This window comes from Hylobates moloch, unplaced genomic scaffold (genome assembly GCF_009828535.3).
Source record: "Hylobates moloch isolate HMO894 unplaced genomic scaffold, HMol_V3 SCAFFOLD_2, whole genome shotgun sequence".
Taxonomy (NCBI): domain Eukaryota; kingdom Metazoa; phylum Chordata; class Mammalia; order Primates; family Hylobatidae; genus Hylobates; species Hylobates moloch.
The window spans coordinates 58,657,350-58,729,438 of NW_026652277.1; positions in this window are offsets into that span (position 1 = coordinate 58,657,350).

Below are 72,089 nucleotides of genomic sequence, written 5' to 3' on the forward strand. Positions count from 1 at the left end.
AATAAATAATCTAGCACTGCAAAAGAAAGTAGACAGGCTAAATAAGAATTTTTCATTAGAAGTTGGACTCTATCCAACTTTACCTCCTCTACTAAACTTATCACTGTGCCTTATACACATAGATTAATTTAAAAATGTGTGGGAAGTGTAGCTATTATTTTCTCACTTTCTGTCTAGATGATGAACCTTGAATTAGCTGGCTCCTACCATCCGCCATGAGACAGATGATCCATAAAGGCCAAGCACCGATACTCCAGCTCCATCTGTGACAAACTCCCTTGCTTTATTTCTGACATTTCTCCTATTCTCTTCCAGACTTAAGCAGCTCAGGTCCTCTGGCTCTGAATGCTTTTGCAGGTCCCATGTGTGTTCTTTGGGCTTGGCAGAAATTAGCTTCAAAGATATCTAAGCCAAGGTTCATATTCTGAAATGAGCCGTCCCAGGTAAGATACTTTTCCTTAGCTTTTACTCTAAAATTTAAACTCTGGCTCTGGTCCAGCTGTATCATCTTAGTTCTACTGAGAGGTTTTATTCAGTACTGAGAGGTGAAATAGGCAACAAAAACTAAGGAAATGCTGCTGTCCTTCAAGGGCAATTTCCATATGTACTCACCTCAGGACACTTTGATTCTAAAACAGTGGCCCAAAGCCATTTATTTATCCATTATTTCAACAAATATTTGTAGAGCGCTTAGTATGAACCAGACTCATTGGAGACAAACAGGGATGAGATTTTACAGCTTTCCTGAAGAGTACATAATCCAGAATGGGAGTATGTAAACCTATGATGTGCTGTTAACTCCTATGTTTATTGAAGAAAAATAAGCAAGTTTTCAGCGACCCATTAAAGTAGGTTTCATAGAGAAACGTGAAGAGAGATTAGAGAGAGAAAAAAAAACTCTTCATGCCTTGCTGACTATGGTAAACTTTATAAAATGAACATGTATTACAACTATCATTAGAAAACAAAACAATACATTTACATTTTTCAAATTTTAAAGAATCGCTTTCATGTTTCTAGGCCAGTTTATCATCAAATCCCCCAAAAAGAGTAATAATAAAAGGGGTAATCACACAGCCTTTCAATCATTCATGAGCTAGTCGCATACTTTATAACCTTTAGGTTATATGTCATTTCCTACCCCCTAATACAAATTTGAATTTCCCTTTAATTCTCTTGGTTTTTCTCTTAGGCTCATGCTCAAGTATTTTTTAATGTAGTCATTGATTTTGTACATCTTTTCCAATAAATAAGATGGAGACTTTATATTTAAACTTCTTTTTACAGATAAAGTGTTTGAAACTGGGGCTGAAAAATAAATTAAGGATCTGTCTCAACAGTAAAAAATGACCCCCCCCATCTAAGTGCATCCCCTAGTAAAGTACAGATGTATTTTCCTTTCTGAAAGTCAGATATGGAAAATTTAATTTCATGTTAATTTTTTATAAATTCCTGAGTTTATTTTGTAATTTATCTTTTAAGTGAAAGCAAGTTTATTAGAGAAATAAAGAAAGGAAAGAATGGCTGTTCCACAGGCAGAGCAGCCCCAGGTTTGTGTGTGTGTGTGTGTGTATATGTGTGTGTTTTGCTTTTTTTTTTTTAATTTAGAGGTTTGCAGCATTTATTATAGCTTGAAATGGATGAAGACATTTGGGGCACTTTGTATTTTGTCCTCCATTGGGCCAAGGCTTTTCTTGTATCCTTTCTGCCATGGAATTTAAGTAATCAAGAAAATGTGACAAAGGAAGTAATTGAAAAAGATTGGAGCAGAAATACTAACGATAGGATCTGTTTTAAAGCGACACAACATTCTAGCACACCTTTCCACCGCTTGACCAAGATTACTGTAATGACAGCACAGGTACCTGTGAGCACCAGTAGCTACGAGGACATATTGGACACTGAGATTGCATCTATATGAACAGTCTTCATTATAGGACCCGCTTTGATTTCTTAAGGGCTCACACTGCTCTATATGGTGTTGTGTATAGTTAAGTACAGTTGGGTGGCAGTAGGGATACAGAAAATTTAAAATGTAAAAAAAATTAGGGAGTGAACCTTTTTATTAGATCCTTTTTTTTCTTTATAGAAGGATTCATAGCAGGTTGATTTTCTGTTTAGGCAACATTGGGAAAAGCTATTTCCATTTTATTTATTTAAAAAACATTTATAAGGCACTTAATCCATGATGGCTCTTACAAATGTTGACTCGTTTCTCCTAACTACCTTGGGCTTAGCACAAAGAGGTTAAACAATCTGCAGGTGATGCTGTGCAACTACATGCAGGCAGCCGAGTTGTATCGCCCTGTGTTTGGCTCGGGGTAAGGGCTCTTATGCCTTGAACTGGGCTGTGTAGAGCTCTGCACTCTAGGCAGAGGGCATTCCTTTCTCCTCTCTTCTTTCTGTTTTACTCCATGTCTTAGAGAGGTCTGAAACTGACTTGGAGATTCACACTAAAACCCTCTAAAACCTAATGATGAATCAAAATAAATTCTCCAAAACTGTAGAAAAAGTGATAGCGGCGTCGGGTTAAAAGGCTGAAATTCACGATCAGAAAGCCACAATGCCTATGATTCCAGAGAAAGCAGGTCCAACATCAAATACCAGAAAGTCTGATAGTAAATGGAATGTGACTCTATGTGAGACCTGGTGTTCCTATTTCATCTGAATGGATATCTGCTGTTTCAGGGGGAAGAGTGCTTGCACACCAGGTACCCATTCCCCAGTGTCATGTGCTGTGCTGTCGAAAGACAGAGAACCAGAAATAGGCCATGAGGCTGCTGGACCCAGCAAGTCCCTCATGTCATTGACCAAATCTGTAACATGTGGGAGTGACAGCCAGTGCCCAGCTTCAGAGTGATAGCCAATCTCATTATGTCATATGTCAAATCTGAACCTCTCTTACGGAGAGAAGGAGATCTCTAGGGAATTTGGGAAGTCCCAATATTTCAGAGGGAAGAAGGAAGTTATGCAGGATAGGAAAAAAAGAGGTCATGTTACAGCCTGGGCTGCCACTGAAACTAACACTGGATTCAACTTTTGACACTGATAATCTGTTGCCACCAAATGGAAAACGTAAACAAGATATTCTATGTGTGATTAGAGAATATGCAACACAAGGAACAAGCAGAACATTCTTCTCTGGAATCTGACATGATGGCTGCTGTATTTTTACAGGGAACATTGATTTCAGATATATGGGAAATATGTTAAACCGAAAAGCAGAGACAGAAGAGACAGAGAGAGGTTAATTAGATAGAGAATATGGTATCTAGAAGATAGCCAGCTAAGCAAAATCTAGCCTTCTAAGCCCTTCTTAATTCCTCTTAAATCCCCCATCCCAACTCTATTAACTAAGTAGTTATCACTCTCTTCTAAAGAGTTCGCGCCTCCGTTGTTGTGGTTCTCTGGGATCCGCCCCAACTCTTAACTCTCCTCCCCGTCCCACGCACTGTCATCGCCCCATGCCCAAGGTCCTTTCCCACAGGAGGTATTTCCAGCGAGGTGGACTCAATGCCCTTCCAGGGATTTGGGGCAGAAAGCGAATATCCCACAGTCCACGGGAGTTACTCTGGAAGGCAAGCCGGGGAGGCTGCACCAGTGGGTAACCAGCCACCGCCCACCCCCCACCCACCCCGGGGGCGGGGCCAGCCCTTTTCTTCAGTACTCGGGATAGACCTGGAGCTCGGAGAATTTCCCTGGCCCGGGGATTCCAGACTTTTCAGCCCCAACCATGCATAAAAGGGCTCACCGATCTTGAGGAGCCACAGAGCCTGGGCTGCAGGCACCTCACTGCCAGCTCTCCCGCTCCTCTCACCGCCGCCCGACCCGCCTTCTGAGCCCAATGGCCCACGCCGCGCCCGCCGCTGCCCCCCCGCGCTCCCCGGCTACTGCTGGCGGCGCTGCTGCTCCTGTTCCTGGTGGCCGCCGGCTGGCGAGCGGCAGGTGGGTCCCGGCGCCCTGGGGTCCCCGGAGCCGGACACGGCTGGGGTGGCGCCCCGCGCCAACAGTCCCGCTCACCCAGCGAGTCTCTTCTTCCCTAGGAGTATCGGTGGCCAATGAACTGCGCTGCCAGTGCTTGCAGACCAGTTCATCGAGTCTTTGGATAGCATATTTAATAACATTATTCATGCTTTACAAAACTGACTTGATTTGGATTTTTTAACAAAATAAATGCAAATAACATGTCTTTTCAGAGCTTATTTAGTCTAGTCTCACACCGCTAATTAAAGACATACCTGAGACTGGATAATTTGTAAAGGAAAGAGGTTTAATTGACCCACAGTTCAGCATAGCTGGGGTGGCCTCAGGAAACTTACAATCTTGGCGGAAGGGGAAGCAAACATGGCCTTCACATGGTGGTGTCAAGAAGAAATGCCAAGCAAAAGGGGGAAAGCCCTTATAAAATCATCAGCTCTCCTGAGAACGAACTCACTCTCATGAAAACAGCAGCATGGGAAAATCACCCCCATAATTCAATTACTTCCCACCAGGTCCCTTCCATGACACATGGGGATTATGTGAATTACAGTTCAAGATGAGATTTGAGTGGGGACACAACAAAACTACATCAATCACAAACCCCATTTTGAGATGATGTTTATATTTCCAGAGGACTAGAGTGAGAGCAAGGGTTAGTAGTTTATCCATTGATTTACTTTGGAGTTTACCCTCCTTCTTGTTGTGGTCTAATTCTATATACCTAATGACTCTCAGTTCTAACATTATCTCACCATGATTTCAAAAACTTAAACTCAAGAGAATATTCACCATATAGCATCCTAGACACACTGAGAAATATTATGCCTGTATCATCCTTAGCAATGATCTTCTCCTGTTTGTATGGCATTGTAGGAAGCCTGTACATAATTAATAGTTAAAATGCAGATGTAGACATGTTCAATTCACAGATCAGAACTTTGTTAGCTAGGTGACCTTGATCAAGTTACTTAACTGCTTATAATTTAGGTTTCCTCATTGCTTCTCTGTGGAATTGTATGCCCTACTTATATCAGATCACTACTTGGTTCCCTGAAATGACTATTTTCTGTTTTGGCTCGGGGCCTTCCACATGCCATTCCCTGTAATTGGAAAATGTTTTACCTCCTCTCCAACCCTTAGCCCATTCATCTGGCTAATTTTTACTGAATCTTCAGCTCTTAATTTGTAAATCACTTCCTTCAAGAGACTTTTCCTGAGCCCTTCAAGTATTCTTTGGCTAATGAAGTGTCATAATAACAATTATCTCATTTTTACTATGATGTGCTAGTAAAAGGAAATGAACAAAGAGAAATCAACTAGCCTGCTCAAGGTTATAAAACCTGTTAATGGCAGAACCAAGGCATGATGCCAGGATTGTTATCTCCATTCTCTTCCATTATTTCTGTCTCAGTTATTAGTACTTAGCTCCACCCTGGCTACACTCAGCCTCTATGGAATGCTGAGACATAAAGCCCCCAGAAAGAGATCCTCTGTGTATGCCTGAGTGAAGCATATTTCTTCCCCATGAAACTAACGTGAAGAAATTCATCAGGCCATCTAAGACATCCTGGTGCTGATCCTTGCCAGCAGCTCTGACAGCTTTCCTTTACTGGAACATCAGCTACTATAATGTTAATCTGGGCCAATGCCTGTCTGCTCCACTTTCTTCTTGCTGCCAATGTTAACATGCAACCACTGTAATTTAGTTAGCTCTCCCTAAAGTTCACATGGGGAGCCCACTCTTCCTCTGTATTTCCATTTTGCTTTATAAACAATTCACTCAGCTGCCTAAGCCAGGGAGGGACCTAAGTTTCATCATAGATTGAGCCTCTGTCTCTTCTCTGCTCCAACTACAACTCCACCTGGGCTTTAGATCCTGCCATTTTGTCCTTTTAACAACTCTCATGAACTCTTCCTCTCCCTTTCCCATGCAATTGCCTTAAATCTGGCATTCACCTAACTATTGATATAACTTCTTAACAAATCTCCCTAGTTCCAGTCATCTGTATCCTTCAATCAATACTTTTTTAACTTTTATTTTAAATTCAGTGGTGTATGTACAGGTTTGTTAAGTAGGTCAACTTATTTCATGGGGGGTTGTTGTACAGATTATTTCATCACCCAGGTGTTAAGCCTAGTACCTGTTAGTTATTTTTCCTGATCCTCTTCCCCCTCCCACCCTCCACACTCCTTGAGGACCCAGTGTGTGTTGTTCTTCTTCATGTGTTCATGTGTTCTCATCATTTAGCTCCCACTTGCAAGTGAGAACATGTGGTATTTGGTTTTCTGTTCCTGTGTTAGTTTGAAAACAAAAATGGCCTCCAGTTCCTTCCACAGCCCTTCAAAGGACACGGTCTCATTTTTTGTTATGGCTGCATAGTATTCCATAGTGTGTATGTACATTTTTTTAATCCAGTCTATTATTGATGGCAGTTTAGGTTGATTCCATGTCTTTATTATTGTGAATAGCACTGCAATGAACATAAGCATTCCTGTGTCTTTATAACAGAACGATTTATATTTCTTTGGGTATATATTCAATAATGGGATTGCTGGGTTGAATGGTATTTCTGTCTTTAGGACTTTGATGAATTGCCACAGTGTCTTTCACATGCCAGGACTGGTATCTCCATTTTCTTCCATTATTTCTGTCTCAGTAGTACCTAGTTCCACCCTGGTTACACTCAGCCTCTATGGAATGCTGAGACATAAAGCCTCCAGAAAGAGATCCCCTGTGTATGCCTGGGTGAAGCACATTTCTTTCCCATGGCACACTAATTAATCAGGCCATCTAAGACAACCTGACTGCTGCGCCTTGCTAGCAGTGTATAAGCATTTATACATGAATGTATAATTTACACTCCCACCAACAGTGTATAAGCATTCCCTTTTCTCCACAACATCACCAGCATCTGTTATTTTTTGACTTTTCAAGAAGAATCGTTCTGAATGGTGTGAGAAAGTATCTCATTGTGGTTTTGATTTGCATTTCTCTAATGATCAGTGATGTTCAGCTTTTTTTTCATGTGATTGTTGGCCACATGTATGCCTTGTTTTGAAAAATGTTCATGTCCTTTGCCCATTTTTTAAGGGAGTTGTTTGTTACTTTTTTGTAAATATGTTTAAGTTCCTTATAGAAGCTGGATATTAGACCTTTATCCAATGCATAGTTTGCAGAAACAATCTCTCATTCTGTATGTTGTTTGTTTATTCTGTTCATAGTTTCTTTTGCTGTGCAGAAGCTCTTTATTTTAGTTAGATGCTATTTATTGATTTTTGCTTTGGGTGCAATTGCTTCTGGCATCTTTGTCATGAAATCTTTGCTCATGCCTATGTCCTGAATGGTATTGCCTAGGTTGTCTTCCAAGGTCTTATAGTTTGGGGTTTTACATTTAAGTCTTCAATTTATCTTGAGTTAATTTTTGTTTATGGTATAAGGAAGTAGTCCAGTTTCAATCTTCTGCATACGACTAGCCAGTTATCCCAGCGCCATTTATTAAATAGGGAATCCTTTTCACATTGATTGTTCTTGTCAAGTTTGTCAAAGATCAGATAGTTATAAGTGTATGATCTTATTTCTGGGTTCTCTATTCTGTTCCATTGGTCTACGTGTCTGTTTTTGTACCTGTACTCTGCTGTTTTGGTTTCTGCAGTCTTGTAACATATAGTTTGAGGTCAGATACCATGATGCCTTCTGTTTCGTTCTGTTTGCTTACAATTGCTTTGGCAATTTCAGCTCTCTTTTGGTTTCATATATATTTTAAAATAATTTTTTCTAGCTCTGTGAGAATGTCAATGGTAGTTTCATAGGAATAGCTTTGAATCTATAAATTGTTATTGGCAATATGGCCATTTTAACGGTACTGCTTTTTCCTATCATTAGCATGCAATGTTTTTCCGTTTGTGCCATCTCTGATTTCTTTGAGCAGTGGCTAGTAGCTCTTCTTGTAGAGATTTTTCACTTTTCTAATTAGCTTCTTTCTTAGGTATTTTATTCTTTTTGTGGCAACTGTGAATGGGAGTTTCTTCCTGATTTGGCTATTGGCTTGATTGTTGTTGGTGTATAAGAGTGCTAGTGATTTTTCTTAATCCAGTCTATCGTTGTTGGACATTTGGGTTGGTTCCAACTCTTTGCTATTGTGAATAGTGTCGCAATAAACATACGTGTGCATGTGTCTTTATAGCAGCATGATTTATAGTCCTTTGGGTATATACCCAGTAATGGGATGGCTGGGCACATATACACCATGGAATACTGTGCAGCCATAAAAAATGATGAGTTCATGTCCTTTGTAGGGACATGGATGAAACTGGAAAACATCATTCTCAGTAAACTATCGCAAGGACAAAAAACCAAACACTGCATGTTCTCACTCATAGGTGGGAATTGAACAATGAGAACACATGGACACAGGAAGGGGAACATCACACTCCGGGGACTGTTGTGGGGTTGGGGGAGGGGGGAGGAACAGCATTAGGAGATATACCTAATGCTAAATGACGAGTTAATGGGTGCAGGAAATCAACATGGCACATGGATACATATGTAACAAACGTGCACATTGTGCACATGTACCCTAAAACCTAAAGTATAAAAAAAAAAAAAAAAAGAGTGCTAGTGATTTTTTCACATTGATTTTGTATCTTGAGATGTTGCAGAAGTTGTTTATCAGCTTAAGAAGCTTTTGGAAAGAGACTATAGTTTTTTCTAGCTATAGGATCATGTTATCTGCAAATGGGCATAATTTGACTTCCTCCTTTCCTATTTAGATGCCCTTCATTTTTTTCTCTTGCCCAATTGCCCTGGCCAGGACTTTCAATACTATGTTGAATAGGAGTGGAGAGAGAGATCACCCTTCTTCTGTGCCTGTGCCAGTTTTCAAGGGGAATGCTTCCAGCTTTTGTCCATTCAGTGTGATATTGACTGTGGGTTTGTCATATATGGCTCTGATTATTTTGAGGTATGTTCCTTCAATACTTAGTTTATGGAGAATTTTTAACAAGAATGGATGTTGAATTTTATTGAAAGCCTTCTCTGCTTCTATTGAGATAATCATGTGTCTTTTGTCTTTAGTTCTGTTTATATAATAAATCACATTTATTGATTTGCAGATGTTGAACCAACCTTGCATACCAGGGATAGAGCCTACTTGATCGTGGTGGATAAGCTCTTTGTTGTGCTGCTAGATTTGATTTGCCGGTATTTTGTTGAGAACATTTGCATCAATGTTCATCAAGGATATTGGCATAAAGTTTTCTTTTTTTTTCTTGTATCTATGTCAGGCTCTGGTATCAGGATGATGCTGGCCTCATAGAATGAGTTAGAGAGAAGTCCCTTCTCCTCAATTGTTAGGAATAGTTTCAGTAGGAATGGTACCAGCTCTGCTTTACATGTGGTCAAATTAGTTGTAAATCCATTTGGTCCTGGGCTTTTTTGAGTTGGTAGGCTATTTATTACTGCCTCAATTTCAGAGCCCACTATTGGTCTGTTCAGGGATTCAGTTTCTTCCTGGTTCAGGGTTGGTGTATGTGTCCAGGAATTTATCTATTTCTTCTAGATTTTCTAGTTGATGTGCATAAAGATGTTCATAATATTCTCTGATGGTTGTTTGTATTTCTGGGAGGTCAGCGGTAATATCCCCTTTGTCATTTCTGATTGTGGGTATTTGAATCTTCTCTCATTTCTTCTTTATTAGTCTAGCTAGCAGTCTATATACTTTATTAATTTTGTCAAAAAATACAGCTTCTGGATTTGTTGATCTTCTGAAGGGTTTTTCATGCCTCAATCTCCTTCAGTTCAGCTCTGATTTTGCTTATTTTTTGTCTTCTGCTGGCTTTGGGACTGATTTACATTTGGTTCTCTAAGTTTTTTAGTTGTGTTTTAGGTTGCTAACTTGAGAACTTTCTAACTTTTTGATGTGGGCATTTAGTGCTATTACTTTCCCTCTTAACAATGCCTTAGCTGTGTCCCAGACATTCTGATTTATTGAATCTTTGTTCTCAGTAGTTTCAATGAATTTCTTGATTTCTGTCTGAATTTTACAATTTATCCAAAAGTCATTCAGGCGCAGGTTATTCATTTTCCTTGTAATTGTTATGAGTTAATTTCTTAGTCTTGATTTCTAATTTAATTTTGTTGTGTTCTGAGTGACTCTTTGTTATGACTTCAGTTCTTCCAATTATGTGATCAGTTTTACAGTATGTGCCACATGGCAATGAGAAGAATGTATATTCTGTTGCTTTGGGGTGGACAGTTCTGTAGGTATCAGGTCCATTTGATTCAGTGCTGAGTTTAGGTCCTGAATAGCTTTGCTAATTTCTTCTCAATGATCTGTCTAGTATTGTCAGTGGAGTATTAATGTCTCCCACTATTATTATGTGGAAGTCTAAGTCTCTTTGAAGGTCTCTAACAACTTGCTTTATGAGTCTGGGTGCTCATTGTTCAGTGCATCTATCTTTAGAATAGTTATATCTACTTGCTAAATTGAACCCTTTACTATTTTGTAATGCCCTTGTCTTTTTTGACCTTTGTTGGTTTAAAGTCTGTTTTGTCAGAAACTAGGATTGCAACCCCTGCTTTTATCTGTTTTCCATTTGCTTGCCAGATTTTTTTCTCTATGCCTTTATTTTGAGCCTATGTGTGTTATCAGATGTGAGATTGGTCTCTTGAAGATAGCATACCAAAAGGTCTTGGTTCTTTATCCAGTTTGCACTCTGTGTCTTTTAATTGGGACATTTAGACAATTTATATTTAAGGTTAGTATTGATATGTTTGGATTTGATCCTGTCATCATGATATTAGCTGGTTATTTTGCAGACTTATTTATGTGGTTGCTTTATAGTGTCACTGGTTGTGTACTTCAGTTTGTTTTGTGGTGGCTGGTGATAGTTTTTCCTTTCCATATTTAGTGCTTCCTTTGGGAGGTCTTATAAGGCAGGTTTGGTGGTAGCAAATTGCTTCAGCATTTGCTTGTCTGAAAAAGATATTATTTCTCTTTTGCTTATGAAGTTTAGTTTGGCTGGATATGAATTTCTGGGTTAGAATTTCTTTTCTTTAAAAGTGTTGATTATTGCTCCCCAATCTTATTCACTGCAAAGTGATTGCTTTAAAACACAAATGTAATCAGGTTACCTTTCTGCCTTGGGAGTCTTCAATGGTTCTGTATCATCTACAGCAAATACCATTGGGCATGAGTAACATATTAGTTTGCTTGATAACAAAGTACCACACACTGGGTGGCTTAAAAACATAAATTTATTTTGATACAATTCTGGAGGCTAGAAGTCAAAGATCAAGGTGTCAGCTGAGTTTTTTTTTTTCCCAAACATTTCTAGACATTAAGAGAGCATATACATGGTAATAAAAAGTTCACTTAGTCTGGAGTATATTGAAATCAAATTTATTTGTATATGATAGATTCAAAATATGTAATACATAAAATATCATAAATAAGTCCAAGGAGAAATATATAAATATTTCATTAGAAAATTTTAACATGTATTTTTAAATAATTGATAATTTATACAGAAAAGACAATAATTAAAACACTGACTATATATGTATATATACTGATATATATGTAAAAACATACATACATGATATATATATATATCAATATATACATATCCATTGCATGAAATGTATTAATTGTGCTTTTTATGGATATGTATATGTATCAATATATATCTCCACTTACTCAGTTTTCAATAGCTACAGAGTATATTCTTTTCTTAAAAAAGCCCACTTTATTGAGGTGTAACTGATATACAAAAAGAAAAATAACAAACAGTTAAGGAGGACATTTTTGGAGGTAATGGATAGGTTCATGGCAAAGATTATGGTGATAGTTTCAGAGAACATAGTGTTTTCAAGAAGACATGGACAATTTATGAAAGCTGACCACATATTTAGATATAAGGCAAGACTCAAAAATACTTTTCAATGTTTGTTATGATACACACAATGATCTGTGATTATTGTGTGAATAAGTTAGGTATCGACCACAAAACTGTAGTTTAGATAAAAATCTCAACAATACTGAAAGCAACATATATTTGGAAATTAATAAAATCACTTCTAAGTAACTCAAAAATCAGAAAATACATAAAAAACTTATTAGAAAATACATAGCATCAACTGATAATTTTGCTGTGTGTCGAACATATGAGACCCAGGTAATGTAGGAACACTTACAGCTTTAAAATGCTATGCTAGAAAATGAACTTAAAATATCTAAATTAAATAAAAAGATAAAAAGAAGGAACTAGATATAACAGTAGAAATTTATGAAATTGGACACACACATGCAATAGAAAGGATCACCAAAACCCAGAGTTGGTTGTTGAATAGATTTTGGTGCGATTGGTCAAGACTGCAGACATTACAAAGTTAACAAGAAGATGTTATCAACCATTTGGTGATGATTAATGTGAAAATAGGTAAAATGGACAAATTTGTAGAAACATATAACAGTAAATTAAAGAAGAAACATTATATTTAAATAAACCTGTAACCTTTAATAAAGTTGAATTAATACTTACAATATTTCCTACCCAAGAAATACACAAAACGAGCCATTTTTAATAGGGAAGTCTACCAAATATTCAGGAAAAAAATTTCAAACTTACACAAATTATTTTAGAGTATCAAAATTTAGATCCTTTTCTGACTTACTACATAAGGCTGACATATTCCTGTAATAAAACTTGACAAGAACTATTTCTGAAAGGAATTTTTCAGGTGAATCGCAATATGACTATAAATGTAAAAGTTCTTTAAAAATAAAGGATTAGAAAACTGAAATTTAGAAGTTTAAAAAATACATGAAGGGATACAAGATTGACTCAATATATGAAAGTCAATCAGTATAATTCACTAAGTTGAAATGTCAATGAAAAAATATAAGAACTTGTTAAATATTCAATATAATTATCAGGGTTTATTTTACTACATAGTATGTATAATACTTCTCAATGGTAAAAATCAGCTATTACAATATGATGCCATTTTGCAAAAATATGTTTATTGAAAAGTAATATGATCTAGGAATGGAAGCCAAAATTCTAATTCTAGGATTTGGTCCATAGGACTTTTCTAAGTCTGTCACAAGGTGGCCCCAAATCCATATTCTTCATGGCTCTGCATTTGTGGAAAATGACTCAAACAGCAAAAAGAAGGTAATACAGCAAAAATCCAGGTAATAATAATCCAGTGTGTACATAGCCCACTTAATAATCAATTGTCCACTTGGCTAAAAGAAGAGAGAAGAGCAATCTTATTATATTTGAAATTAGCAAGGAAGCTGATAAATGCATCAAGGCATTTTTCTTCAAGATTAGTCTCAACAAAGGTAATAAACAAATAATCCTTTTGACATTCAGTGTTTCAATGAGCACACAGCCTAGTAATATGCAGGCTTGGCTGAGAAAAATCTGTAATCTTTACCTTTTCCCTCTTTTCTATTAACAATTATTTAGTTTTTGACCTTGTCTGAGTACTTGTAAAACAGTTTCAGAACTGTCTTCTTTTTTCTGTTCTACTTGCCATGCAAAGAAAAACTGTAGATTATAAATCATGTAAGATCCTGTCAGGAAAGCCTCAGATTAAAAGTCTTATACAAAATCATGACTAATTAATTCATTTCTTCTTCCTTCCTCTTATCTCAGAATCCTTGAAGTCTTAAGATGGCACCACAAAAATTTCTTTTCAGACAGTGAGAAATTCTTTCAAGGCTGGGTAATGCAATGCTAGAGAAAATGCCTGGCTATTGACTGCAACTGATAGACAATATTTGAATAAATAGTAAAACAATTAGTACAGAAGATTGGTATTTTAGTTTAACTTAATAGTGGTATAGCTTGGACAAGTCACTTCAAGATAATAATATTTTATTCGTGGGTTTTTTTGAGAATTAAGTGAGATAGCAGGTACGGTTCTGAATACTGTGCCTGGCACATGGAAGAAACTTAATGCTACTTTTGGCCATTGTCAATGCTTTCATTCAGAATACAATGGAATAATGAAAATAATTACTTGTCAATGGAAAGAGCTAAACATATCCCTGCTTATATTTTCAACTGATTCCGAATTGGGCTTCAAATAGCAGCTCTAAATGGAATAAAATGGAATAATAAAAATAATTAATTTAATTGTCAATGGAAAGAGCTAAACATATCCGTGCTTATATTTTCAACTGATTCTGAATTGGGCTTCATATACCAGCTCTAAATGGTATCTTCCAAGTCTGTTTGTTTTTGTGAAGGAAAGGGTAGTCAGAAGTGATAGACGGCCCGACTTATCTTGAAACAGCACAGCCCTGGAATTTAGTAGGACGGTCTGAGTATACCTTAGTAAAAAAATATAGAAAATTATGATTTTTGAGTGAGTTCATAGATTTTTAAAAGTAAAAGAGAGAGGCTTGATTTGATTGTGCACTGTCTGCTATGAATTTTATTTTTGTCTCAGGGAAAGGAAGCAGAAATGGCACAATTGTTGAACTTAGTAATCTTCAAAAAAGTCTCTCCTGCTTCTGTCTGGTAAATAAGAAGGTAAAATTAGACAATCTAATTGTAGTGTAGATAAATCACAATTCATAATCAATTCTGACTCATTATGCTCAGAATTTCCAGCACATTATTTAGCACAAATTATTAAGATTCTATTGCCTATTCATTTATGGCAAGGATTTTTACAACTAGCCATCAAGACCAAGGCCTTAGACAACATTTGTAACACTACATGTAGAGTGCAGGTCCCCACGCATTTTAAAGAAAGCTGTTTAATGCTTATTTTCCAAGATAAATGTGTTATTAAAAAATGTTCAAAGTTATAAAACTAGAAAAAATTCTAATATTTATTTTTATAATCATGTACTTCATTTTATTTTTTAGTTGGGAACATCCCTTACAAATCAATGTTGTAATTAAAAATCAAGCAACTAAATATGCAAAAAAAAAAGACATGGAAACATTCATCAAGAATGTTGTTTATAACTGAAACTTTTCAAGGTGGATCCAAATGCAGTATTTATACCTGACCTTTTGAAACTTGCCAAAAGCTACATTACACTTTTAAAGACTAAAGATTGAAAAAAGAGTGCCAAAAGTGATTAGTTATATAAGTACATACACACATACATACCATGCATACCAATATACATATACACTAGGTACTCTGCTAAATAATTTTTGTATATTATTTCATCTAATTTTAACATTGATTTTATAGTACAAGTACTATTATTATCCCTATTATCTTAGATGAGGAAATCAAGAGCTTGATATGCTAGATTAGTCTTGTCTAAAATGTTTGCCAATATACTATTTGATTATGAAATAATTGATATATGCAAAAGAAACTTACCAAAGATATAAAGAATAAAGCTTAATAAAAGGCATAATAAAAACAAACACCCATGCACATCGTGAACATTGGAGCTAGACTTTTACCAGTATTATTGAATCTTATGTGCTTTTCCGCTATTCTGTCCCTCTGCCTCCAACCAGAATTAATTACAATCGTAAATTTTGATATATTCTTTGAGTAAGAAGTGTAGCTATTTTCTAAAACCATCCTAATGATTAATTTATTTGTGGCACTTATTTAGATTTCATAAAACTACATGGATGTTTTGGCAGTCATAGATTTAATACAAATACTGTTAACATAATTCCTGGATTTTGTACTTTCTCTCAGAATTCAGCAGCTGACATGGTGGTTTTAATTTAGTAGTTAATCATGATTTTATAACATTCATTTACTTAGTACTGAATCACAAAAAATATTGAATTTGGCATTATTGAAATATTTTAGTTTTCCTAAAATTGACGAAAAGTTCAGATAAATATCAAAATATTTTAGTTTTCTTACAATTTTCCAAAAGCTTGGATTGAACAAGAGTAACATCAAATATGTTTTTCCATAAATTTTTGCCACTTTATTATGTTGTCAATGGGAATGTTGAAAACTAGTAAACCCAAAAAAGTTTTTCTGCTATTTATATCTCAGAACCAGCGGATTGTAGAAATCTCTTTCAGCTTTTACTTTGGTTACTCTTGCAATATGCCTGCTATTTGCAGGCACTATCATATTATATGATTCAATATTTTCCATTTGAATTGTTGATAAAATTGAAAAGATGGCCCTTATCAATCCCAGATCAAACATTTATCGAACATCTACTAAGTGCTAGAATATACTCAAAGTTGGATCTTCTAATATGAAAAGACAAACTCCAGGAAGTCAGGACACAAAATTAAAAAGACATACATGAATCTGCCCATTTTAAAATTAATTTAATAAAGCATTTACAAAAACAAATGGAATTCAGGACATAATGAAGTCTTAAAAGAGTTTTTGCAGGCATTGTGATTGTCTGGGATTCTGGATCATGATTCTTTGTATCAGGAAGCTACTGCATTGAGCAGGTGTCAGTAGAGTGGTGAATGCTAGGCACTGCATGTTACTCTTTCCCATGTCATCCCTTATAGCCAAGAATGTCCACATGCTGATTTATACAAGTACACAGTCCTTTGATGAAGGCTTGAGAGCAAATGAGGGGAAAATATGAGGTGAGCCTGGAATAGCTTTTTATTCCAGAAGGTAAGGGAGTGCTCAGAAACTCAGAAACAGGAGTCAGCTTGAAGGAATGCTTCTCTTGGGGAAGGGGAGATGTGAGTGAATAGGTTAGGAGACTGAGGAAGTTAGCCAAGTAGATATCTGGTGGAAGGGGACTCCAGGCGGAATAAATAGTCACAAAATAGAAGCACAGCTGCTGTGGGTTTAAGGAACAGTAAAGAGCCCAGGGTGGCTGGGGTGAGTGAGCAAGGGGAACAACACTGTTGAAAATGCTATCAAGGAGGGAATAGGGATCCTCGGGAAGTAAGGCCTTGTGACCCATCCCTAAGGATTTGGATGTTAACTCAGAGTGACAGGAGAACCAATGGGGGATTTTGAACAGAGCAGAATCATAGTTTGACTTACATTTTGTAAAGATTGCACTGGCAAGTGTCTAATAGATGAGCTTAAAGATACCAGTTAGGAGCCTTTTGCAATGATTCAGGAGACTGAAGATGGTGGCTCAACCCAGAGGGGTAGCAGTGAAAGTGGTTATCAAGGTAGAACCAACAAGATTTTTTGTTGGATTGGATGTAGAGTGTGGGAGAAAGAGAAGAGTTGAGGATGACTTTTAAGTTGGCCTATAATAATATTGTAGGCAACACACACGGATAGAGAAAACAGAGCTGGAGTGGTCAGGTTGAATCCAACAGACATTGAGAAATGAAATTTATTAGAATTGGAGATAAAATTTTTATCTTAAATTTAAGTTCAGGTATTTACCAGTTTAGGAAACACCTTATAAAACATTCTATCTTTATTTTTAAAGCCTCCCAAAATCGATTGCCTCCTGCAAGTAAACTTGAAGTAGCTGTCTCAATTCTCTCGCTCTGAATCATCAATTTCTTCTGCGCATTTATTAATGTCTTACACAGTACTTATAAAAGATAAATATTAGGGGATATAAATCCTAATGTTTTAAATATTTTTGTTGGTAAGTATGAAAGAGAGGGAAAATGAGCTCAAGAACTCCTTGATGTGTGTGTGCGAGTGCATGTGTGTTTAGTAATATATAGTTTTTTCTTTTCTAGTTCCTTTTAATTGATCTCTTTTTCTCTTTTTCCAGTTGGGACCCAGACTTGACTGGGAAAACTGGGATAAATTGATAGGGGTGTTCTCTTATCTTCACACTAACCTGGAGATACTTTTGTAAGAGTTTATCAGGAAAAATTGCAAAGTAACAACTGTCAAACAGCTTTTCTTTTTGTCAGCTTTCACCTTCATTCCCAAGCTGTTTTGCCTCCTCCTCATTCTTGTATCTCTGGAACCTAGAGCTTTGTCACTTCTCTCTGGAAGACCAGAGACTGTCATGCAGATCCACGTCACCTTCAAAATGAAAATTATTCCTCACGTCCCATGCCCAATCCCCTTCCATATCAGTGCTGAAGACAAAATAAGTTATTAATCTGTTTATAGCACTTGACCTTAAGATACTAATTAATGAGCCAAAGATTTATCAAAGAACTTTAAAGAGAATTTGTACAACAAAATGCCATCTCTAATAGAAAAGTAAGTGGAGTTATATTCTTATTACAGACTACCTCTTAACAACATCCAGAAAACACACACACAGACCCAGAAAACACACACACACAGACCCAGAAAACACACACACACACACTCTCTCCCATGCATCCCTATAGAATCGTTTGCTCCCATACCACCCCTTCCTTCTCTCCCAGACTCTTTTCACACACAGCTTTAGTGCAGTAGAGGTTTATGCTTGTGTTCTAACAGGGTACCAATAAATGCCATTCCTCATTTTCTTGGAGTGTCCTGTGGATTCACACATTGTTTTATTGGAAGGAATGTACCCTTGTAAAACTAGGAGGCAACATAGTTTTGACTTGGCCAGAATGAGACTCAGAAAGCCATGTAAAGGGCTAATAGTCTATTCAGAGTTTTAAGAAATGATTTTGTTTCCCCCACTTAGAAACAGTTCTATTTTCCTGTATCAGAATGCAATTATTCTCTCAAAGTATAAAAGATCATTCTCTCTTCTCTTATAGTTAACACATTTTTCCAAACACAGCAAAATATAACAACTAATAGAAGTACTTTAAATCAGTGGTCCCCAACCTTTTTTTGGCACCAGGGACCGGTTTTGTGGAAGACAATTTTTCCAAGGATGGTGAGGGTGGGAGAATCGTTTTGGGAATGAAACTGTCCCACCTCAGATCATCAGGCATTAGCTAAATTCTCACAAGGAGCTCACAACCTATAACCCTTGCATGCAGTTCACAATAGGGTTCATGCTCCTATGAGAACCTAATTTCATCAGAGATGGAGCTCAGGCAGTAATGCTGGCTTGCCTGCTGCTCACCTCCTGCTGTGTGGCCCAGTTCCTAACAGGGGACAGACCGATGGCCCGGGGATTGGGAACCCCTGCTTAGATTATAAACACAAGAAAATTTCAGGAATTAGGCCCATTTCTGATTAAAGTATCAAAGAGTTTCCCAGTGCTATTAACACACTCTCTAATCCAGGATATAGAAAAGTGGTGAGTGGCTCCATTACAGATGGAGAAATTGCCTAGAGAGGGTAGGAGTTTCTCAACATAATGCTCAGAATCACAGAAAGGAATGAAAGGCCTCTGACTCACTGTCTGGTGTTTTCCAAAGGCCAACCACATTTAAATGTTTAAATTCAGAGCCAAATACCTCCAAATACAACTAACCACAGAGACTATAAGGGAATCAGGTCACTTGGGAAAAAAACACAAGAAGTGTAACCTCTTGAGCAAGTGTTAAACATATCTCAGAATTATGGTGGTGTCTTAACTTTACTACAACATTAAACTAAGAAAAGTGACAGGCAGAACATCAGGGACAGTACCATTACCGTACTAAGACTAAACTATATAAGCGCTTTGGGCTAACTGGCTACTTCTGAAATGAGAAGGCAACACAGGACCAAAGAAATGAAAACCAAAGAGCTTTAAAATGGCCAATTGCAAAATAGAAAAATAAATGTTTTTATAATCTATAGGACACCCAGAAAAATGCATTTTTGTAGGCAGGAGACTTTTTATTTTTATTTTTTATTCTTTTAGAATTGCCATAATTTTTATTCTCCTAAAATCAGAACCTCAGACAAGGACTTGGGTCCTTGTAGTTGATTTGTGAGGGTATCCAAGACACAAACATAAGGGGTAGGAGGAGTGAAACTTGGAGGAGTGGGAAGCCAGTATAAATGTATGTCTCACTGAGTTGCTGCTATGAGCAACAGGGCCTCCATTCCTCTGGAATTTGTGGGGAACACATAGAATGCTTTCTGGAATTGTTTGCCTTGAAGGCCTGGAGTCTGACGCAGGCAGCCATCAGTTCTCCTTGCCCAGTGGTTGAGTATTGCTCCCAGGGACATAAACTCTCTTCCTCTACTTGTGACCCTTTTTCCATACTAGTCAAGCAGACTCCTGCTACCTTGGGGAAGGCTTTGAAGCAGAATGCAAAAATATGCTTGCTCTTACAGTGGACTGCTATCAGTGCAGGATGAATCTGAGATTTCCTGGAGCTCTTCACTACAGTTGTGACTGAGATTAAAGGTAAGTTTGGGGTATGCGATCGGGAGGAAAATAAATGAATGTCATGGTCTGCTTCACTCAGAATTGCATCACTCATAGTTTTGCATTACTCCAATTTACAGGAGCTCATATTGAGTTTTCTTGGTCATTTAGTTTTAGAGAAACAAGCTACACTCATCACTACTGCACCTGGTCCTTAGGCCATCATCAATATTCATCATCTCCCTCCTTCAATCCATTCTAGATTTTCACTATGTTTTGTCAGAAATTGAAATGATTCAATATGCTTACCTGGTAGGGTCACCTAAATTTTCATCCCTGAGGGGTTTGAGCTCTTGGTTGTCCTGCCCTTGTCTAACCACAGTTGCTGAAATCGCTTATTTACTATTTTCCCATGGCATGGAAACATCACAAGTCCCCATAAGTGTCAATGATCTGAACTATTCCTGACAATCTGAGTCAATTATACCAAACAGTATAACATTTTTATTTATCTTCTGGCCCACAAGCACGAGGAACCCAAAGTGACCAGGTGGCAGCTGTGGCTTTAGGTTCAACGGAACACTTTCTGTAGTATGCCCTGGTACCAATATTCTTCTCTCCATGGGTCACCATTAAACATCCCTTCAAAAAGGTAATTAGGATTGTTCCTACTTGATCTTTTCATGACCAATACTCTATGGGTTACACTATTGCAAATTCCAGGCATTTTTGTTCCCCAGAAATTGTATTACCTTACAGACACCAAATTAAAGCATATAATTATCTTTGATAGTATTTCTTATTTTATATATACATATATATAATTGGCAACTAGTAGTGATTATTCTGCAATATCACATTTTTCTTCATTAACGAGAGCTTGATTTAAAGACACAATGTGATGTTTTTGTACTTTATTACAAAGAACAAAGTGACAGATACTGTAAGAAAGCAATGGGAAAAGAAAAATGTACAGAGAGAATTTAAGGCCATGTTACCCATAGCTCTCAACTTAAGCTGTTTTGTTACTCCTTTAGGCAGCTGGAATCATGGGGGAAAGAGTTTATAAACAAAATCTCGACAATGGGACAGAGATTTACTTGTACCTCAAAGAAAAATCTAGCTATTTTGATTGGTTATTTTGAGTTTTTGTTCTCTGTTTTATCATAGCATTAGCAGATTTTTCACTTTGAATAAGCCAAAGCTCATTAACCTACATCTCTCTGAATTTTGTTGAATTTGAAATTTTCTACTGCTGATAGCCAGATCCAAACTGTTGAATATTGGGGTAGTTATATAAGTCACTACAGTTGCTCAGCAGTGAGAACTTCAAAGTGATTGTGCATGTCTCATTATCAGGTGTGAAATAGTGGTTACTCTTGGAATGCAATCAGGAGGGGTAATAGGGGCTTCAACAGTAGCAGCAATATTTTAGGTCTTAAGGCAGAAGATAAATATGCAGCTATTTTTCAGATTAGTTTTATACCATTTTAAATTTCTGAAAATTTTATAGTAATTTTAAACTACTTGGTTAAAGAAGAAAGGATTATATACTCTTATAATTGTTTACCTGTCAATGCTAAGGATGTCTTATTAGTTCTACACCCACTTAGAAACGATAATTAGTAAAATAATATGATAGTTCTTGCAGGGTTTTCATGCAAGCTATTATTCATTTACTTAACAGGGAGGAATTATTACATGCCAAGAAGAAGTAGTGCTATTATGGAAGGATAATTTTTTAATATACCTTTTCTCTCTTTTCATATATTGTTTCCTTTGCTCTGAGACCTGAAGTAATAGAATAAACCCATATGGCATTGTGAGGACAAAAGATTTGAAAAAAGTGAGATTTGAATAGGGGGCTTCTAGAACAGTTCTCAGCTGGGGCGATTTTGCCCCCAAAGGGACATTTGGTAAAATCCAGAGACATTTTTCATTACCATAATTTAGGGAAGGGGGATGCTACCAGAATTATTGGGTAGAGGCCAGGGATACTGATAAATATTTTACCATAAATAGAAGAGCCCTTCACAACAAAGAAGTCTCTGCTTCAAAATATCGATAGTTCTGAGGTTGAGACACACTGTTACAGGAAAGTTTTTGCTGGACTGGGGGTGGTGTGGATTGAAAGAGAGGATCGTAACATAATAGATACTGTTGGACCTAGGGAGAGAGACTTCCCGAAGAGAGTTGAAGAAGTAATGAAATTTGAGCTAAACGTGTGGGATCTGATAAAAGCAGCTTCCTGAGAAGTCTGGGCAGAGAAGGCTTCAGATGGCCTCTCCGAACATTTCTATGCCCCAGCAATACCATGGAAGAAATATAATAATATACATCATTTTATCCTGTTGCAACTGTTGTGGAGAGAGTCAGTGTACCTAAGGAATTCAGGCATTTAGGAAATGTGTACATGTTTGTGGCTGCCAAGTAGACAAATAATGACAGTGTTGGCCACGGGGGTAACCCCCACAATCTCATTTTTGTGTGAATTAAAAACAATCCTTGGAAAAAGCAAGAGCCAAATCTCAAGTAAGATTGTATATGTACCACCCTGGTAGAATAGGGTTTAGCATAATTGTTCTGCATTACAGAAAAAATAAAGAGAGGTATATTTTGTACATACCTGAGCCTATGGGCTAAAATTTTAAACCACTTCATCATAAATTATGTTACTGAATTGATATTTTAATTGAAAATTAAACCAAAGCTAATAAATGAAGTGCATTAATTCAAACATTACTTGTATCTTTTAAGATGTTCCACAGACCCCAGTTCTTACCATTCTCTGCCTGTGTAGAGGGATGCTCACATTTCAGATAACAAGTAAAGAGAGGGAGGTTTCCCCAGCTACCAGTAGGTATGTTTTAACATGAAGTCCTTCTATGAGGAAATTCTCTTGTCCTTCACTACAGTATTATGATTTTATTACCTGATTTAATCTGCCATGGTGCCAGTGAATACTGTCTTTATACAATCCATGTTGACCTGCCTGAAATCCAGACATGTTGATCTGCTTATCTCCAGACTATAGTTGAGATCATGTTTTAAAAAATCCTAGGAAGCCATAGATCACCCTGTTTTTAGGAAGCTCAAATTTGTTCCTCAAGTTCTTGAATATTTTGCCGAAAGAAATCTTTGGAGAATATATCACCTATTTTCAAACTTCTGTCTGGCTAAGACCCTACATGATCTCTCCCCACCCCCTACAGAATACATGTAGGCTCCTCCCTCCGAAAGTAGGTCATTTACCTATCTTTGTCTTACCTTTCAGCAGTATTTTATTTTTCCTTCTTATTTATTAGTAGATTGACGTGTATCTTTAGATTGTCAGGAAATTCGTGTTCATATTTAAATGGATATTGTCTTTAATTATGTAATTATATCCTTACCAGTCAACTTTAATCACCTCCAGCCATCATCTATACATCATAATAATTGTACAAACACACACACATACACACACACACAAATGCAGTGTGTAGCCTATCTTGATTACACTTTGACATATTTTATTATTGTCTTGGTCAAGAAAGACTGTCTAAATTCCTCTCTCTATGAGCATTCAATTTAGAATGTGAAATTGATGCTCTACAATGAATAATATTCCTACCAAAATAGCTTCTTTTGATATTCCCAGGAGACTGATGCATTAATTGTGGAACATTCTAACATGAAATGTACAAAATGTTTTATAGATTCTCACTGTCCCTGCCGTCAATCTATTATAGTATAGAAATCAATATCTAACTAACATTTATTTCACAGTTACATGAGACCCTTAGAAGAGTCCTGCAAAGAGAGAGATATAAATGTTGATAGTTCTTGCAAATAGCCATAAAATTATTGCTTCTAAAAGGTTGCATACTTATTGCAAATGAGATGCTTATTGGCAATTATTACCATAGGTAGTTGCATCTTTAAATGAAAGTCATCTTGTGTTACTGTAGAGTAAAAGTCTAAAGTATGGACTTTTCTAATTATTTTAGGCTTCTGTTGCAACATCAAAACATGTTCTTGAACAACTAGAGCATTTCCATAAACCAATAAAAGGATGATTCAAAAGGTTAAATACCCTAGGTCACAAACTACCTACAGATGAATGTTTTAAAGTTCTGTCAAAGTGCTATTTTTTTAAATATTTATATAATTGGCAAATAAATATATCAGGCAAAATTGTTTGGTCCCTGACTCTTCTCTGAAATGTCTCAAAACGACTCACTGAGTTCAAGAAATGTTGTTTAAAAGAAGATTTTACACTGGTTAAAACAGATGTATTATAATGACTTGAAACATTCTTTGGCATTTGCTTTCTTTGATTCCCTAATGCAGAAAATGATTTAATACAGGGACTTTTTGCTAGCTGTATTTTATTCCATTGCTCACAGTTGCTTTATAGAGTGTAAATCCTAATGTGTCTGACTCCAGCCATGTTTGTGGCCACTTAACCATCCTCAGACTGGCCAGTCCCTGATTACTTCCATTGCCTAACAGTTGGTTCAAAGTTTTATACATCTGGTTTGATTAATTACATGGACACAGGCTTTGAGCAAAACCAGATGAAAGCAGTGAACTGTGTTGTTGATTCAAGGGGTACATGGAAAGAGCAGAAAGTGATGAGACACTAAATTAACAGCAGACTTCCTAAAGTTACAACATAATTCATCACACTCAGTATAAAATCTGTATTGTTACTCAATGTACAAAGGTTGAATGATTTTGATAATTACTATAAAATTTTGACCTACAAGTGTGAAAATATGTATTACAAATGAAGGAAATATAAATAAGCCATTTGTTGGTAGCCACTGAAATGTAAGTGAAATGAATTTCTATATTTAATGCAGTACTGATTTCCACATCCACTGAGGCAGATAGGTTCTCTTTAGAATGTATTTATTGTATGCTTTCTTTTTTTAAAAAAATTAATTGACACATAATCATTGTAAATATTTATGGGGTACAGTGTGATGTTTCATTACATGTATGTAATGTGTAATAATAGAATTTGGATAATTAGCATATCCATCACCTTAGATATTTATCATGTCTTTGTGGAAAGAATATTGAAAGCCCTCTGTTCTAGCTATTTTGTAACATACAATATATTATGGTTAACTATAGTTTTTTGTCCATTTTCTATAATCCAAGCAAACTCGGGAATACACAGATATGGTTTTTTGTCATTGAAGAGTTCACAGTCTAGACAAAGTGAAGAAGATTTTATAATATGTATATATAAATAAAGTTGCAAGGAGCTCCAAAGTTACTCCAAACTAAAATTTACTTATATTCTCCTCCTTGTCTATAAAACAGAGGAAATAACTTTACCCAACTGTTAAGACTATTGTGAGGATTAGCTGCATTATTACACATGAAGTGTTGAAAATAGTACTTGACACATGCTCACTGTTGGCAGTTATTAGCTCACTGTTGGCAATTATAACAAAGGGAACCTCCACCATTCCCTTTGTTCCCTACTTGTTAGACAGGAGAAGCTACCATTTAATGGATGCCTACTGTATGCCACACGTTTTATGCCACGTTAATATTTCATTTTCTCCTTCCACTAACTCTTAGAAATAAGTCCCATTGATCTTGACTTCTACATGAGAAACTTAATGTTCAGAAATTTGATAATTTGTCCAATTTTAGCTCTAGTAAATCCAGAGCTATCATTTAGACTAGCTTTTCTATTAAACATAAAGCCCCATGGATAGAGAGCACTATAGACATATTGGGATTAAATTGCTTAGCTCTCCAGATCTATTCCCTGGGAGAACTGGCTATTTCAATCCACTCTTTGCTCCCTTTAGGAGCAAAGGAAGACACTGAGACAGAGACCTGCTGAAACATGTAGGGCACTGGAAACACAGACAGAGTCAATTCAGTGCATGTTTTAAACATTTTCTCCTTTTATTCCCACTGGCTTGTAGAGAAGAGAAGATTGTGGTCCTCAACAAAAGGGGAAAAAGTATTTAAGCATTACATATTGTGAATTCAATGTTTTTCAGAAGAATGTATATTTCTTTTTTTATTATACTTTAAGTTTTAGGGTACATGTGCACAACGTGCAGGTTAGTTACATATGTATACATGTGCCATGTTGGTGTGCTGCACCCATTAACTCGTCATTTAACATTAGGTATATCTCCTAATCTCCTAATGCTATCCTTCCCCCTCCCCCCACCCCACAACAGGCCTCAGTGTGTGATGTTCCCCTTCCTGTGTCCATGTGTTCTCATTGTTCAATTCCCACCTATGAGTGAGAACATGCGGTGTTTGGTTTTTGGTCCTTGTGATAGTTTGCTGAGAATGATGGTTTCCAGCTTCATCCATGTCCCTACAAAGGACATGAACCCATCATTTTTTATGGCTGCATAGTACTCCATGGTGTATATGTGCCACACTTTCTTAATCCAGTCTATCATTGTTGGACATTTGGGTTGGTTCCAAGTCTTTGCTAGTGTGAATAGTGCCACAATAAACATACGTGTGCATGTGTCTTTATAGCAGCATGATTTATAATCCTCTGGGTATATACCCAGTAATGGGATTGCTGGATCAGATGGTATTTCTAGTTCTAGATCCCTGAGGAATCGCCACACGGACTTCCACAATGGTTGAACTAGTTTACAGTCCCACCAAAAGTGTAAAAGTGTTCCCATTTCTCCACATCCTCTCCAGCAACTGTTGTTTCCTGACTTTTTAATGATCGCCATTCTAATTGTTGTGAGATGGTATCTCATTGTCGTTTTGATTTGCATTTCTCTGATGGCCAGTGATGATGAGCATTCTTTCATGTGTCTTTTGGCTGCATAAATGTCTTCTTTTGAGAAGTGTCTGTTCATATCCTTCACCCACTTTTTGATGGGGTTGTTTGTTTTTTTCTTGTAAATTTGTTTGAGTTCATTGTAGATTCTGGATATTAGCCCTTTGTCAGATGAGTAGATTGCAAAAATTTTCTCCCATTGTGTAGGTTGCCTGTTCACTCTGATGGTAGTTTCTTTTGCTGTGCAGAAGCTCTTGAGTTTAATTATATCCCACTTGTCAATTCTGGCTTTTGTTGCCATTGCTTTTGGTGTTTTAGACATGAAGTCCTTGCCCATGCCTATGTCCTGAATGGAAGAATCTATATTTCTAAGCATATTATGTCACACTTATAACACATTATTAATAAGCTCAGTTCTTTTCAGAGTACTAAGCAATCAGGAGAGTACTAGTTTAAGAAACAGATATGAATAAAGCCACAGTGAAGAGGCAAGCCTTGCTTGGGCAAGGACTACACTTACCTCTTTGACCAATGTGCCTTTCATCAGATTTCCCTCATATCTTTCTCAAAGCAAACCAAGTGTGATTAAATTGGACTTTTAACCATACCCAACTGTCTTATTGAATAGATAGGTGTATCTGTTTTCATTGTTTTAGAATTTAAATATTTAGATAATAAATAATTATAATGAATAAAATAATTATAATTCTTTTTTATAAAAATAGTGAATGCCTAAAATTTATCAAATGGTTAATTATATGCCAGCAGTATTCTAAACATTTTACATTATTTCATTTAATCTTTAGAGCAGCTGTATGAGATAGATATTATTACTATCGCATTTTCATAGATGGGGAAACTGAGGTCTAAAGAATATAAGCAAAATGTCCAAGGTCACAAAGATAATAAAATAGTCAACATTTTAAAAAGTTACTAAAAATGAGAAACCAGACAGCCAAATATAGAGCTTAAACTTTTAAGCATTATGTTATACTGCTACTATGCTCTTTAGAGAATTTAGAAAATAATTGAGAAAATAAATGTCACCCATAATTGCATTGCTAAGATAAAATGATTGTCTATATTTTTTAAGCTCTGTGCATATATAGAATATTATGCCACCATAAAGTTTTCATGTTTTTCACTTGCTATATCAGTATAATTTAAAATACTTAAAATTGTTTTTATGTTATGACTTTTTTTTTCTATAGTACATTATCATTTATTTAGCTTTGCCCTGGTTTTTAAGAATTTAAGTTGCTCTCATTTGTTATCATGAAAATACTCACTGACATCTTTGTGTTCAAAGCCTTTTATGCAATTATTTAAGATTATCTGTTAGGATATAGTTATAGAACTATAATTCCTATGCTATGAAAATGATTTTATTTTAAAGCTTCTGCTTTTTTAAAATAAAAATTTATTTAGAATGTTCCATGGGACTTTATGTCTATTCTTTCTTCCTGTTGGCCCCTTATTACTGCTTTTGTAGTTACTTTTACTCCCAAAAGAATCCCACATTTCTAATGCTTTAGAGGACTACTTAATTTCCAAACAGAGGCTAGCGGGAATTGGTTTAACAAGCCAATGTAGTGCTTCCAATTTCTGCACTATGTTTTCTCCCAAGTCAAACATTTTCTGCCTTAAGTGTAGGGTTTGGATTCTTTAGTGCTTTCTGTATGCAGTTGAGACTGAGCTGCCACTTACCTTAGCCAGAAAGTCTGGCCTTTTGTGCATTCTTTCTTGCCTGCCTATCTCTTCGAGGTTCTTGCATCTTCTTTGCCACATAATATTATTCAAATCTGGCTTCTAACTCCTGGTTCATGCTAGACCTTTTGGTTTTGTTTGTTTGTTTGTTTGTTTTGGCTTCTCTGGTCACTGAAAAGCTGGGTTTTTTTTTCCCCCTGGCCCAAACAGACCCTGCATTTGAGTTCAGTTGTGTGTTCTTTCACATCACCTGACTTCCCAGTCCTTGCCTTCTTCTTGGCTCTGGACTCGGACTCTGAGGCCAGGCTTTTACTTGGAATCATTATGTAACACTTTAAACCTAGACACAAGAGAGAGGGAACATCTTGCAACCTACAGTATGTTTCAAAGACATGACCTGAGAAGAATCTAAGATCCTAGGGATAAATGAGATTGTGATTCTTCTCAGCCCTACTGTAACTCAACACTTAATTAGCTCATTGTGAAGAGATAAACTCTACTATTCAATTGCTCACTTTGTGCTAAATTCACATTGCAAAGAAAGATAGCATAACACAAACAAAGATATTAATAGAAGGTTAATAGCTGGCAAATAAATCTTACTTTTTAAGCAAAGACTAGGAAGAACTCAGTGAGTTGCAAAGAAGATGGCTCTGGGAGCATTCAGAAACCCACTAAATACCAATTATATTGTTCATGACAGCTGCCCATCTAGGTGAGACAGTGGTTTAGTTAGATGCAAATGCAAAAAGCTAAATAATTACTAAGACATTGGGGCCTTATGGAAATATGAATTGGGGGAATAAAATCTTGTATATCAAGCTCAGGACTAGAAGGCAAAAAAACAGAAAACCTGGGATCTAATCCTAATCTTGACAATGACTTTATAAATTTGGACAAGTTACTTTTTAATTTCTCAACATCAAGTGCTAACTATGAGAAGAGTATACAAATTACAAAACAATCTATCCAGGTTGACTTCTTCATCTGGAGAAGAGGGAAAATAGAAGTAAGTCATTGTTCAGCTTGCAGCCCATGTCATTTTTTAAGAGAGTATGTGTGCTTTAATATTTATATTTACAAGTTTTTTCTTGAAAAAGTGCAAAAATAATTCTTATATTCTGTCATATAACAGCTGAAAACATTCTAAAATGTTGGCCAACTGGTGAAAATGTTTGCTGAGATCAAAGTCTTGTGAAATATTAATTGGTGACATTGCATCTCCCAGATTATTCACTTCCCCCAAAAAGGAAAACGCAAACTCATTTTGTCAACCACATGTTGACAGATTTTTGGAACCATCGGAAAGGGAATACAGAATCTTTTGCAAAACACTTTAAAAAACTTATCTCTAATCATTCATGAAATTTCTTAGCAAAGAAAGCAACCTGGCTGGGGCACAAGTTGTTAGGGAACGCCATGGAAATGTGATTAGAGTCTATGGCTATACCACCCCTAACGTCGCTGATTTTGTTTGATCTAGGAAGCTGAGCAGGGTCGGGACTGGATAGTACTTGGATGGAAGAGGTGATGGGGTATTCTAAAGACAGCCAAGAGCTTGAAAGACTTAAGAATTCACTGAATCAAATGTGGTTTGATTGTCTATAAGCAAAAACTTGACCTTTTATAAGAAAGACAGGAACGTAAAATGAAGTAAAGTATGAAATGTATATTTACTTTAAAGCCAAATATAATGTGGCAAAATATATTATAAGCACAATTTTGTAATGAGATATTGCAGCAGAAAGTTCTTTGGAAATTAACACATTATACAGCTTACCAAGGAAACATGTTATTATTGATAGAATCTTTTCACTTCTAGCCTAATTATTATTCTAATGTGAAAGAGAAAAATAGATTTTCAAAGGCCTAACTAAATCAGTGCATGAAAAAAATACACTGGAAAATAAACCCACACATTTTTGCTTCACAAAGAAATAAAGTAATAAAACATCCCACTGCAGGTCCAGATTTTGCATTTTATAACACAGGTTTCCAACTTATAAGTGGGCTATATTCTAAAGTTTTATGCTAAGTTGGTATTTGGAATGATTTTCCCATAAAAATAACGTTCTAGATGATGGAATTACTTCATAAAATAAGCCTTGTCCCCACACACACACACATGCAACAAACCAAAAAAAAACCACACTCTTTCTAATTCCAAATGTGAGGCAACATAGCAGTACAGGCTTTGGTGATAGAACATGGTAATAACCAATCAGAAATGGTTAGGGGCTAAATTAGTGGCCTTAAGAAATTTGCCTAATTTCTTTTAACTTCATTTTACTCATTTGAAAATGGAAATAATAATAATTCCCTCATAGGGTGGTTATGAACATTAGCGCAATGTAAGGAAAAGTTATCTTTATACTGCAAAATGCTATATAAAAATGTTAGTTATTAGTGTACTCTAGCACTTGGTGTTTCAGCTATTTTTGGATTAAATTGCCCTATGTAAACTATGTGGGAAACTAAGTGTTACTGGTCAAATCTCAATAGAAGAAGATGCATTGTCTAGCAAGAAGGGACTGCAGTTGATCAAGAAGAAGAATGCCCCCATCTGTGGTGTTGCCAGCCAGCCATCTGGCCAACAAAAATATTTCTTTACTACCTCCCCTCCCTTTCCCAGCTGTAGTAATTGCTGTTTCCCAGAAAGCAATATGTCTAGTCTCATGCCTCTGGTGGATCCATATTATCTTCCTTATTTTCATAATTACCTGGACTCTATTCTCTAGCTGTTTCATGCACGTTGTTAAATAAAAAAATATATTTAGTGATACCTGTTAAAGCACTCTATGGCAAACATTATTCAAGACCATCACAATAGGTCTGGTCACCATAGAGACCATGGCAATGTGATTTTTCAGAGGGGAAAGAGATTGAGCTCAACTTCAAATACAGCAGGAGCAAGTGAGAATTTATAGCCAAGGTGCAAGGTGGGGGTCAGTGGATGGAAAATTACTGAGAGGAAACGTCAGGCATCAGGCGGATTCTGGCCTAGACTGACCAGATAGGATTCTTGCTGAAGACAGATCAGAGTGATCAGACACTACCTGGGGTCTGGAAAAGGATGAGGTAGTTCTTGCTAACCTGATTTGGCAGGCTTCTTTGTTAATACTGGATTTTACAAGGTTATTCACAGATGGGCTTAGGAGATGGTAGAGGAGCTGACTAAAGTTTAGTCAAGCAAAGAATCTTTGTCGATATGAGATTTGTTTCTTTCATTAATTCTAACATGGGTGAAGGTGAGAGTTGTTATTTTACCTCTGCAGGCTCAGAGAACCCAATTTGTCTCTAACCACAAAATCAGAGCTTAACAAATGCTAAGTAGTGAACAAGAGAGCACTTCCTTTAACTTAGGTAAAGAGAATGCTCTTGTGTAGATAGAAGGTGAAACTGAGCTTTTCTTTTCAAGGGTTATTATTTAGATTAGAGTCAGAAGGGAAGGCAGTAAGATTCAAACCACATTGAGGAGTGGTAAGGGCTAGATAAAAGATCTATGAGCAATAGCCAAGCCTGAAGATACTTAAGAAGCAAGTCACTTGATAAAAGTTGTGAATAGGATAAGTTTCTCCAGAAACAGAAAAGTGTCATATATCAGAAGTTCAGGAAAATATAATTTTAAAAACTTGGGAAGACAATGAAATCTAGTAGAAAAATTATTTTAAAGAAAGTAATTTTAGGTTAATTCTACACTGAATAAATCTAAGAAATGAGATCAGTCAAGCAGACTCATCTTACTTGCCTTGTCATCTGTACCATCTGTAATAGACAATTGCCTTGACTCTCCTTATTTTAAAGTGTGCTGACCAGCTAAAAACTTAAATCACAATTGTAATAGCTAATCTCTTTAAATACTTAATATGTCCCAAGATTCTATTTCATCTACTTTGTATAGGTTATGATAATACTTAATCATTGCATTAGTGTAATGATTTGGGAACTATCAAGGAAAAGGTGGCTCAGAATTTTTTTTTTTTTTTTTTTTTAGAGAGAGTCTGGCTCTGTCGCCCAGGGGCTAGAGTGCAGTGGCACAATCTCAGCTCACTGCAACCTCCGACTCCCAGGTTCAAACGATTATCCTGTCTCAGCCTCCCGAGTAGCTGGGAGTACAGGCACCCGCCATCATGCACGGCCAAGTTTTGTATTTTTTAGTAGAGATGGGGTTTCACCATGTTGGCCAGGCTGGTCTTGAAATCCTGACCGCAGTTGATGCACCCCCCTCGGCCTCCCAAAGTGCTGGGATTACAGGCATGAGCCACTGCACCCAACTGGAACTTTTAAATGACTTACCCAAGGCTATAACAGTTCACAAATGGTGGAGCCAGGCTTTGAACTCAGCAATCACTATTCCTAAACCAGCTTTCTTAACAACTATGTCATCAAGACTCCCAGATATGAAGAAAGCTTGTTCACTTAGGTGGTCAAATTCTGTGTGTTTTGATGTGAAAAAAGAAAATCCCTCTCTCCACATTAATGCATATCTGTCCCCTGCCAAGCCTACTATAATCATCCCTTGTATTTTCAACCCCCACTGCCTCTCTGTTGGATGGTGCTTCTCTCCTTAATTTTTCATGTTCTATCCAGTTGGAAAAGTTGCACAATGGCTCACATGCTCATCAGCGGTCTGTGGCTAATTTTGGTTAGCTGTTAGTGGGGGGTCAAACAGCAAGAGGTTTGGCAAGTGAAGGGATTGGGTTAGTTTGGTTTTGTCCTTCTCGGCCTGAACCCACAACTCATGATTCACAACAGCGCTTCTCTGTTTTGAATCTTCTGCTTGCAACTCAAATGGGATTCTCATCAGTCTTGGTTAGACTAGATATGAGGTTGTGTGTGACTTTTTAATCTCTCAGAGCAGATGTGAGAGAGAGTTAGAGAAAAAAAAAGTGTGTGTGTGGAGGGGGGCATTCAACTTCTATTATATGTTTACTGTGTGCCAGTCTAGGTACTTTATGCAAATTATTTCATGTAATCTTCACAACAACCTTTTACGGTGGTAAGCATTATAATCCTCTCAAGAGGAAACAGGTGCTCCTAAATTTTAGAAAAAAGTGCCCAAATTTACACTGCTTTGAAGTGACAGAATAAAAATTTATATCAGTTTTACCTGATTATAATGTCTGTGTTTTTTGTACTACATCAATTTTATGATAAAGGACAAAACTAATTCAGAGGTAAAAAAATTATAGAATTTCAAGCTTTTAGAATAAATCCTTTTTGATAATGAAAATTCTCATCTTGTGAGTGATCTGTAGATGCTAGGCTCTTTGCTGAGCACTTTGAATGTATTGTGTAATTTAATTCCTCACAACTCTATAAAATAGGCACTGTTATTATTTCTAATTTACAGAGAAAAAAAGGGTTAGGACAATTAAGAAACAATTTATCTGCGATTGGACACGAGATAATCTGTTTCCGGGTCCCTTGTTCCTGTATCTACACTGCCCTTTTTAGCCTGGCTCAAACTAGATGTTTCCTTTTTCTTAATTTGTTTCCATTTCTCTCCAAGGTATATATGTGTGTGTGTGTGTGTGTGTGTGTGTGTAAATGTTTATGTATCCCTATTAAATGTCAAGCATTATTTTAAACTCTTGACATGAATCACTCGATTTAATGCTCACAACAGTTCTATAAAATAGCTATCATTATCATTCCTATTTAATGATGAGGAAGTTAAGGCACAGGGTGGGTAAACCAATTGCTCAACATCACACAGGCGTCAGGGGCAGGATTTACTCTGGAAACCATGCATCTCTGCTTATAAGTTCAGCTGCCACTTAACTGTGTATGCTGCCTCCAGGGCTCTCTTTCTGAAACTCAGATCCAGTCACATCTATCCCCTCTTAAGGATCTGCACTAGTTTCCCATTATTTATTAAATAAATTCAAATATACGTTGCTTGACACTTGAGGCTCTTCACAATTTGTCTCTCTTTTAACATTCTATTTTCATTTATCTTTCTATTGATTAGCTACTTCACCCACTCTTGACTATTTGCCACCCCTAAACTAGCCGATCACACTGAGCTATTTATGACTTTTCTCATAGACTGTGTATTAGTTCATTCGCATGCTGCTGATAAAGACATACCTGAGACTGGATAATTTATAAAGGAAAGAGGTTTAATGAACCTACAGTGCCACATGACTGTGGAGGCCTCACAATCATGGCAGAAGGCAAAGGAAGAGTGAGGCACATCTTACACAGCAGCAGGCAAGAGAGTGTGTGCAAGTGTACTCCCATTTATAAAACCATCAGATCTCATGAGACTTATTCACTATCATGAGAATAGCACAGGAAAGATCCACCCCCATGATTCAATTACCTCTCATTGGGTCCCTCCCATGATACACAGGAATATGGGAGCTACAATTCAAGATGAGGTTTGGGTGGGGACACAGCCAAACCATATCAGACCGGACGGTTCTTCTTTGTTTATAAAATCAATATTCAAGTTGTCTCAGATGGCTCTGTTCCCACAACCTTTCCTCATTCTTTCTGCACAGAACAGTCCCCATCTTCTTCTGCACTTATTTATATGCAGATAATATCACATCTTTCTCTCTATTTTGCATTAAACTGTGATGTTTGCTCCCATCTGATCCACAGTAGACTCTGAATCTCTTGAGATCAAGGGCTGTGTTTCATGAACATCCTCAAAGTGCCTGAAATTTAGTGCAGGTTGTTGATATTCGATGAACATTGCTGAATGAATGAGAATACAAGTAAGTGAATGGAAGTATTAACCATGTTTTTATCTCTAAGGGGGAAAAAGTACAAGTTCTAAGTGTTTATTGAACTAAACTAACTTTTAGGGTATATAAAATTTATATATATGAACATAATTTCTGTATTACCTACATGTTTCAGACAAGAGTGCAGAAATACGAAATTCAGATCCTAGTGAATTATGACAACACCAAGGCAGGCTAGTTCAACAATGGCATGTCTAAACACCCAGCTGACCTTCCTGGGTAAGTGTAACTTTCAAGTCTTCTGTTTAAATAAGTTCTTCCTAGTTGTCCATCTTCCTTTCCTTCCTGCTGGTTGGACATAGTGGTGATGGAGCAACTGTAGAAGCCGCAGTGAAGAATGGCAGAACCACCCTTGTAGCCTGGGACTCTGGATGACTTTACGGAGCAAAACCTGACTACCTACTCTGGACTGTTAAGTGAAAGAGAAATAAACTTATGTCTTGTTTAGTCACTAAACTTTAGAGTCTATTTATTAACCATCATCCCAACCAATATACCCTGAAACATTTCTACCAGTAGTAAATCTTGCTAGTACTGTATTTCAGGACTCGGCTTTAACATTCCATCCTCAGAGAGGTCTTTCCTAGCCTCTAGATCAAAACAATCTTCCTTAATACATTCTATCTTAGGACCCAGCTCTTTTTTAAAGTTTAATCCTCACAATACTCTCTAGGGAGTGTCTCTCTCCCTCTCTAGATTGGAAGCTCCATGCACACATGGACAGGGGCCACTTATCCACTGGCACTAACAGATTGCCTGGCACATAGCTGACTCACAAAATAAAGTCCAGTAATCACAGTTAATAATATTACTGATTATTTGTTATAAATTGTATTATTATACTGTTAATTACATTAATCATAACAATCATGATTGCTATAATTATATTATTAATTATGCCTACTGATTAGAAATATAATTGATATAATATTAATTATATTAATTGTAAATAATATAGTATGTGTAGTGTAGACATTATATTAATTATAAATAATGTAATTAATAGCAGTTATTAGGGTAATAACCACCACCCCCTAAATATATACAATGTTTTGGGAGTTTTACTAAATGTTTCATGTGCATTATCTCATTTAATCCTCTCAATATGTAGAGAAGCCCCTAATAATATTATTATCCTATTTTATGAGAAAAAATAGGTTTAGAGAGGTTCTGTAACTCACACAGGATCACACAATTCAAAGTTTATATTTTCAAGTTGAGAGCTTCCTCTGTGCTCTGTGCTTGGTTAGCAAGGGTAAAAGCTGCGCAATAGCCAGATAGTTCCACAAAATGAAATCCAGGAGTTCCAGCTAAGATTCAGATTCTAATGAATGATGTTAACACCAAGTCAAGCCCGTACCATGTTTGGGCACTCAATCAACCTTTTTTTTTTATTGTTACTGGAACACTTACATTTTTGTCTGCAACAGAAACAAAGCCTAAAACATTGTTTATAATTTTAAAACAATTGCCTATAGTCTGTGTAGTTAATTCAAGATGAGGCATGAAGAAACATTCTCTTGAACTCTGTGTAATTCCCAGTGGGGCAACTACAATGGTTTTTTCTTTTCTTTTCTTGAGTCAAGTATTTTATCTGGAATTCATTCATATTTCAAAACTATGCATGATAATTCTCTTATTACGTATTTTGTGGTTAAACACCTCCCTTACACCCCATACAAACCAAGCCAAGAGCTTAATGGTTAGCAGAAGAAAATATGAGCTAACTATTAACTTGTGTGGAATATTGGAAAAAATATTATATCAGGAGCCAGCACACTGAAGGTCTATGACCACACTGCCCAATATGCTAGCTACTACCCACAGTTGCTATTTAAATTTAAATTTAGTAGAAGTAAAAGCCTCAGATCTTCAGTCACACTAGCCACTGCTCAACAGCTACATGTATCGAGTGGCTTTTGTATCAGACAGTGCAGATTTATAGGACGTTTTCAACATTGTGACAAATTCTATTGGAAGGCATTGCTCTGGAAAGTGATTCTCAAACTTTTTGGTCTCAAGATACTTTGAAACTCTTAAAAATTATTCAGGACCCAAAAAGAGCTTTTTATTTTTTTAGAAATATGGATTATAACCATTGATATTTACTGTATTAGAAATTAAAACTGGCCAGGTGTGGTGGTCCATACCTGTAATCCTAACACTTTAGGAGTCCAAGGCAGGAGACTTGAGCCCAGGAGTTCAAGACCAGCCTGGGCAATATGATTAAACCCTGTCTCTACAAAAAATACAAAAATTAGCCAGGCATAGTGTCATGCGCCTTTAGTACTAGCTACTAGGGAGGCTGAGGTGGGAGAATTGCTTGAGGCCAAGGCTGCAGTGAGCTGTGATTGTGTCACTGCACTTATAGCCAGGGTGACAGAACCAGACCCTGTCTCAAAGAAAAAAATAAATAAAGAAAGAATTCTTCCTATAAACTTTGTGTTCACCGTGGTGTCAGCATATTACAAAGGATCTCTTAAAAGGTCATTGTGCAGCACAAAAAATAAGTTTCCAAAATATTAGTAAGTCCTGGATCTGACTTAAACACCATTAAAATTATTTCAGAATGTTGGGTTTTGGACTAAGAACAAGTTCTTCCGATTCACCCTAAAAATATCAACTATTCCAGAATGTTAAACCACATGTAGGACTCTCAGCGCAAATACTATTTGCTCTATTCCTAAAAAATAGCAATAATTGAATAAAATTGAGTTACTGAGAAAGCACATTATAATAGTTTAACCATAATAGACTTTGCTAAGGTATGTTCAGTAAAAATGGCTTTTTTTTTCCTGAGAATTTTACAATGTCCTTTATGGTAATGATCTGGATTTGGATGAATTTAATGATAACTAAAGAGAGATTCCACAGATTTTACTAATATCTGTGATTCGTATTACCTTTTTCTACAGTGCTTTTTTAGGTAAGTGCATGCTGTTTGAGATACATAAGTGAACGAGCTAAGAAAGGCAGCATTTCTGCTGCAGTGGTAAAGGTAGACCTCATTTGCTAAAACACATAACCAAGGGAAGTTGTTGCCTCTTTTTTGAAGTTTCTCTGCTAGTCATTGGCAAGATAAGTCACTCTCAAATAATCTCTTCACATTGTATGTGACCAAGCCCTGTTTTCTTCTCTTCTTTCTGGATGATATCAGTTCACCCTTCAAACCTTTCAAATATTTTTTTCCTAGGTGTGTCAAGGTGTATCATGAAAAAAAGTGAACTTTGAGGCCACCAAACAAGTTTCCCGAGTGAGGCTGGTTGCCTGGTTGGGGGACTGATCTGGATCCATTTTCAACTCTATCTCCCCTCAGTGTTTGAGCCAGGGCAATGACTTAAGGCAATGGTCTTCCTCACATGTGACCTTAGGAGAAATAAGTCACCTCTGGAGATTCATAACAGTCTGACTTCTTTTTAATTGTCCAGCCTCAGAAAGAACAAGTAATGGTCACAATTATTCTATTATTTATCTATATCTATGTGGTTCCTTCTTCAGCTTTGCTCTGGAAATGTGTCACTCATAAAACCTCATAAATGTGTAATCTGTTATTGTGCTGGGAACACACTGTGCTTGACATCGTCTGGTAGTTTTGTTACCGGCAGCAAATCCTTACCTGTATGAGTCTGCAGTCATCTCAATTTTTGCCTCCTCAGAAGAAAGAATTTGATGGAGGGGCATAAGGCAGAAGGAGAGACTGAGGCAAGTATTTGAGCAGGGGTGAAAGCTTATTTAAAGCTTTAGGACAAGAGTGAAAGAAAGTAAAGTACACTTGGAAGAGGGCCAGGTGGGTGACTTGAGAGATTCAGTGTGAGGTTTGACCTTCTGACTAGTGGTTTTATACGTTGGCATACTTCCAGGGTCTTGCCTTACTTCTCCCGATTCTTCCCTTGGGATGGGCTGTCTGCATGCACAGTGGCCTGCTAGCACTTGGGAGTTGAGCATGCACAGTGTGTTTACTGGAGTTGTACACATGCTCACTTGAGGTGTTCTTCTTTTACCAGTCAAATATTCCTGGAAGGTCATTTGCTGATTAAATTCTGCCATTTTAATGTGCATGCTTGAGCCCACTCGCCCAACTCCTGAGATCTTCTTGGGAAGCTGCTGATCACTAGTTTCAGGTGTTTTCTATCTATGGGGAGACTGCGCTTCCCTGGTGCTGGCTGTGACCAATTATTGTTTTAGAGACTCAGTTAACAACTGCCTGACCATCATCTGCTGGTCGCCTGGTGTTCCTGCTGTGTATGTGTGAGGGGAGCCTTCTCTTGCCCTGTTCATGTCTAACTAGCTAGCTACTATAGCAGTTTAACCATCTTGATTTGAAAAAAAAAGAAGAAAAGCTTGGTAAAATAAGTTACCTGTATTGAACAATTGTATCACTGCAAATTATCATGTCTATCTAGCACATTGTAATGGAATAAATGCCAAAAGCACTATTAAGTCTTCTGAAGAACTCTAAAATAATATTTTTAAGTCATTGCACATAGAGTCAGCCTTAAACTAATATTATCCTGGTATAATATAGATTCAGTGAGCACTGAGCATTGCTCTGATTCTTATCTGCATTCTCTCTTTCTAATTGGTGATTATAACATCTCTTAATGTTAGTTACATAAACATCCTTCCATTAGGGCCAGTGATTTTTCTCTTGAAAAGATGTCAGAACAAGGTGTAGAACAAACTAGTTTGACCATTTCCCTCTGCCTTGTTCTAAATTCAACAGCTCTAAATGTGATTTCTTCTTCTTGAGGAAGTCCATGCTTTATTATGCTGTTTCTGATCTTCTGAGATGGCACCTCTACAACTTCTTCCAGGTGAAGGGAATGATAATGCTTATTGTAGATGTGCCTCAGAATAATGTGTCCTAGGGATAGAAGTGGGGAGAATTTATCTGACATCTCCCATCCCATAATATCCATCAGTGGCACAAAGGAGGTCAACTGCCCGTCACTCCTGGGTGCTCCCACGTTAGAAAAGCTCCAGGGCATAAAACGAGGGCATGGAGTATAGCTAACACCACATGCTGTTTGGTTAAACTCACACAGAGCAGTTTGTTCGCTGCAGGAACTGCTGAGTAGCAGGAGGACTGAGAGGATGTGAGGCAGGCTGCAAAAAAATAAAATAATTACAAGTTATATTACATAATCTAAAAGTTAGTGCACTGTATGGGAATGATTTCCCTAGGTGAAGAAAATAAAAGTAAGCATCCCAGCAGAATTTTTATGAAGAAAATGTACTGTATTTTTTTCAATATAAAATGCATACAAGGAAATAGGATAAACATGGAGCTGGGCCGAAGTCGTTCTATCTTCAAACTTCACTTCTGGACACCTTTGCATAGCTGCTTTTGGTCTCAGTTTGTTGGTCTTTGAGAATGTGGACAAGCAAAGTAGACTGTGGTTGCACTGGTAAAATTATTTATTCTAATGTTATGGCTTTCAGGGAGTCAACACATGGTCCTTATGGGATCTTTACATCATGGCACATCTGCTCCGATAGAATATGGCTGCCTGCTCTTTGATTGGTTTGAATTAGTGCCTGGGTTGCTTCTCTGATGGTTGATGGCAGAACAAAGGCAGCCAAATCTATCACAGGTTATAAATAAAGCTTTGCATGGCATTTTTGTTGGGAGGAGGCTAAGAGAAGCCAAAGAAGAATGAGAAGAACAGGTCCCCCTGGGCAGATAAGAAATAACCCACTCAGAAGCAGACTGGGGTTGTGATTATGACTGTGTCAGGCAGGATGAAAGGGATGATTACATGATGGATTGAACTTCACAATGCCACCTTTAATGGACCATCTTATCATAGTTTTTCCATTCTGGTACAGAGGGCTTCCTGCTCATCAGAGCCAAGGGCATGTATGTATGCTAGCTGTTTTTCTAGGAAGCCTACAGGTAGCATCGTTTATCCCTTCTTGAGTTATGACTTTTGATTCTATTGAGATAAAAAAGAAAGTAACTTAGATAAGATATAAAAATATCCTGCTTACTAATAATGAAGCTGATACTAGAGCCAGTGGTTTGTTTCTGTGGACAGTGTACTTCCTAACACTGACCCCCAGAATTAGGCAGACCTATCTATGTAGTCACAAGCTGGGTTGGAAAATCTTAGGTATGCCCTATGCGATAAGCTACTTTTATTCTTGGCAGAGAGCAGAACAGATCATTTGCTTTACAGGAGGGCGAATGGTTCTGTGAGAAAGGTAAGCAGGAGATGTTATGCAAAGTTGATTGTTTCAAACTCACCCATCTAAATAAGTCAATGTTTCCCTCAGAAGCAGAGAGACTAGATGAGTCAACTTTACACCTCTTTTTCTCTGTAGGTAGATATATCATGAGGTGATAGATGCAAGATTACAGGTAAAAGACTTGCTTTTCCTCAGCAGTGCAATCTACAACTCAATGCACAACTGCCTGAAAATAGAGTGTCGAAGATGTTAAGACACATGCTATATTTCAGTGAGTCTAAAAGGCATATTTTATCACATTTTAATGTCTCTATAATTGTGTCATGGCTTACCACTGCTGGAGAACACAGATTATTTGGGCTGATTTTTCCCTTTCTTAATGGTATGTAAGGTAATGATTTGTATTATGATCCATGGTATCTTAGGTTAGATAAATAGCAAATGATGAAATTAGCATTTGTTACCTGGGTTATGACAACTTCTAAAATGATTCCAGGCTATTTTCTGGCCAACAATTTTTACCTCAACTATACAAGCAATTAAGGCAACACATACCTCATGTTCTATGCAAATGATTTCCTTCCTCACATCTTTTCACGTATTTGCCTGCAGTTTGGGCTTTTGTGTCTCACTTGACCACATCTGTATAGAATTATGCTCCTTGGGAGTCACATTCCTTCTTTGCCTGTGAACTGAAGCCACTTAGGGAGTTCTGTGAATTGGATTGATGAAACATGTTTATTATCAAAATTCAAACAAGTGTTGGTTGAATGTTTCAGCAGCTGGACCATTTTAGAAGAAAAACAAACTGGGCCTATTCACATTATTTTATGTAAACTCAAGTGGAATGTGAGAGGAAGAGTCCTGGGAACTTTTTTATTGCTCAAGACTATTGCTTGTTGCAATTGAGAAATGTGGGAAATAGCTAAAGTGATATTTTGGTTAATAATTTCTCAACCAATACTTTTTGAAATTTTTTAATGCAATAAATCTTGAGTGACTGTTTTGTGCAAAGCACGAACTGGTTGCTTCAAGGAATAAAATATGCTTTCTGGCATTAAGTGTCTAACATGATATATAAAGGGAAACAGGCCAGGTGCCATGGCTCATGCCTGTAATCCTAACACTTTGGGAGGCCAAAGTGGGCAGATCACCTGAGGTCTGGAGTTTGAGACAAGCCTGGCCAACATGGTGAAATCCCATTTCTACTGAAAATGCAAACATTAGCCAAACATGGTGGTGCGTGCCTGTGGTCCCAGTTACTTGGGAGGCTGAGGCAGGAGAATCTCTTGTACCCAGGAGGCAGAGGTTGCAGTGAGCCAGGATAGTCCCACTGCACTCCAGCCTGGGCAACAGAACGAGACTCTGTCTCTAAATAAATAAATAGGAAACCACTGAGTTTACTCCTGACTGAAAAATAAGTGATATGGTTTGGCTGTGTTCCTACCCAAATCTTATCATGAATTGTAGCTCCCATAATTCCCACGTGTTATGGGAGAGACCTGGTGGTAGATAATTGAATCATGGGGGCAGGTATTTTCTATGCTGTTGTTGTGATAGTGAGTAAGTCTCAGAGGATCTGATGGTTTTATAAAGAGAAGTTCCCCTGCACACCCTCTCTTGTCTGCCACCATGAAGACATAACTTTGCTCCTCATTTACCTTCTGCCATGTTTGTGAGGCCTTTCCAGCCATGTGGAACTGTTAGTCAACTAAACTTCTTTCCTTTATAAATTATCTAGTCCTGAGTATGTCTTTATTAGCAGTGTCTTTATTACAACAGACTAAGACAATAAGAGAAAGAGAGGTTATACGATGTCTTGAACAAAGAAGAAATCACATATGTGTAAGGCAATCAAGAACAGAATCATGGCAGAGCTTTGAAAGCTTGGGTATAATTTTCTCAAGTTGAGATGGGATTGAGACTTCTGGTTTCCAATAATAGCAAACTAGGTTATTTGGAGTCACACTCCCATAGAATACAACTAAAAATGGTAGATAAAATATTTTCTGGAAATATTTTAAAAGTCAAAGAGCTGAACAAGTAAAAAATTATTATACCAAGATTTGAAGAATATTAGGAACTCAGATAAATAAATGAAGTATGGAAGTTCTCAAACTTTACTGTGCATAAGAAACATCTCAGGTCTTTGCATATAGTGTAGATTATTGCCCCTTACACACACACACACACACACACACACACACACACCCCCTACTAAGATTCTAATTAATTATATTTGGAGAGTAAGAAACCAAATTTGACATTTTAATAAATACCACAGAACACATTTTGAGAAACAGCGCACCATTCTATAAACTCTTTGAGGGCAAGTTTATGTTAAGTCCTGATCATGGACTTACAGCCTCCAGAGATGTGGGAAAATAAATTTCTGTTGTTTAACTTTCTGTTTGGCATTTTGTTATGGTAGCTTGAGCAGACTAAGACAAGGAGTGTGGTAGAGGAAATGGAGAAGGGCAGATAACATAAAGCCTTGTTGGCCATTGTATGAATTTTGGCTTTTCTCTGAATGAGATGGAGAATGATTTGAAAATTTTCAGTAGAAGATTGATGTTATCTGATTTATGCTTTAAAAGAATCACTATGGCTGCTATGTTATAAATAGACTGTAGGGGTGAGAAATGTGCACTTTGAAACAGGAGGCTACTTTGGAGACCATGGAATCTCCAGGTTAAAGATAATGCAAGCTTAAATCAGAGAGACAGTGGTTTAGGTGGTAAGAAGTAGTCAGATCCTTGGCATATTTTGAAGGTAAAGTCCACAAGGTTTTCTGATGAAAACAGTATGTAATATGTAGCTAATAGGGAAATCAAGGAAAACTCCAAGAGTTTTGGCCTGAACAATTGGAAGGATAAAGTTGCCATTAACTATGATGAAGATGATTACTGGTAGGTCAGATTGCTGGAAAATGATGAAGAGTTGAACTTGTTTACTTTGAGACAGCTGTTAGATATTCAAGTGAATATGTTAGTAGGAAGCTGAGATATACACATCTGGAATTCAGGAGAGACCCTAAGGGTGGAAATTTAAGTGTCGGAACCATTGACACATAGATGACATTTAAGGTCATGACACTGGATGAAATTACCAAGGTCTGTTCTGTTTCTCTTTGACTACTTTGAATTTCCTCTTCTCCTCTCCTACTCATTCTGCTGTTTCTGTAATTTGTAGGGTCAAAATGAGGGTAAGGTATATAGAGATAACATTTTTTTTTTTTTGCTTATTTGGTACTGTTTATAATTATTTATTGGCTAACAATGGTTGGTCATGCATTATTTCACAGCAGGCTACACATGTCAGATTTTTATGGGCATGTTGGTTAGTTTTCCAAATACCAGCTTGATATGGTTTGGGTTTGTCCCCACCCAAATCTCAACTTGAAATGTAGCTCCCATTATTGCCCTGTGTTGTGGAAGGGATCTGGTGGGAAATAATTGAATCAGGGGGTTGGTTTCCCAATATTGTTTTCATGGTAGTGAATAAGTCTCATGAAATCAAATGGTTTTATAAGGGGTTTCCCTTTTCACTGGGCTTTTATTCTTTCTTTGCCTGCTGCCATGTGAGATGTGGCTTTGCTCTTCCTTGCCTTCCACCATGATTGTGAGGCCTCTCCAGCCATGTGGAACTGTGAGTCAAGGAAACCTCTTTCCTTTATAAATTACCCAGTCTCAGATATGTCTTTATCAGCAGTGTGAAAATGGACTAATACAGTCAATTACTAACTGTAGCATGGGGTGCTGCTGTAAAGATACCTGAAAATGTGGAAGCAACTTCAGAACTGGGTAACAGGCAGATATTGGAACAGTTTGGAGGGCTTGGAAGACAAGAAAATGTGGGAAAATTTGAAACTTCCTGGAGACTTGTTGAATGGCTTTGACCAAAATGCTGATAATAATATGGACAATGAAATTCAGACAGAAATTTGCATAAGTAGTCATAAAGACGATGGGGATAATGTCTCCAGAGCATGTGAGAGACCTTCATGGCAGCCCCTCCCATTGCAGGCCTGGAAGCCTAGGTGGCAAAAATGGTTTGGTGGGCCAGGCCCAGGCACCCCTGCTGTGTGCAGCTTAGGGACTTAGTGCTCGGCATCCCAGCCACTCTAGCCATGGCTAAAAGTAGCCAAGGTACAGGTGAGGTCATGCCATCAGAAAGTGCAAATCCAAAGCCTTGGCAGCCTCCACATGGTGTTGAGCCTGCAGGTGCACAGAAGTCAAGAATTGAGATGTGAAAACCTCCACTTAGATTTTAAATGATATGTAAAAACACCTGCATGTTCAGGCAGAAGTTTGCTGCAGGGGTGGGGCCCTCATGGAGAACCTCTGCTAGGGCAGTGTGGAAGAGAAATGTGGGGCTGAAGCCCCCACACAGTGTCTCCACTGTGACACTGCCTAGTGGAGCTGTGAGAAGAGGGACACTGTCCTCTAGACCTCAGAATGGCAGATCCACCAATAGCTTGCACCACATACCTAGAAAAGCCACAGACACTTAACCCTAGCCTATGAAAGCAGCTAGGAGGGACCCTGCAAAGCCACAGGGATGGAGCTGCCCAAGACCATGGGAACCCACCTCTTGCATTGGCATGACTTGGATGTGAGACATAGAGTCAAAGAAGATAATTTTGGAGCTTTAAGATTTGACTGTATCACTGGATTTTGGACTTGCATGGGGTCTCTAGCCCATTCAATTTGGCCAATTTCTCCAATTTGGAATGAGTGTATTTATCCAATACCTGTACTTGTAACCCTATTGTATCTAGGAAGTAACTAATTTGGTTTTAATTTTACAGGCCCATAGGTGGAAGAGACTTGTCTTTTCTCAGATGAGGCTTTGGACTGTGGACTTTTGAGTTAATGCTCAAATGAGTTAAGACTTTTGGGGACTATTGGGAAGGCATGATTGACTTTGAAATGTGAGGACATGAGGTTTGGGAGGGGCCAGGGGCAGAATGATATGGTTTGGTTGTGTTTCCACCCAAATCTCATCTTTAATTATAGCTCCCATAATTCCCACATGTTATGGGAGGGATCCAATGGGAGATACTTGAATCATGGGGACAGTTTCCTCCATACTGTTCACATGGTAGTGAATACGTCTCATGAGATTTGATGGTTTTATAAGGGCTTTCCCTTTTCACTGGGCTCTCATTTTCTGTTTGCCGACTGCCATGTGAGACATGGCTTTGCTCCTTCTTGTTTTCTGCCATGATTGTGAGGTCTCATCAGCCATGTGGAACTGTGCCTCAATTAAACCTCTTTCCTTTATAAATTACCCAGTCTCAGGTATGTTTTTATTAGTAGCATGAAAACGGACTAATAAATCCCTACACAAAATACTCTGCCTTGTTCCATTTTTGTTGAGGAAAAGGAGATGCTACCCTGCGGACCCAGCTGCAGCCACTGACTCAGCTCCAGCCCCACTCAACTGTGATGCCAGAGTCAATCCCATCAGCCTGGGGACCCAACAGGTAAAGGTTGTTACCCGCCAAAATCAGTTTGTAAATACCGAATGGGCATTTTTTTCCTTTAAATGCACTGACGCCAATGCAAAACTACACAGATAAAGAATCCAGCAAACATAACACCAAAAAAGGTAACTAATAAATCTCTAGTTACTAATGCAAATAAATGGAGATCTAGAAATTGCTTGACAAATATTTCAAAATAATTATCTTGTAGAAGCTCAATGAGAAGCAAGAGAACACAGACAACTAAATGAAATCAGGAAAACATTTCAACAACAAAACAAGAAGTTTAATGAAGAAATAGAAAAAGAACCAAACAGAGTTTTGGAACTGAAGAATATAAGGACAAACTGAAAATGACAGTAGAGAGCTTCGACAGCAGACTTGATCATACAGAAGAACAAATAAATGAATTGAGGACAGGTCATTTGAAATAATCCAGTCAGAGAAATAAAAATAAAAAGGAATAAAAAAGAGTGAAGAAAGGAATATCTATTCAATAAACGATGTTGTAAAAATGGATATCCACATGCAAAAGAATAAAACTGGACCCTTATGCCATACACAGAACTAATACAAAAAAGATTAAAGACTTACATATAAGACCTGAAATGATGAAATACTTAAGAGAAAACATAGAGAAAAAAATCCTTGACATTGGTCTGGGAAAGAATTTTTTTTTTATATATACAAAACCTCAAAAGCACAGACAACAAAAGCAAAATAAACAATGGGACCACATTAAATTAAAAGGTTTCAGCCCAGTGAGGGAAACAGTCAACAAAATGAAAATTCAACCTACGGAATGGAAGAAAATGTTTGCAAACCACGTATCTGATAAGGAGTTAATACTGAAAATGTATAAGCCACTCATACAACTCCATAGCAAAATACCCTGAGTAACCCAATTTAAAAATGAAAAAAGGGCCTGAATAAACATTTTTCCAAGGCAGACATACAAATTGCCAACAAATACATGAAAAGGTATTCAATATCACCAATCTTCAGAGAAACATAAATCAAAACTACAAAGATATATTGCCTTAATAATAAGTTATTGTTAGAATAGCTATTACCAAAAAGGCAAAAGATAACAAGTGTTGATGAGGATGTGAAACAAAAAGAAACCTTGTACACTGTTAGTGGGAATGTAAATTGGTATAGCTATTATGAAAATCAGCATAGAGGTTTATAAAAAAATAAAAATAGAGCTGCCATATAATCTAACAATTCTATCTCAGGACGCATATCCGAAGGAAATGAAATCAGTATCTTGAAGAGATATCTGCACTCCCGTGTCTATTGTAGCATTAGTCACAATAGCCAACGTGTAGAAACAACTTAAATGTCTGTTGACAGATGAATAATTCTAAAAATATTTTATATGTATATAACATATGTAGATCTCATAAATGCACACGCACACACACACACACACACACACACACAGGTATTTTATTCAGCCATATAAAAAGGAAATCCTGCCGCTTGCAACAGCATAAATGAACCTGGAGGACATTATGCTGAGTGAAATGTCAGACATAGAAAGACAAATACAGTGTAATCTCTCTTTTATGTGAAATATAAAAGTCAAACTTATGGAAAGAAAGAGTGGATTAATGGCTGCCAGGAGAAAGGGGTGAAGGGTGGGGAATGGGGAGATATTGGTCAAAGGATACAAAATTTGAGTTATAAGATGAATAGGTTCTGGGAATAAAATGTATGGGACAGTGACTATAGTTAATAGTACTGTATTGCTTACTTGAAATCACACACACAAAAGGTAACTGGGTGGCAATGAATGTGTTGATTAACTTAATTGTGGTAATGTATATAAAATCATCATGTTTTACACCTCAAATATATACAAATTTTGGTAATTATTTTGCAATAAAGCTGAGAGGGCAAGTGAACTACTTTAAAGCATTTCCATATTGAAAAAATACTTTAAATATAGTTTCATTATTCTTAGATATGACATATATGATCCACTCATATATGGATTATATATTAAGAAGCCTGTTTTCCAGCAGTCCTAATTTAGAGTATATATTTTGGAGAAGGATGAATGGTAAGAGTCAGCATACTTTTGTTTTATTTCAATAAATTCCTATTGAGAAAAGTTTTAAGGAAAGAGAATCTCAGAGAAATTTTAAAATGCTAAAAAGATGACTACGAGAAAATCTTTCAAAAAACTGAGTTGCAATTGAGTTATCAGGTTTAATGTGGATCTCCTGGGAAAGGAAAACTCTACTTTCCAGCACAAACTTTCCAAACAACTATAAGGTGTTAATATTTAGGTGGTAAGGGCAATAATTATTATAGAAAGTACAGTTTTGAAACTTGTTTAGGAAGTCTTGTACCTTAGATGCATAGAAAAAAATAAGTGATATGTTGATCTTAACTGAAAGGAGTAAAATAATGATAATTAACAATAATATAACCTTGTAAACAATAATTACATTAATTACTATCATTTATTGAAAAAATAATTATTGTCATTTACTGAAAATTTGTTATATTCCAGGTATCTATGTTAACACTCTACATGCATCTCTTACAGCAAACTTCAGGGTGGTAGGGTGCTTTCTATTTTCCTTTTCCTTTTTCAGACAAGGAAACTGAGGCTCACAGAGGTTAATTAATATTTCCAAAGTCACACAGCTAATGTGTTCTAAAGCTGACATTCATATATAGATTTATCCATTTCTAGCATCTATACTTTTAAACACCTCAACTTATTTTCAGAATTGTCACATTTGTATAACTCTTTAAAGCTATGTCTTCTTGCTCCCACTTTCAGGTCATCTCCTTATGGTGCTGCATTAAAAATCATTTTAAATGCATATTTAATTTTTAGGTTAGTCTTTGGAAAGTAAATCCCTAAGGTTATTTTTAGTACATAAAAACATCAGGGTATTAATCTGAATCTACTCTTTTATCAAATATCAATATTTAACATTATATATTCATATACATTTAGTTGGTAACATCTTCATGCTCCACGATGTTCTTATACACCCTGGAAACTATAACTTATGTTTTCTATACAGTGATTTATGCCATGTTGATTGCTTTCTCAAGACATTTTCTGATTCTATATTTGGTGGTAATGGAAAATATTTTTAACAGCTAAAACCTGAATAGGAACCACACCCTCACTGATGTTCCTCATTGGTAGCTTTAATTAATATGATTTAAAAAGGACTTACTTTTAACAATCGTATCTGAAATATATAGTAAGAAGAGTGAACATTACTATTGCTTTTTATGATAATTCCATTTACTCATAAACATTTAAATATTTAATTATAATTTAATGCAAAAATGATTTATTAAGCCCCAAATTGGTGCCTATTTGTGAAAAAGAGTAACAAAACAAAAAAAGAGAGATAATTAAATTATCTCTAGTCGATGTTGCAAAAGTATTTGATAAGATCCAACTTTCATTAAAAATTTCGCAATTCCTGCTAAAAGTATGAATGGACACCTATTCTATTATCCTGAAAAATTAAGAAAAAAGCAAAGGAAGAGCATATCTACAACAATGTATGTTTATTGATTTTAAGGAACACCACGGAAGATATGGCTTGGTGAGAAAGCCAAATAGACTTGTGAATTTAACATCAGAACTAGACAATCATATCCAGCAAGGGTTTAGTAATGCTGGACAAGAAGGTTCTGGTCCACATCGAGTAGGAAAGTTGGAAGAGATGTCCAGGTCAGAGTTTTGGCAAAGAGAAGACTTCATTCTCCCAGTATCTTGATCCTAAAAGGGAGGAAAAAAGAGTTGTGTTGAACATGCCTGATTTATTCTTACTAAACAAAGTAAGTCCTCTGAGTAGAATAGAGGCAAGAGGGCACCCTACTAAGAGGTAGAGAAGTATTTTTCCTTTCACATGAGTTGTAATCTTATTTTGAAAATATTACAGAAGCCTCAGTAGCCGATGCGATCAACTGGAAGAAAGGGTATCAGTGATGGAAGATGAAATGAATGAAATGAAGTGAGAAGGGAAGTTTAGAGAAAAAAGGATAAAAAGAAATGAACAAACCTCCAAGAAATATGGGACTATGTGAAAAGACCAAACCTAAGTCTGATTGGTGTACCTGAAAGTGACGGGGGGAATGGAACCAAGTTGGAAAACACTCTGCAAGATATTATCCAGGAGAAGTTCCCCAATCTAGCAAGGCAGGCCAACATTCAAATTCAGGAAATACAGAGAACACCACAAAGATACTCCTTGAGAAGAGCAACTCCAAGACACATAATTGTCAGATTCACCAAAGTTGAAATGAAGGAAAAAATGTTAAGGGCGGCCAGAGAGAAAGGTCGGGTTACCCACAAAGGGAAGCCCATCAGACTAACAGCAGATCTCTCGGCAGAAACTCTACAAGCCAGAAGAGAGTGGGGGCCAATATTCAACATTCTTAAAGAAAAGAATTTTCAACCCAGAATTTCATATCCAGCCAAACTAAGCTTTATACGTGAAGGAGAAATAAAATACTTTACAGACAAGCAAATGCTGAGAGATTTCGTCACCACCAGGCCTGCCCTAAAAGAGCTCCTGAAGGAAGCACTAAACATGGAAAGGAAGAACTGGTACCAGCCACTGCAAAAACATGCCAAATTGTAAAGACCTTCAAGGCTAGGAAGAAACTGCATCAACTAACGAGCAAAATAACCAGCTAACATCATAATGACAGGATCAAATTCACACATAACAATATTAACTTTAAATGTAAATGGGCTAAATGCTCCAATTAAAAGACACAGACTGGCAAAATGGATAAGGAGTCAAGACCCACCAGTGTGCTGTATTCAGGAAACCCATCTCACCTGCAGAGACACACATAGACTCAAAGGGATGGAGGAAGATCTACCAAGCAAATGGAAAACAAAAAAAGGCAGGGGTTGCAATCCTAGTCTCTGACAAAACAGACTTTAAACCAACAAAGATCAAAAGAGACAAAGAAGGCCATTACATAATGGTAAAGGGATCAATTCAACAAGAAGAACTAACTATCCTAAATATATATGCACCCCATACAGGAGCACCCAGATTCATAAAGCAAGTCCTGAGTGACCTACAAAGAGACTTAGACTCCCACACAATAACAATGGGAGACTTTAACACCCCACTGTCAACATTAGACAGATCAACGAGACAGAAAGTTAACAAGGATACCCAGGAGTTGAACTCAGCTCTGCACCAAGTGGACCTAATAGACATCTACAGAACTCTCCACCCCAAATCAACAGAATATACATTTTTTTCCAGCACCACACCACACCTATTCCAAAATTGACCACATAGTTGGAAGTAAAGCAATCCTCAGCAAATGTAAAAGAACAGAAATTATAACAAACTGTCTCTCAGACCACAGTGCAATCAAACTAGAACTCAGGATTAAGAAACTCACTCAAAACCGCTCAACTACATGGAAACTGAACAACCTGCTCCTGAATGACTACTGGGTACATAACGAAATGAAGGCAGAAATAAAGATGTTCTTTGAAACCAACGAGAACAAAGACACAACATACCAGAATCTCTGGGACACATTCAAAGCAGTGTGTAGAGGGAAATTTATAGCACTAAATGCCCACAAGAGAAAGCAGGAAAGATCCAAAATTGACACCCTAACATCACAATTAAAAGAACTAGAAAAGCAAGAGCAAACACATTCAAAAGCTAGCAAAAGGCAAGAAATAACTAAAATCAGAGCAGAACTGAAGGAAATAGAGACACAAAATACCCTTCAAAAAATTAATGAATCCAGGAGCTGGTTTTTTGAAATGATCAACAAAATTGGTAGACTGCTAGCAAGACTAATAAAGAAGAAAAGAGAGAAGAAGCAAATATATGCAATAAAAAATGATAAAGGGGTTGTCACCACCGATCCCACAGAAATACAATCTACCATCAGAGAATACTACAAACACCTCTATGCAAATAAACTAGAAAATCTAGAAGAAATGGATAAATTCCTTGACAAATACACCCTCCCAAGACTAAACCAGGAAGTAGTTGAATCTCTGAATAGACCAATAACAGGCCCTGAAATTGTGGCAATAATCAATAGCTTACCAACTAAAAAGAGTCCAGGACCTGAAGGATTCACAGCCGAATTCTACAAGAAGTACAAGGAGGAACTGGTACCATTCCTTCTGAAACTATTCCAGTCTTTAGAAAAAGAGGCAATCCTCGCTAACACATTCTTTGAGGCCTGCATCATCCCGATACCAAAGCCTGGCAGAGACACAACAAAAAAAGAGAATTTCAGACTAATATCCTTGATGAACATTGATGCAAAAATCCTCAATAAAATACTGGCAAACCGAATCCAGCAGCACATCAAAAAGCTTATCCACCATGACCAAGTGGGCTTCATCCCTGGGATGCAAGGCTGGTTCAACATAAGCAAATCAATAAATGTAACCCAGCATATAAACAGAACCAAAGACAAAAACCACATGATTATCTCAATAGATGCAGAAAAGGCCTTTGACAAAATTCAACAATGCTTCATGCTAAAAACTCTCAATAAATTATGTATTGATGGGACATATCTCAAAATAATAAGAGTTATCTATGACAAACCCACAGCCAATATCATACTTAATGGGCAAAAACTGGAAGCATTCCCTTTGAAAACTGGCACAAGACAGGGATGCCCTCTCTCACCACTCCTATTCAACATAGTGCTGGAAGTTCTGGCCAGAGCAATCAGGCAGGAAAAGGAAATAAAGAGTATTCAATTAGGAAAAGAGGAAGTCAAATTGTCCCTGTTTGCAGATGACATGATTGTATATCTAGAAAACCCCATTGTCTCCGCCCAAAATCTCCTTAAGCTGATAAGCAACTTCAGCACAGTCTCAGGATACAAAATCAATGTACAAAAATCACAAGCATTCTTGTACACCAATAACAGACAAACAGAGAGCCAAATCATGAGTGAACTCCCATTCACAATTGCTTCAAAGAGAATTCAATACCTAGGAAAACAACTTACAAGGGACGTGAAGGACCTCTTCAAGGAGAACTACAAACCACTGCTCAATGAAATAAAAGAGGATACAAACAAATGGAAGAACATTCCATGCTCATGAGTTGGAAGAATCAATATCGTGAAAATGGCCATACTACCCAAGGTAATTTACAGATTCAGTGCCATCCCCATCAAGCTACCAATGACTTTCTTCACAGAAATGGAAAAAACTACTTTAAAGTTCATATGGAACCAAAAAAAAGCCCGCATCGCCAAGTCAATCTTAAGCCAAAAGAACAAAGCTGGAGGCATCACGCTACCTGACTTCAAACTATACTACAAGGCTACAGTAACCAAAACAGCATGGTACTGGTACCAAAACAGAGACCTAGATCAATGGAACAGAACAGAGCCCTCAGAAATAATGCCACATATCTGCAACTATCTGATCTTTGACAAACCTGACAAAAACAAGCAATGGGAAAAGGATTCCCTATTTAATAAATGGTGCTGGGAAAACTGGCTAGCCATATGTAGAAAGCTGAAACTGGATCCCTTCCTTACACCTTATACAAAAATTAATTCAAGATGGATTAAAGACTTACATGTTAGACCTAAAACCATAAAAACCCTAGAAGAAAACCTAGGCAATACCATTCAGGACATAGGCATGGGCAAGGACTTCATGTCTAAAACACCAAAAGCAATGGCAATAAAAGCCAAAATTGACAAATGGGATCTAATTAAACTAAAGAGCTTCTGCACAGCAAAAGAAACTACCATTGGAGTGAACAGGCAACCTACAGAATGGGAGAAAATTTGCACAACCTACTCATCTGACAAAGGGCTAATATCCAGAACCTACAATGAACTCAAACAAATTCACAAGGAAAAAACAAACAACCCCATCAAAAAGTGGGCAAAGGACATGAACAGACACTTCTCAAAAGAAGACATTTATGCAGCCAAAAAACATATGAAAAAATGCTCATCACCACTGGCCATCAGAGAAATGCAAATCAAAACCACATTGAGATACCATCTCACACCAGTTAGAATGGCCATCATTAAAAAGTCAGGAAACAACAGGAGCTAGAGAGGATGTGGAGAAATAGGAACACTTTTACACTGTTGGTGGGACTGTAAACTAGTTTAACCACTGTGGAAGTCAGTGTGGCGATTCCTCAGGGATCTAGAACTAGAAATGCCATTTGACCCAGCCATGTCATCACTGGGTATATACCCAAAGGACTATAAATCATGCTGCTATAAAGACACATGCACACGTATGTTTATTGTGGCACTATTCACAATAGCAAAGACTTGGAATCAACCCAAATGTCCAAAAACGATAGACTGGATTAAGAAAATGTGGCACATATACACCATGGAATACTATGCAGCCATAAAAAATGATGAGTTCATGTCATTTGTAGGGACATGGATGAAACTGGAAATCATCATTCTCAGTAAACTATCGCAAGGACAAAAAACCAAACACTGCATGTTCTCACTCATAGGTGGGAATTGAACAATGAGAACACATGGACACAGGAAGGGGAACATCACACTCCGGGGACTGTTGTGGGGTGGGAGGAGGGGGGAGGGACAGCATTAGGAGATATACCTAATGCTAAACGACGAATTAATCGGTGCAGCACACCAACATGGCACATCGATACATATGTAACAAACCTGCACATTGTGCACATGTACCCTAAAACTTAAAGTATAATAATAATAATAATAATAAAAAGAAAATATTACCTTCAGCCCAAGCCAGCATCATGCCTAATAGCAAAACATTTAGTCCCATTAAAGTGATGGATAAGTTTAAGAATGCTTAACAGCCATTTATTTCAGGACTTTGTCCTAAATACTACCAGTTTAATCAGAGAAAGAAGGAAACAAAAAAGATATAAAAACATATGAGCAAAAAAATTGTTATGAGTTGCAGATGCCATGATTACACAAACAGAACTCAATTAATCAAGTTAAACTTAATTTGACGCAGTTGAAAAGTTCAGCCTCTTGATTGTTATGAAGTTAATATGCAGACATAAGAGCTTTCCCATAAAAAAGCAACAGCATGTTTAAAACGTAATGGAATAAAAAGTCTCATTTTTAATCATAGCAAACACAGCTGCAACAAAAATTGTCTAGGAATAAACTAAACAGGAAATGAACAAGATTTAATGAGGAAAAGTGTAAAATGCCTTTAAGGTGCATATGTGTCCACACACAGGTACACATACACATTCTTGAATTAAACAATAGATGTATTTGATTCTTAAGTAGACAATATTTATAAAGATATCATTTTTTTTCTAGATTAATCCACAAATAGAGAATTCCAATGAAATACCAATAGGTTCATTTTCTTTGGAATTAGGCAAGTTGATTCTAAGGTTTACATGACAAAACAAACATTTGGGAAGAGCCGTAAAATCTTTGAAAATGAAGAGCTACAAGAGAAGGATTAGCAACACAGATACTAATACACATAAAGGCACAATAATTCTTTAATTTGTATTATTATTATTTTTCTATTTCAATAGGATTTGGGGGAACGGGTGGTGTTTGGTTATATGGATAAGTTTCTTTAAGGATGATTTCTGAGATTTTGGTGCATCCATCACCTAAGCAGTGTGCCCTGTACCCAGTGTGTATTCTTTTATGTTACCCCCCTCCCACCCTTTTCCCCTGAGTCCCCAGAATTCATTGTATCATTCTTAAGGGCCTGGTAATCTTTAAATTCTGATGGTGGCTGATGAAGAAACAGAGATACTAGTAGAATCAAATAGAGGGTTCGGAATCAAATTCACATGACATTAAACACTTACTAGAGGAGGTATTTAAAACCATTGGGGGAAAGGGATGAGCAAATAAATGAAGTTGAAACATATGGTTAACCATCTGAGGACAGATGCAAGCTAAATCTCGTATCTCTCCTTATACCAAAATAAATTCCAGATGGATCAAATATCTAAATTTGAAAAGAAAAAGAAATGAGTTTTGAAAGGGGGAAGTGCTATGAAAGCAAAACACAAACTCCAGATGCCATAAAGAAAAAAATTAATAAATTAATGACACTAATAATATTTTTAGAGGAAAACTGAAGTGAAATAAAAATACAAGTGGAAAGAACACAATGAATATTTGCAATCTATTAAGCAGAAAATGCTTATTTTCTTGAAGTATAACTATTTCTTACAAATACATGACAAAAAGGATCTGACTAATAGTTTTTCTTACTTTGTCACCTTTTCTTCCTTGGACTCCCTGGCCCATAGAGTTGGGCATAGTTGTGAGTAAATGTGTGTTTCAGTACGGATTGGTGATGGTGGTAGTGGTGGTGGTCACGGTGAGAGGTGGGAGGACAATTCTTTTCAGCAGTGACAGACAATAAACGAGGCTCAAGAAAGGAGAAAAATTTTCATTGAAAATGATGAGTTCTAGAAGGAGATTTAGCTATATTTAAAAAACCATATTTCTGTTGGCACTAAAAAGAAAATTCAGAAGATGCATTGTCCAGATCAAGATTATAGCACCTAATAATCCAGTGAAAGGATAGCAGAGCTGGGAAGGAGCAGCAGTCCGGATGTCTTAGAAGGCCTGATGAATTAATTACTGTGTCATGGGGAAGAAATACACCTCACCGAGAAATACACAGAGGGTATCTTTCTGAAGATTTTATGTTTCAGCACCCCACAGAGCTTGGGCGTAACCAGGGTGAGGCTAGCCCTGCTAACTGAAGTACAAGCAGCAGAAGTAATTTAAGACAAAAATGAGGATTCCTGGCTTCATGCCTTGGCTCTGTCACTAACTAGTTTTATAATCTTTGGAAAGTCATTTACATTTGATTTGGTTCAAAAGCTTCCTCCATGAAATGAAGTTAAATGTGAAATAATTGAAATTTTGGCAGCTTATGTAGATGAAGAAGAACAGATAACCCGAACTTAAGGGGTGTGGGAAGCTGGAGTTGACACACAAGCTAAAGTCATTCTTCAGACCTTAGATCCTTTAAATGCTAGGTCAAGTGAAGGGTAAGGAGACAGAGCAAAGGGAATTGATCTGTATAGAGGGAACAGTATGAACAAAAGCTTTAAGCCAAGAAGTTGAACAGTATTTTCAGAAACACTATAAGTAATTTGCTATGACTTGTAAGGCATAAATCAGTAGAAGGCATTTGCTTTTTTAATATTCTCAACAAACTTCAAATAAAGTAGATATTAATGTTAACATTTTATAGGAGAAAACAGATTCAGAAATGTTATTTGCCTGAAAACACATAACTTGTAAATGCTAGATCTAGGGTCTGTCTGCTCCAAACCCTGTTTTAACTTTTAATTTTTAGCACTTCTCCACATTATCACATTAAGGTGGATGGGTGGAGAGCAATACAAATGATCCACTTTTCTCAATGTGTCCAGCAGGTTACATTTTGGAAAAAACACTTTGAACTTGAAGAAAAAAAAATCATAGAAAAAATGTAAAATGTATGAATCATTGGGTGTATAGCATTTGAACCACAAACATATGGAAGCAAAAAATTACTATGAAAATTAGTTGATAAATAAATACATCATTAATCCTGATGTTTTTATTAGTAGTTCACTGCATCTCTTAGAAACCATATGACATTTAGTCATAACTAACATAAGCCAAACTTACTGTCCTTGATTCTTCCTTACGGAGTCGCATTAAAAAACCAAAGCAATTTAATATTGTTTTATAACTAATTCATCCAAAGCAGTTCCATTTTAGAGAAAATACATTATTTCCAGAGACTTGGCTCGGGTTTGATCTTTTCTTTAATTCTCCTTCTAGAACATGCTTATTCATTCTCAGATCTTTATCTTTTGGATCTTGTACTTTCAGTACATTGCAGCTGAATGTTTTATTTTTCTGTTCTGCTTAAAACCTATTTGGCTTCTTGAACATGGGGGTTTCATCTATCCTACAAAATTCTCAATCATTATCCTTTCAAATATTACTTTTTACCTATTCTCCCTCTCCCTGTGGTCTGGAATTTCTTTCAGAAATAAGTTAGATATTCTCATATTATTTTTAAAGCTTCTTAACCTCCTATTGTATAATATATTCTATATTTTTATCTCTGCTGCATAGTAATTTCCTCAGATCTTCCAAAATAATTTTATCTTTAGATGAATCAAATAAACTGCTTAAGCCACCCTATGAAATTTCACATTGTATCATTGTGTTTCTATTTCTAGAAGCTCCTTTTTTTTTCAAATTTGCTATTCTTTTTTTTTCTATTATCTGTTTTAGATTTTCCCCATTCCCCTTCCAAATCTGTTTAATTTCCTAGTATCTTATTTTATTCTTATATTTCAAGTCCTTCTTTGATGTCTAACGATTTGAAACATGTTTATAGTGGTCTTCTTTGTTGATTTTAACACTTTCAATTTAGGAGTGCTGTTCATTCCAAGTTTTAACTCCTGTTTAGGGTGGATGGTTTCTCCAGAGTTTTATGAATTTGGACTATTAACCCATCTTCAGTGTGGCTTTATCTTTCAGACTTCTGTGTGGTGCCTATTGAAGATATATCTGATTAGCGCAGTTTTAGTTTCATTTCTGCCAGGTATTGATCTGGGCCTCCTTCTATGGTACCAAGGGGTTCCACGCCCAAACAGGTGTTATAAAAGAATCCCAAATAATTTCTCAAGCAATTGTTTTTATTCAACCTGTTGTTCATGTTAAGACAAACATGCCCCCTTATTGTAAATCAGTGTTTTTAGTAGATTTATTTCTATTGAGGTTCTGATTTTATACAAGGACTTTTGTTACAACTCTCTGTCTTACAAGGATCCACAGCCATGTCTTCTGTTCTAATGTGAGATAAAAATGTCAACATCCAGGTTACTGGTGGAGCAACCACCTTCAAGCCTTACTCTATACAATCCATGGCACTAACCTATGAAATTTCTTGTCCTATTTTCTGATTGCCCTTTTCTGAGGTCCTGGGGGTTTTTACTACTTTCTAGAGAGCTAAGCTATTCATTTAAAAGAATTGTTTCCATAGCCAGTATTTTAGGTGACTTGTAATTTAAAGGTTTTCAGGTTATTTTTATCACTCCCCCTGTACCCCTGAAAAAAATCCTTCTGAAACCAAAAGTACCCACAGTTATTTACTCTTCCCTCCGATTTAAGAAGAATGCTCTCTGAATGGTAGGGAGGTCCCACTGAGATGTCTGTCTGTTAGTCTGGGAATCGCCTGCCTCACCCTGGGAGGACTTCTGGCAGCCGTGTCTCTATGGTGTGTTTCTAATTTCCTGCCCACAGAGGGGTAGACCATGAATGAGTGCATGACTCAAACTGTGCTAACTAGATCTCTTTCCCCAGAAATTTGGAATTTTATGTGCTAAACTACTTAGTCTTGAACTTGTTGTCCTGAGATGTTTTTTTTTTTCACAGAGCTCAATCTCAGAGGTACTTGTTAGTACATAGCTTAATAACTATTATCATTTTTGCTATGATCTACAGCAGTAAAACTTGGCACCTGCTACAGATAATTTAGTGGTTTGGTGCATATGTAGTTACGGATAGGGCAATGTGAACAGGTACCACAAAACTTGCTTTTCTGAGTACTAATGAGGAAGTGATCTCATAGTTTTAATAAGAACAACACTGATTTTTCATGTTTATGTTCAAAGCACTTTCAATTTTATTATCTCCTCTTGACAGTTTTGTCAAGGAGATGTTTTGTTTCATTTTGCCATGTTTTCACATTTACAACTGAGTATAAAGAAGGTCAGATGCTTGCTCAGAATCATAGAGCCCAAACGTCTGGACTTTTTGTCTAGTTCTCTTTCAATATATGCATATCACCACTCTAAAGACCAACAGTTTGTTTCTCCTGAGGAGATGTGTTTTCTTTTCTGCCTGCCCCTCTTTATTTTTCTCTCTCCCATGTTCAGATACACATATGCAGGGATCCAAATAAATTATTTTCCCATCTTTCAGTGTGGCTCTGAAAAGAAAAGAATGTTCTGGCTAAATAATAACTATGCTTAATTTAACAATGCTTTAAATTTATTCATTAGAATTTTTGAAAGATAAAATGAAGATGAAGAACTCAGTCTTATACTGCAAAACACTGAATTCTACCAACAACCTGGATTGGCAGTGGATTCATGCCTAGAGTCTTCAAATGAGACTTTAGCTGACACCTTGATTTTGACTTTATGAAACCCCAAGCAGAGGAACTGGTCAAGCCACCTAGATTGCTAAGCTACGAAACTGTGAAAATTAATAAGTGGGTTAATTTTAAGCCACTAAATTGTGGTAATTCGTTACCTAGCAATGAACAACTGAAACAATCTGTATAACATAGTTTATAGTAAAATTTTTTTAAATAAAATGCAGAATTGTTTTCCACAGTCTCTAAGCTCTTTATTTGTAGGCTTATGCCTCAGTTGTCTCCATGGCCATCTGGCCATACTGAATTTATCATGTAACTAAGTTTGTAATAGATTTCCTGATGATCAACTAATTATCCATGTATCCTTACTGAGGAATGTGTATCTTTGCTTATGGTACATGTTCACTGACTATAAGGTTAACTACACTCAGATGAATTCATACTCTATGTTCCCATTTGAGAGCCCTTTTTACTGGGGAAAGTAGATAATGTTTTCAGGAATGAAAGCATAAAGACTGGGCAGTTATCTTCCCACATTGCTTAGGAATAACACCTAGAGGTTAGATCTCCTATACTTCCAACCTAGCATACTTTGTAAGGAAATGCCAGCTTTGAAAACTGCTGTCCTAGAAGCTTCCATACTCCACCATATCTTCACTACTTACTGACTTCTTTTCTTCTGCAGAAAGGACCCTTGTGTATCAACTGATCATTTTTAATGAATTGGTGAGGAATAAAGTCAGAATGTGTCTGAATACACTGACATCCAACTCTTGATTCTCAGAGGAATCAGCTGTGTGAGAAAAAAATTAGAAAAATCCTTATTGAGAACAAACATAGCCATGATGCTTACTTCTTCACTTGAAAGTAGAAATCAATATAGAAGGACACTCAACTGTGTTCACAAATTCAGTACTGATAGAAATGTTTATGAAGACAGTTACACAAACATAATTATTAATAACATATATTATCCTGATTAACAAACAATTATTGAGCATCTATTATGCTTGAAAAACTGGTAGATACACTAGACCGGTAAGTTATTGCTTACAAGTATGTATGGTCAATAAGATAAGATTTTCAATGGCAAAAATCAACTTGGTCCTTCCTACCAAAAGTTGTAAACATAGAGATTATATGTGAATTTTATTAATTGAAATTGGCATTTTCTCTCTGCTTACCATCATTAAAATGAACATCATAAACCAATTTTTGGTAATGTTCCTGCTATCATCTATAATAAGAAAAGCACAGACTCTTACACTCAGATATTTCTAGGAAGTTAAACAGATGTTTTTATTTGACTCAACAAGAAGTCTTTGACACTCCACAGTCTAAATACTGTATATGTCAGCTTAAGTTTCAGTTTCACAGTTTCTACATTTTCCTTAATGCCAAATACAATCTCATTACATCTAGAATATTTTCTGAGATTTTCTAGTGCCTAGAAGGAAAAGATAAAAACCACAGTTGGCTTACCAAATGTGCCCAGAACAATGACAGCCAGCAGGAGGAGTGCTGGAGGAGTTCTGAGTACCCATGTCTATCCTTGATCTTGATCCTGGTCTGGATGGTGGAATCAATACTGCAGCCCACTTTTACGTGCTCTCTGCAACCCTGAGAACTTTTTTATTACTCTCCTTGCACTCTCTTGGTTAAAGAATAAAAGGTACAGTTTATTGAGTCTCATGTTGTCACTCACAAGCCAGCAAGGAAACTGAGTTTGTTTTTCAAGTTTTGTTTTAATTGGGGCTTTGGGGGCACGCTAAGATGAACTTGTTAAATAGAGAAATGAATGTATTATTTTCTGGGGGTGAAACTGCATAATTGTGAAGGGATCGATGTCGGTTGCGGTTAATGGTGACTGGTAGAATGGAGTCATGAGAATGTCTATGCATGTTTACAAAGAACATGTTTGTACAAAGTAGGGAATTAAGACGCATTTCCTCAGGAAGTATTTGCTGTTGGCTTTTGTATTTGCATAATCCCATTTAAGGTCTTAATAAAGTCTGTCAAACCTGAAGTACACATACAGCTTAATATGCTGCAGAAAAATGGAGTTCAGATTACAACCATGTTCCTGTTAAGAAATGTAAACTGGCAACATGATCCTATATCTACATAACGACACAGTCTCAGTCCAATAGCTTCTTAAGCGGATAAACAACTTATGCAAAGTCTCAGTACACAATCAATGTGCAAAAATCACTAGCATTCCCATACAACATCAGTCAAGTTGAGAACCAAATCAGGAACAAACTCCCATTCACAACTGCCACAAAAAGAATAAAATACTTGAGAATACAGCTAACTAGGGAGGTGAAAAATTTCTACAAGGATAACTAACTACTGAACATGGCTCAAAGAAATGAGAGATGACACAAACAAATGGACAAACATTCTATGGTCATGTATAAGAATAATCAATAACGTTAAAATGGTCATACTGCCCAAAGCAATTCATAGATTCAATGATATTGCTATTAAACTACCATTGGCATTCTTGACAGAAGAAGAAAAAACTATTTTAAAATTTATGTGGAACAAAAAAAGAACACTAATTGCCAAGGCAATCCTAAGCAAAAAGATTAAAGCTGGAGACATCCCACTATCCAACTTGTTATCCATGTTACAAGGCTGCAGAAACCAAAACAGCATGGTGCTGGTACAAAAACAGACATATAGACCAATGGAACAGAACAGAGAACCCAGAAATAAGACCACACACCTACCACTATCTGATCTTCAGCCAACCTGACAAGAACAAGCAATGGGAAAAGGATTTCCTATTTAATAAATGGTGCTAGGATAACTTGCTGATCATATGCAGAAGATTAATGCTGGACCCCTTCTTTACACCATATATGAAAATTAACTCAAGATGGATTAAAGACTTAAATGTAAAACCCCACAATATAAACACCCTGGGGAAGACAACCTAGGCAATACCATTCAGGACGTAGACACTGGCAAAGATGTCACGACAAAGATGCTGAAAGCGATTGCACCCAAAGCAAAAATTGACAAATGGGATTTAATTAAACTTAAGAGCTTCTGCACAGTGAAAGAAACTATCAACAGAGTAAACAGCCTGTGGAATGGAAGAAATTTTTTTCAAACTATGCATCCAACAAAGCTCTAATATCCACCGTCTATAAGGAACTTAGACAAATTTACAAGAAGGAAACAACCCCATTAAAAAGGGCAAAGGAGATGAACAGACACTTTTCAAAAGAAGACATATATGCAGCCAACAATCATGAAAAAAGCTCAACATCACTGATCATTAGAGAAAAGCAAATCAAAACCACAATGAGATACCATGTCACACCAGTCAGAATGACTATTATTGAAAAGTAAAAAAATAACAGATGCTGGAGATGTTATGGAGAAAAAGGAATGCTTATACACTGTCGATGGGAGTGTAAATTTGTTCAACCATTGTGGAAGACAGTGCAGCAATTCCTCAAAGCCCTAAAGACCCAGCAATCTCATTACAGGGTATATACCAGAAGAAATATAAATTATTCTATTATAAAGGCACAGGCACATGTATATTTGTTGCAGCACTATTTACAATAGCAAAGACATAGAATCAACCTAAATGCCCATCAAAGATAGACTGGATAAAGAAAATGTGGTATATAAACACCATGGAATACTAGGCAGCTATAAAAAAGAATGAGATCATGTCCTTTGCAGGGACATGGTTGGAGCTTGGAGGCCATTATCCTCAGCAAACTAACACAGGAACTGAAAACCCAATACCACCTGTTCTCACTTATAAGTAGAGCTAAATGATAAGAACTTATGGACACACAGAGGGGAACAACACACACTGGGTCCTATTGAAGGATGGAGGGTGGGAGGAGGGAGAGGATCAGGAAAATTAATTAATAGTTACTAGGCTTAATACCTGGGTGATGAAATAATCTGTATGCAAAAGTTTAGCTATGTACCAAATGTACACTTGTACCCTTGAACTTAAAGTAAAAATTTAAAAAAATAATTCAAAGCAAAACAAAACAAATAACAACAACATAGAACTCTGAACTTTGTCTTTCAATGATCATTTCTGGAAATGCTCTCTATGTGGTACTCTGGGGCCATGGAAGGGCTTGCCTCTGTTTTTTTCCTTCTTGCAGGGATTACTATCCCATTATTCCTGTTGTCTAATGTCCATCACTTCATATATTTCGTGTTTTAATTATTTAAAGTAGAAAGATAATCTAGTCTGTTATCTTTTTCATGGCATTAAGGAAAAGTAATATATAATTTTTAAAAAGAACTGCAAACAACACTTTACTTATTGCTTGAAGGCAGCAGTTTCCATTGGCTTCAAGGTTAATTAACTAATAGTGAACTGTGAGCTTTAATTTTATTTCTTACGCAGTTTTATAAGTGACTTTGATTATATCATAGTGACCACATTTTTTTTTTTTTTTTTGCAGTAACAAATCAAAGAGCAAAACATTTGTATTAGTTTCCTAGGGCTATCATACCAAACTACCACAGACTAGGTTGCTTAAACAACAGAAATGTTTTCATATTTCAATTCTGGACCCTGGAAGTCCAAAATCTAGGTTTAATGGGGTTGTTTCTTTCTCAGGACTGTGAGAGAGGGCGTTGTTCCAGATATCTTTACTTGCTCAGCGGGTGTTCATCTTTATGTTTACATGGTGTTCTCTTTGTATGCATGTCTATCTCAAAATTTCCTCTTTTTATTAGGGCACCAATCATACTGAATTAGGGGCTCACTCTAATTACTTCACTTTAACTGGATTACCTCTTTAAGGACCCTACTTCCAAATAAGGTCACCTTCTGAGGTACTGGGGATTAGGACCTTAATATATAAATTTGAGGGGGCTATAATTCAACCTATAACAACATTTAACTGAAGAACTACTGATTACTGAAAGGTTGATACAGTTTAAAGCTAAAACTAGCTTAAATAGTAAGTTATTTTAGTTATTTTCTTTTACTGATTATAATTGAGCATTTATAATTTGCAAGGGCCTTTGCTTGATGCTAAGCATTTGAAGATAATGAAAGTTGAATTTCTGCTCTTGAGAGGTTCACAGTCTGTTTTGAGATAGACGAGTAAACAGATTAAACTAAAAGGTGGTCTGTGTTATAATAGTTGCATATCTGAGGCATAGTGGAAGCAGAGGGGAGGGAGGACTTCCCCAGGGCCGTCAGGAAAGACTTTACAGAGAAGGTCACATTGGACTGGTGAAAAGACAAAAAGAAAGTCATCATTTTTTTTTTTTTGAAGGCTGATAAGCGTTTGAGACAGAGAAATGCACAGAGGCACAAACAAGACATGGGCATGTTAAGGAAGGAGAAAAAAGCTATTTCAGTCTTTAAATGAGATGTTTTAACAACCTGACAACATTCAATTGACTGATCACATGTTGTCCTTTGTACAAATGAAAGCTGCAAGTAACTTCAAACTGTTATTCAGAAACAATCTTGATTTCTTCAAATCTCATTTTCCTTCTGTACCAAGTAAAGGTAATAAAATGTGCTATCACACACCAACATGGCACATGTATACATATGTAACAAACCTGCACATTGTGCACATGTACCCTAAAACTTAAAGTATAATAATAATAAAATTTAAAAAAATAAAAAATAAATAAAATGTGCTATCAATCTGTACAGGTGTTATGATGCTAATAAGAAAGTACATACAGATAAGATAACCAAGTATTGAAAGATTCAAAGTAATTTAGTTTTTCATAAAACTTTAAAGACAGGCTTAAGGCATCACAATAGTTTACTAAGGAGTTTGTTAAAGAGATGGTAATTTTACTTATCAAAGATGGTTCTCTCATTCTACAGCTACTAAAATTTATGCCAGATCTGTAGCAGAGTTTATTACAGTTTGATTTAGAGTGCTGAGACTGACAACTTGACAACTTCCCTGATTTTATAAACAGTTATTTTGTTAGTTGAATTTTCACATAGGCCTGAGGCTTATACAAATATGCAAGTTACCAAAACATCCAATTTTAATTATAATCTTATGTTTTATTTTTTAAAATATTTATCTACACTGAAATACAATGTAATATAACAATAATAATTGTTTATTGTACTCCAATAAACATTTGTGCTAACATTCCTGTATGAATTTTTGTAAGTTATCTGGAAACTTTACAAGGGGTATTTCTATGTCATAAACAAGAAAATCAAATATCAGAAAGTAATACAACAGTGAAAGATTAAAAATAGCCTTACATTCTTAGCAGCTCCTCACTTTAAGAGACAGAATCTGTTTCCCAACCCCCTTGACTCTATGCTCACCTCATGACATGCTTTGGCCAATAGGATGTGTTAAAAATGATGATGTATATGTTCCAGGTCAACAAGGTAAGAAGCCTAGGAGCTTCTACCCCTGCTCTGTTAAAGTGTGGCTGCCACCATATGAGGATAGCCAAGCTCATAAGGCCCAGGCAATGACTAGTGCAAACAACCAGACATGTGAGTGAGGCAGCTTCACTCAGGTCACCAAGTGTCACCTGGTGACTCCAGGAGACACCATCAGAAGAACCACCTGAGCCAAGCCCAGGTTGTTGTATTGCCTAGCCCAAAATGATGGCCATGTGTCAAAATAAAATGGTGACTGTTTAAACCCACTGGATTTTGGGGAGACAATAGATGACTAATAGAGCAATTTAGCCAGTAAATTGGCTGAACTCATTTTATACTTTGAATTATTCGGCTACAATATTCACAATGTTTTCTTTAAACTATCTTAAAGTGGCACATGGCATGAATGGCTATTAGCTATTAATTAGCACCCTGAGAATGGTTCTACAAATTTTAGAAAGCCAATCCTATAGCCAAAATTTAGGCTAACTATCTTCTTGACCAGTCATGAAAATAATCTAGTTTAATAAAAATCACTGTGAATTAGTCATCAGGAAACCAAACTCTGACCCACTTTTGTAATAAAATAATTCCACGGCATTTGATAACTCCTCGGTGGTTTCTGAGCCTTCACAGTTCCATCTATAAAATGAGAAGGCTGATTTTCTTTTTCTTGTGATCTCTCAAGTTTTGAACCAAACTCCTGCCTGGCTGTCAAGGGATCAGTCCCTAGTCTCAACATTTTATTTATTTATTTCTCTCCATATAATCTGGCTTCCTTTTTAGGAGATTTTTGAAAGGAACAGTAACATTTCTAACTACTTTTCACTTAAAAAAGGAAAGATTTATTACTTTTTAATGTGGAGAACAAAAATGTCATTTGGAGTACTAACCTCTTCAAAGGTGAAAATGAGGTCCTGACTATGGTTCAGTAGACTCTTTCTCCCTGCTTTAGTACCTTATGGATCCAGATTCCACATTTTTATTTAAAGCATAGCTGAGGAATAGAAATCAGAGGCTGATGCCCTGCTGTTAGGATGATTTATGACTCTGCTATAAACATGACAACTACAATTTCTTGGTTTGAGCAGGTTTCACAGTTTCTGCAGAAGAGGAAAGCAAACACTCACAACAGCCCCTTTGTGAGGTCAAGAACTCAGTTGTGTGCAGCAATGGCCAGTGTGGTTATGCTCTCTCCTATCATGAGCTTTCACTTGTTTCTGCCTCACTTCCCATTTTTCTTCCTCCTGGTTCTCTGGCATTATACTCCTCAATGAAATAGTAGTCATAAGCCTCTGCTGTGAGGTCTAATTTCTGGGGGGCCCAATTGTCTAAGTTTGGTCTCCCCCAAAACAGAGTGGTGAAGGACATGAACAGACACTTCTCAAAAGAAGACATTTATGCAGCCAAAAAACACATGAAAAAATGCTCATCATCACTGGCCATCAGAGAAATGAAAATCAAAACGACAATGAGATACCATCTCACAACAGTTAGAATGGCCATCATTAAAATGTCAGGAAACAACAGGTGCTGGAGAGGATGAGGAGAAATAGGAACACTTTTACACTGTTGGTGGGACTGTAAACTAGTTCAACCATTGTGGAAATCAGTGTGGCGATTCCTCAGGGATCTGGAACTAGAAATACCATTTGACCCAGCCATCCCATTACTGAGTATATACCCAAAGGACTATAAATCATGCTGCTATAAAGACATATGCACATGTATGTTTATTGTGGCACTATTAACAATACCAAAGACTTGGAACCAACCCAAATGTCCAACAACGATAGACTGGATTAAGAAAATGTGGCACATATACACCATGGAATACTATGCAGCCATAAAAAATGATGAGTTCATGTCCTTTGTAGGGACATGGATGAAACTGGAAATCATCATTCTCAGTAAACTATCGCAAGGACAAAAAGCCAAACACCGCATGTTCTCATTCATAGGTGGGAATTGAACAATGAGAACACATGGACACAGGAAGGGGAACATCACACTCTGGGGACTGTTGAGGGGTCAGGGGAGGGGGGAGGGATAGCATTAGGAGATACACTTAATGCTAAATGACGAGTTAATGGGTGCAGCACACCAACATGGCACATGGATACATATGTAACAAACCTGCACATTGTGCACATGTACTCTAAAACTTAAAGTACAATTAAAAAAAATACTAAGTCACACATGCATGGGGGAAAACTCCGTAAGTCAAGCAAAGAGTAACTAGAGATTTGTAAGCTGAGAAAACCTCAGACTTAGAATGGAATGAGGAGATATTTAAGGTCTACCCTGTCATAGTAGAGAGAACCTGTGAGCACTCAGGGCATTCACTAATGCCACAAGAAGGACATGACTTAGTAGTACAGCTAAACAAACCCTAGAGTGAAGAACATTCCTAGACCACCCTATCAAAGCTCAACAACAAGCCTCAAAGAGACAAAGCTGATGCCCTAGAAATTAACTGCTTGTCAAAACGGAGCCCAAGACTCTAAAGAAAGAAAACACATCTTGACACTGAGCAACATAAGATTCAAAATTTCCTGCAGTCAAATGAAAATGATTATACATGCAAAGAAGTAGGACAGCATGAGTTGTAATAAGAGAAAAAAAATCAAGTAAATATAGATTCAGAAATGACAGAATGATAGACTTAGCATACCAAGATTTTAAAATAACTATCTTAACTATGCTCAGGTGTGTAAAGAAGGTGTAAACATAATGAAGAGAGAAGTGGAACATTTCATCTATTCATATGTCTTTTTAATATTTATTTTAATACACTATAAAATTTAAACACACACATATATATGGAGAGAGAGAGAGGAACTTCTAGAATTATCTAGCAAGAGACTGGGAAAATTGAATATTCATCCTTTAACTCCTATCTCTCCTCTCAGGGCATCAAATCACAGGCCATCCTAGCTGTGGGCTGAGAAATCTCTCTCTGCCAAGCCCGCTTTCCCACACCTCAGTGGAGAAAGCCCCCAGGAAGAGATGCAGAAGAACAAGTGCCTTAAGTTGGGAAGCTGTTATCCATTGCAGCTGTCGTACTCATTGTGAGTGGAGTGGGACATTACTGGTGAAGACAGGCAGGTCCTTTTTTAAATTACGTGATTGGGTAGCCAGAAAAGACAAACAGTGTGATCTGTTTTTCTGGATTTCCCTCACTGTGCTATTGTGGGTCTGCCACCTCCACCATCCCTTAACATCTCTCCAGTTACTTCTGGAACACCTGAGAGGGTGTCTCAAGAGGACTCACAATGATAGAATAGCATTAGCCACGTCTCCTTCTTTCCTTCTCTAGACCCCATGGTAACATTGCTCAAGAAACCTCAGTCACTGTGATCATTGCTGTTTCCTGCTGATGGCTTCTCAAAACTGTGATGTGTTACGTAATATCCTTTTCCTACTTCCTTCACCCTGTGACTACCACGCCAAAAAGGCTGTATCCTACTTCCTGCTATAACACTCCCAACAGGAGACTGCCTTGTACTTGCAAGTTTTCAGAGCAATTTGGTGTGAAAACCACAATTTACCTATCTGCTTGATCTAAGACTGAGACTGAGACAATGTCCAAGGAGTTGGCCTGAGGACCAATGGCAAGAACCAGGTTTCCAGAGCCTCCATAACATTTAATCCCTGCAACACTTCAGAAGCCTAATTTTGTTATTATCCTCATCCCATAGAAACGAAAATGAGGTTGAGTGAAGTAAAGAAACTTGCCCAAGATCACAGTGATAGAGCTGGAATTTACACCAAAGTCATTCTGATCCTTTGAAATCTCTTTAACCACCATGTGAATAAAAGCATCTCTTTTGTCCTTTTTATGTTCCGTTGTTCCATATTAGCCAGAGCTAGGTAGCCAGTACAGTAAGCTCCAATGTTTGAGGGTAAGGACTTGTCTTAGGTGTAAGGAGTGGTTTTATTGAACCCTTGGGTGCTACTTGTAAACATTTTCCAGTGTCCTCTAACTTGGGGTTAGGGAGTGAACGCTACCATTTATGGAGTTTCTCAAATGGTTTGCATTTATTTGCTTATGTATAGTTTACAAATATTCTTCTTCCTCATCTCATTCATAATTAACTGATAATGTTGGAATTATGAAGAGATTCTTGTTTTTAACTTTTTTAGTTGTGAGAAAAGCTCACAGAGTTTGTTTCTTGCTACTTATGACCTTTATCTGCCTAGCTTCTTGGGATGATCCAGAATTTGATTTGAAATATTGAGGCTGCCAGCCTCACCTTCTTGCCTCTGTTAGAGGCAGTTACCCAGGGCTCAGGATTTCCTGAACGAGTTCTGAATCAGAAACAAGTACACACCTCATGCATGCACGAACATCCTTCCTTTTCAGGTTTGGAGTGTGGTTTCTTTTATATTATTGGGGTATTTCTTCCTTAGACATGCCAATTTTGCTTCTGTCCTAAAAACCTGTAGTGCTGCTGCCATTCTGGGACAGCATTGAATACAGAGTTCCCCAGAGGGCAACCGCTCTATGAGGTCCCATCAAAATTCCACTAGGAACGA